This window comes from Eleutherodactylus coqui, chromosome 4 (assembly GCF_035609145.1).
Source record: "Eleutherodactylus coqui strain aEleCoq1 chromosome 4, aEleCoq1.hap1, whole genome shotgun sequence".
Taxonomy (NCBI): Eukaryota; Metazoa; Chordata; class Amphibia; order Anura; family Eleutherodactylidae; genus Eleutherodactylus; species Eleutherodactylus coqui.
In genome coordinates this window covers 219,259,043-219,331,131 of record NC_089840.1, presented here as the reverse complement: position 1 = coordinate 219,331,131, position 72,089 = coordinate 219,259,043, and the positions used below count along the sequence as shown (strand labels likewise).

The 72,089-nt window shown below is 44.1% G+C and overlaps 1 protein-coding gene across 2 annotated transcripts; it reads left to right on the top strand.

The window, feature by feature from the left end:
* The first annotated feature begins 34,140 nt into the window (after nucleotides 1-34,140).
* Nucleotides 34,141-70,527, top strand: A1CF (APOBEC1 complementation factor). 2 transcript variants are annotated; one of them, XM_066598803.1, is made up of 11 exons: nucleotides 34,141-34,239; nucleotides 40,093-40,227; nucleotides 43,608-43,738; nucleotides 44,138-44,376; nucleotides 45,594-45,758; nucleotides 48,638-48,735; nucleotides 49,425-49,701; nucleotides 55,716-55,909; nucleotides 63,746-63,882; nucleotides 69,157-69,281; nucleotides 70,376-70,527. In XM_066598803.1, exons 1-11 carry the CDS (start codon nucleotides 34,141-34,143, stop codon nucleotides 70,525-70,527), a joined length of 1,752 nt encoding a protein of 583 aa, XP_066454900.1. The 2 variants fall into 2 exon arrangements, with proteins under 2 accessions (XP_066454900.1, XP_066454899.1); XM_066598802.1 differs by having other exon boundaries at nucleotides 55,692-55,909.
* The last annotated feature ends 1,562 nt before the right edge of the window (nucleotides 70,528-72,089 follow it).

Genomic DNA, 72,089 nt, shown 5'->3' with positions numbered 1-72,089 from the left:
TTCCAGTTACCTGGACCCCAGCTCCCCGACACCACCCTGCTATCTCGCATGCAGAGTCACACTCTGCCTTCCCCACTCCTGTAATGGTGTATACCCCTTCGATCAGCTGTCACTCACCCCAGCGCACTCCGTTATGCCCTAGCGGACAGGTACATTTTAAAGTGAAATTTTGCCAATTTTTAAAAACCTTTTTTTTAAAGGTTTTGGATAGTAAAGGGAAGGGTTAACATCCATGTAGCGTTTATTTTGCTGTCTGGACTGGGGTGGATTTTCCTTCCTAGAGGTAGATTTCTTCTTGCTTCCCATTTTCTTTCCGAAAGGAAGTGAGATTAAATCTTTCTAATGAGGCAACAGACAGCAGTAAAAACATTACAATGGCTCTAACCCACACCATACCAACAACACCATGGGCCCTTTTATAAAGGCTGATAGGGTACTGTTGTATCTTGTCTCCACCGCAAGTAGGGGTGGAGACATACTGATGTAGAGTATCCATCTTGTTGAAATGTAGTCATTTACCGCTACACGTACACCTAACCCTAACCCTCCTGGTACGGCACAACTCATAGACTTAAAGCTAACTCCAACCCTGCACGGATTGCTAAACTCATTCCCCCCCCCCATCTCCTGTCAGCCTAAGGCTAACCCTAAGCCGCCAGCCAATCAGGATTTTATGGGCTTCAACAAGGCGGATACTCTACATCAGTATGTCTCCACCCCTACTTGTGGTGGAGACAAGATACAACAGTACCCTATCATGGGTATATTTAATGTATTGTAAAACGTTTATACATTTTTTTGGGAGGGTAGACCTTTGCCAGTGTTTGTTTGGTCTCCAGCTACACCTGTGTTTCTTGTGTCTGATTCCCTGCTGTGACTTGCTTGCTTCGGACACAACTTTGCCTTCGCCTGACCCTTTGTACCTCACCTTCTCCTTTTGCCGACCCAGATTGCCTGACCTGCCTTTGTGTTTGTTTGTCTCCTATATTTGTCTGTGAGTGTGATTCCTGCCCCGCATCCCTAGTAAGTCTAGGGACTGTCGCCCAGTTGTCGCCCTAGGTCTTAGCCTAGGGGGGCAAGTAGGTAGGGACAGGGGTTGCGGGTGGTTTCAGGGACTTCCAGTTACCCGGACTCCAGCTCCCCGACACCACCCTGCTATCTCGCATGCAGAGTCACACTCTGCCTTCTCCACTCCTGTAATGGTGTATACCCCTTCGACCAGCTGTCACTCACCCCAGCGCGCTCCGTTATGCCCTAGCGTCTCTGGCGGTGTCTCCGGCGTTGTTAGTGTGGGCAGCGCTGGGCTCTGTTCCTCCTGCGGCCGCTCTCAGCATCGCTGAATGCCTCCTGTCACTCACCACAGCAGTCTGTTGTGCACTAGTGGCTCGGCCGATGTCAGTGATGCTGGGGCTACGGCTGTGCCACTCCAGCACTCGGCCATGCCTTCACCAATAGGTGGCCAACATGTAGTCATTTACCGCTACACGTACACCTAACCCTAACCCTCCTGGTACGGCACAACTCATAGACTTAAAGCTAACTCCAACCCTCCACGGATTGCTAAACTCATTCCCCCCCCCCCCCCATCTCCTGTCAGCCTAAGACTAACTCTAAGCCGCCAGCCAATCAGGATTTTGAGGGCTTCAACAAGACGGATACTCTACATCAGTATGTCTCCACCCCTACTTGTGGTGGAGACAAGATACAACAGTACCCTATCAGCCTGTATAAAAGGGCCCATGGTATTGGTTGGTATGGTGTGGGGTTGGAGCCATTGTGATGTTTTTACTGCTGTCTGTTTCCTCATTAGAAAGATTTAATCTCACTTCCTTTCACTAAGAAAATGGGAAGCAAGAAGAAATCTACCTCTAGGAAGGAAAATCCACCCCAGTCCAGACAGCAAAATAAACGCTACATGGGTGTTAACCCTTCCCTATACTATCCAAAACCTTTAAAAAAAAGTTTTTAAAAATTGGCAAAATTTCACTTTAAAATGTACCTATCCCAACTTACATACAAATTCAATATAAGAACCAACCTACAGAACCTTTTTTGTTCATAACCCAAAGACTGCTTGTAGATTAATTCTTTAAAAAAATGTCTAACATAAAAACTTAATTTATACAATAGGTCATTTTCTGATGAGGTGTTCCCTTTAACATATGACATTGTACTAAACAGAAGGGGATTTGGCAGCAACACTTATTCGAGGGATTGGGTAGATTTCAATATCTAACCTTTCTGATTTTTAGTTTCTCCATGAAAAACAAAAATTGTAATGCCCCTAAAGCAGGGGTCCCCAACCACCGGGTCGCGGACCGGTGCCGGGCCGTTGGGTGTTTAGCGCCGCCGGGAACTTTTGCTCTAAACACAAGGCCCGCGGGCCGAATCCGGCCCGCTGCCTTGTGTTATGTGGCCCGCAGCGTGCCGACGCAGCTCACCACTGAACCGATTACCCGCTGGTAATCGCGCTGATCCCGGCGCACACTGAGGTTGTGCAGCCAGGATTCTCCTCCCCGAGTCCCCTGCTCATTAGTTCCGCAGGAGAGGACTCGGGGAGGAAGCGTTCTGGGCTGCACACTGACGTCAGGGCAAGCTGACAGAGAGCGACGCTGTAGTAAGTATATGGGTTGGGGGGCTGCTTACTACTGGGGGGGCTGCCTATTACGGGGGGAGGGGTGCTGCATATTATGGGGGGGGCTACTTATTACAGGGGAAGGGGCTGCCTATTACTGGGGGGGGCTACTTATTACAGGGGAAGGGGCTGCCTATTACTGGGGGGCGGTTATTACTGGGGGAGGGGCTACTTATTACAGGGGAAGGGGCTGCCTATTACTGGGGGGGCTGCCTATTACTGGGGGGGACCTGCTTATTACTGGGGGAGGGGGCTGCCTATTACTGGGGGGGGCTGGTTATTACTGGGGGGGTGTACTTATTACAGGGGAAGGGGCTGCCTATTACTGGGGGGGGGACCTGCTTATTACTGGGGGTGGGGACCTGCTTATTACTGGGGGGGGACCTGCTTATTACTGGGGGAGGGGGGCTGCCTTACTGGGGGAGGGGGGCTGCCTTACTGGGGGAGGGGGGCTGCCTATTACTGGGGGAGGGGGCTGCTTATTACTGGGGGGTGGGGGCTACTTATTACTGGGGAGGGGCTGCCTATTACTGGGGGGGCTGCTTATTACTGGGGGGTGGGGTGGGGGCTACTTATTACAGGGGAAGGGGCTGCCTATTATTGGGGGGCGCCTATTACTGGGTCGGTGCTGCCTATTACTGGGTGGGGCTCCCTATTACTGGGGGGGACCTGCTTATTACTGGGTGGGGCTGCCTATTACTGGGGGGGACCTGCTTATTACTGAGGGGGGGCTGCCTATTACTGGGGGGTGGGAGCTACTTATTAGAGGGGAAGGGGCTGCTTATTACTGGGGGGGCTGCTTATTACTGGGGGGATTGCTTACTGGGGGGGCTGCTTATTACTGGGGGAGGGGTGGGGGGTACTTATTACAGGGGAAGGGGCTGCCTATTACTGGGGGGGCTGCCTATTACTGGACGGGGGGGCTGCTTATTTCTGGGGGTGGGGGCTACTTATTACAGGGGGAGGGGCTGCTAATTACTCTGGGGTGGGGGCTGTCTATTACTGGGAAGGGGGAGATAAATTATATGCTGCCCTATGTGTGTACTGCCAGGACATTCTAAATGTCATAATTAAATAAGAATGCACTAAACTCCAACCCCCTTCATAACCCCGCCCCATATAACCAAAGCCCCGCCCATGTCCCGCCCAACCCTGCCGGGCCTTGTAAAGATGGTCTTGCTTGAAGCCGGTCCCTGGTGCCAAAAAGGTTGGGGACCACTGCCCTAAAGGACCGGACACTTTTTAAGGATTTTACATTTGTGGTGGTTTTACTGCCCTATTTTTTTCCCTCAGCTACCAAACAAATTTTTGATTACAGGGCGCATGTGGCAACGGTTTTGGTTGGATTCTGCGGTCGGTCATTTTCTTTTTTATGTATATGTTTTTGTTTTATTCTGTTAAATTTTTTATTTACTTTTGAAACATTTTTTTAACATCAGTCCCCCCATATTGTCATATAAGACCTCTGGGAGTCATTCCCATTGCCTCATTTTTTTATTGCACACTTTTCCACTGTAGCTGGGGCATCCATAGGAGCTCCAGTTACAGGAAAAAACAATCTCATGCAGTGACATAAGTCACCAACAGAGCTCTAACAGGGGGCATCCGACAGTCACATGCTTGCCGGGTCGCATAGTGGAAGTCATACTTTCACTTTTTAGTACATAGTGCTCGTTAAATGCTATATACCTGGAAAAGGAGAGACCAGATGCGGTTAAAAAACACTTCCTCCTTCTCCTCTGGGTTCTCACAGCTGAAGACCTGACCTATTCCTGCTTGATTGCAGGATCAGAGACTTTATTCCTGCGCTGTACATCTGCTATCGGCGGGTATTACAACCCAGGACCAAGCACTGTATGTTACCATGTTTGGTCCTTAAGGGGTTAAAGACAAATTTTTTTGGAGCCTCATGTGCTAAAAAGGCCAGACGTTTTTTTTCAGACAGTAGTATAATAATTAGTACAACATCTAATGTCAGCAGACTTGAAAGGATATAAAAAATGAACATTTCTGTTAGAAGGCAAAAATTACACAATGAATTATGTTTTCTGTCCTTTATTCAAATGTATAATGAATATGAATAAGCAGGAAATGAGATTTGTGCAGATAAAGAATTACAACTGTAAGCAATATCAAATATATTTTGAATGGATTCAAATCTCATTTTCTATTGTAAAAAAAACAATAGAGAAATGACTGAATACAGAACAAGCTAGACTATCCACAAATATAGGGAGAAAGTTATTGAAAGCAACGTCACTTTAAAGATAATGCATATATTAAAACCCATCAGTCGTTTCAGTAGTCCAAGCTAAATGTATTAAAAGAGAATGATAGAAAATAAGTTACTGTGGTAAAGCCTTAAAATCTGTACTTTTTAGTAGTATTCCTATTATGCCCATGAAATATGCAAAATCACCTCATCCGGATCGGACATAAAATAGTGTCCCAAAGTATCGATAAACACACGATATACTAACGTGGAGAGCACAAAATATTAATAGCAAAACAGAAATATAGGGAAAAGGGAAATCTGACCCAAACCTACTAATAGGGAGAGACTCTAAAAGCGGAGCACCCGTCCTGATGAGGGCAACCCCATGCCAGGAACCTGAGCAAGCCTGACTCTGTCTAGTTGAAAACAGGCAAAGGTTTGCAATGGAAGATAACAATACATGTGGCAAAGATGCTATATTGTATGCTAGAAACCAAAGTATACTAATACAAAAACAGCTATAAGTCAGGAGAAAAATGCTACATCACACTAAATGTCCATAATAACCTACAGACTGGTCTGACAATGGAACTGCCAACTAGACCAGGAACACCCTCAGAATAAATGAATAACCGACATCCTCCATGCAGAGAAGCCAGAATAAATGTGTATTAACACACGCCTCCTAGTCAACCAGTCTGTCCACACACCAGCAGAGAATGGTTAATGCCGGCGTCCAGTGTCGGAATGATAATGTGCTGATGTGTGGGCCAGGTGGGTCGTATTACGCTGTGACGTCACCATAGATCCCATCCAACATGGGATGGCAATTCCTTAAGGGTGCCTGCATTGGGGGATGGTCCTACCAAAATCCTTGTGTCCTGGCTTGCCATTGCCTAGGATCACTATTGTAAGTGATAAGGCATTGCAATACAGAAGTCCCGCAATGACTGTCATAAAAAAGTTCCCCGATCAGAGCAGCATTTCCTTTTTTCCAGGCTCTGTTGTCGACCCAGCACAGGCGATGCAGTGCAGTCAGGTTATTGCTCCACCTGTGCCGGGACAGGGACAGGACCTACAGGAAAGGAAATGCTGCACATTTCAGGGGACTAGGTTAGTATAATGTTTGCTTATTTTTTTAAGCACGGGTAGCTACGGTGCCTGTGGGGCAGGGAGTCCATGACACTGATACAATTGAGATCATTGCTTACCTGGTGGTTTGGGGCACTAAGTTAGAGGGGCATATGCATATGCTCAGGATCTCTAGTGCTCACGACACCACTGATTGAGTATGATAAAGCTGACAGTTTGGCAACCCTGAGCTAAGATGCACAATCGTGAGTCATTGGGTGCAACATCACAGAGGTACCATCCTTAATGTAAACCCAAATGTTTCTGTCATTTTATAAATGGAAAGAAAGAGCAATACCTCTACAGCGCCACCTATTGAAAGGCAGCATTCCTGCAAGTCAATGTCAGACTTTTTACAGCCTTGAAATATAAGTCAAAGTCAGAGTCTTCTCCAGAAGGAAAAGATAACCATTCACAGACAGACTGTTTCAGGGTTTTTTGCCCCTCATCAGTGTTTATAGGCTAAAGCCAGAGTATTCTCCATAAGACTCTGCATCACATACTTTTATGATAAAGTGCTTATTTAGTCCCTGCTTACAGTTTCTGTCTTTTCACTTGCGTTGCTAGAATCTTAAAATGAGCAGGAAATTACATGTGATTTGTACACTAATATAATAAAATCATTCCCACTTTGCATGATAACAGTAGCAATCAAGAATTAGACATCTTTGTAAAATAGCAGTTATTAAGTGTGGACAGACCAAACAGTACCCAAGGGCCATGGAACGCTCTGCCTAAGGACGTGGAGAGGGGCCTGGACGCCTTTCTGGAGTGTTACAATATTACATTATAGTCATTAATAGCTTCAGAAGGGTCGGTGATTCGAGGATTATTCTGATTGCCAGATTGGAGTCAGTAAGGAAGTTTATTCTCTTAAATGGGGAAATTGGCTTCTACCTCAATGGGGTTTTTTTTGCCTTCCCTGGATCAACATTGGGAAGTAATAGGCTGAACTGGCTGGACATATGTCATTCTGTCAGCATGTAAGGTGCAGGTGTAGTATTATAGTGGCATTGGAGTAGACAGATGTTTTTCTCTACATCCATATGAATATTCATAAAGCAGAACAAATGGTGGTCAAGGCCAGAAGATCAGTGCATCTGAAGAATAGTAACGACATAGGCGGAAGCAGAAAAGAGGGACAGAGACGGATCACATGATGCACCATGTGATCAACTGAATGGTCCGACATAGGTAGTCAAACATTTTTAATGTAAGGTTTATTGCTCAACCGTATGTTTAGAAGAAGAAAATCCATCAAGTTACAGAAGAGCCCTTTAAGGGCTTTTACCCACTACCGTTTTTTTTTTGGCTGCGATTTCGGGTAGGGGGAAGGGGTGTCAGACTTTACTGTTTATTTACTGAGGAAAAATTGCCTCTGAACTTGGTCACAATCACAGCTAGGAGAAATGTTCTAAAGGGTCAATGATACTGGGTCATATCCAGTCTTATCGCCCTTGTACACAAGCCAACAGTCTTTTAAACGACTGCATGGGCACTGACATCACCACTAAGGTCGTCAGCACTCATGCAGAGCATTTAGACCGAAAGTGTTACAGTATCCTACCCAATGATACGCCAGCCTGGGTTGCTCTGGAACTCACCCGCAACCCCTGTCCCTGCCTACTTGCTTCCACTCCTGGCTAACCCCAGGCGGGCAACTGGGCAGCGGTCCCTGCTCTCACTAGGGACCAAGAGGGGGGACTGGCATACCAAGATGGAACAGAGTAGAATACTGATAGGAAGGGCAGATGAAGAAAACCAACAGGAAATACACGCAGACCAAGGCAGATGGGATAACCTGGCAAATATAGCAAAAGCTGACAACAGGAGACTGACAAAGGCAGGATGCTAGCACACTGAACAGAAACCAATAACTGGCAGTGAATGGACCTCACTGCCAGCCTTATAAACAGAAGCCTCTGCCCAGGGGCGGAGAGAGGGAGGCAACTACCTCACAGCAGAATCCCATAACCAGGGGCTCGTGCATAGAGCTGCACTCACAGGCACGCACATCGCTGCCCGCACCCATGAGCGCGCGCACCCCGCCGACCAGCCACCCACGCCCACAGCAGCCGCCACATGGTAACATTAACCCCCCCTCTGACGGGGGAACTCTGGGACCCCGCCACCATATGCAGGCCTATTTGGAAACAGACGGTGGAAACGCCGCACCAAAACTGGAGCATGAACATCATGTGTGGCCACTCAGGAATGATCTTCCAGCCCAAAGCCCTTCCAGGCCACCAAATATTGTAAGGTTCCCCGACACAGGTGAGAATCCAGGTTCTCCTGGACTTCATATTCAACTTCATCCAGGACCAGGGTGGGTCGTGGGAGACCGGAGGTGAGCCTCACTGAAGGGACAAAAGGTTTCAATAAAGACTTATGGAAAACCCAGTGAACCCTCCATGCAGCTGGCAAACCCAGTTCATAGGCGAGAGGATTCACTACACGTGTGATAACAAAGGGCCCCACGTAACGCGGCACGAGCTTCAAGGACGGAACCTTAATTTGAGATTTTTAGAAGACAGGTATATCTTCTGTCCTACCCTGTGAGGTTCAGATACTGACAGACTCCTCCCATTACGCAACTGCCTACGAGCCCCCGTTGCTTCTAAGTTTTTCTGCACCTTTTTCCATACTCGCTGCAGCGTATCTGTGGCGACGTCAGCTGCAGGACAGACAGATAGAGTAGGGATCGCTGTAAGGAAGCGAAGATGCTGACCGTAAACACAAAAGAATGGAGATACCCCAGGGGAAGAACAAGTGCGGTTGTATAGCGCAAACTCTGCCAACGGCAGGAACTCTGCCCCCTGATGAGCCTTTTTGCTAGCAAACAACCGTAAATATTGCACTAAATCTTGTTTCCTCTGCTCAGTCTGACCATTGGTTTGCGTGTGGAATGCTGACGAGAAGGAAAGCAACGTTTTCAGGTTTCTGCAGAAGGCTCACCAAAACTGCGCCACAAACTCAACCCCCAATCAGATACAATATTTTGGGGATCCCCCTGTAGACGAATGATTTCTTTTACAAAAATCTTGTCAAATTTTATTGCCGAAGGTAGCTTCTTTAACGCCACAAAATGTGCCATCCTTGAGAACCGGTCGATAACCACTAGGATAGTGGTGAACTTCTGGGATTCCGGTAGATCGGTGATAAAATCTACCGATAACTGCGACCACGGACGAGAAGGTACCGTTAATGGTCTCAGAGGACCCTTCAGAGGACGCCGACAACTTTTTTTGCGTGCACAGACAGAGCATACCTTAACAAAGTCGCGGCTCTCCTGAGACATGCCTGGCCACCAGAAGTGTCTAGAACAAAGATCCAGGGTCCCCTGAAACCCCAGATGGTCTGCGAAAAACCGACGAATGAGATTCCTCAATGGCTCTGAGACGTAAGGTCTCTGGCACAAACCATCTGCCCTCCGGCACCCCCGAAGGAGCGTACTGCTGACAGTTCTGTAGTTGAAGGATGAAGTTAGATTCTACAGTTGCCACCACCACCCCAGGTGCGAAGATATTCTTGGGAGTCAGTCTCACTTTCCGGCGCCCTGAAACTCTGTGATAGGGCTTCCGCCTTCACGTTCTTCTCTCCTGGGATATATATCATGACGAAATTAAACCTGGCGAAAAACAACGCCGACCTTGTTGGCGAGCTGTGAGTCTTTTAGCATTGGCGATATATACCAAATTCTTGTGATCGGTATACACGGTAATGGGGTGTCTAGCACCCTCAAGATGGTGTCGCCACTCTTCTAAAGCCCATTTGATCACCAGTAACTCACGGTTACCCACGTCGCAGTTGCGTTCTGCTGATCTAAACTTCTGTGAAAAGAACGCACATGGACTATACCCGGATCTCCCACTGACTTCCTGAGACAATGCAGCTCCTGCCCCCAACTCAGAAGCATCTACCTCAATGAAAAAGGGTCGTCGCGCATCCGGCTGTACTAGCATCGGGGCAGTAGTAAACGCTCTTTTTAGACGACTAAAAGCCTCTAGGGCCACAGGTGACCATTTTACCAAGTTGGCCCCCTTCTTAGTCTGATCGGTCAAGGGTTGAGTGATAACCGAGTAATTCTTAATGAATTTCCGGTAAAAATTTGCGAAACCCCAAAACCTCTGGAGAGCCTTAAGGTTGTCTGGCCTGACCCATTGGGAGATTGCTGCTACTTTATCAGACTCCATTCGAATCTCCGTGGGTGAGACCACATAACCCAAGAAAGATACTTGTTTAGTACCAAATGTACATTTCTCCAACTTGACAAAAAGTTGATACTCGCGCAAACGGGTCAGAACCAACCTAAGGTGCCGCACATGTGAATCCCAGTCTAGAGAATACACCAGAATGTCATCAAGATATATAACCAGAAATACCCCCAGGAAGTCGTGGAAGACCGCGTTCATAAAACCCTGGAACACAGCGGGGGCGTTACAGAGTCCGAAGGGCAGGACCAGACATTCAAAATGTCCTAATGGGGTGTTGAACGCAGTCTTCCATTCTTCTCCCTCTCGAATGCGAATTAAATTGTAAGCCCTCCTTAAGTCCAGGTTGGAAAACCAGTGGCCCCCTACCACCTGATTCAACCAGCCCGGAATCAGGGGCAAGGAGCACTGGTTCTTCACTATGATTTTATTCAAAGCTCAATAATCCACACAAGGCCTCAATGTCCCATCCTTCTTCTCAACAAAGAAGAGACCTGCCCTGGTAGGGGACCTGGACAGCTGGATATGTAGCTTGGCCAGAGACTCTGAGATATATGACTTAAGGGCTTCATTCTCAAGCCCTGACAAATTGAAAATGGCTCCCTTAGGGATGGGACTGTCGGGAATCAGATCAATACCACAGTCCCACTCCCTATGGGGAGGCAAAGTCTCAGACAGTTTTTTGGAAAATACGTCCTCAAAATCCGACAAATACTCTGGGACCAGTACGGTATCTGCTGAGCACACGGCTATAGTAGTTAAGTGATTATGACAGTACTACCCCTTATGTGTCAATTCCCGGGTGGACCAATCAAATTGGGGGTTGTGCCGTGCCAACCAGGGCACACCAAGTACCACATCCACAGACATCTTTTCCATAATCAGGAAAGACAGATTCTCAGAATGGAGAGCACCCACAGTGAACTGTAGAATGGGAGTCCTCCATTGGACAACACCTGCGGGGAGAGAGGTCGAATCAGTACTGATGAAGCATATGGGGGGCTTCTGGATTTTGGCAGACCGAGGGTTTTCCGGGGTGCGGCGTATTTTTTCGCTAAAAACAACGCTCGCGGTCATGTGAATGGTTGAGAAACCGCTGGCTGTGACTGCGGAAAAATGCCCATTCAGGTGCTTATACGGAGCAGACGTGAAAACGTAAAAACATCGCCGCCTTATATCTGCTCGTGTTTCTCCACACCCCTGTTTGTGAGGAATGGATGAGAGGTAAGATTTTTGAGGCAGTGTGATTTTGCAATCTACATTCACATTGCATTTGCAGTGTCCGTCAGAGGTACACACTAAGAGTATTTCTCCAAATATACCTCTGATGGATACCTCCGACGGATGTTATTGTGTAGTAGGCGTACAGTGGCATCTGTCCCTCATAAGCTCCCATGATAAAAAATTAAGTAACCTATGCAGTATACTTTTTTTTGACTGGATGTCTCAGTATGGAATAGTGGAGCAGACTGCCCTACTCCTTATAGCATAAAAAAGAAATACTGACATACTATTGTGATGAAGGATAAAAAGACACTCTTTTGGACTTCATCAGTTGAATAGAGGCCTATTGATTAGAGATGAGCGAACGTACTCGTCCGAGCCTGATACTCGTTCGAGTATTAGCGTGTTCGAGATGCTCGTTACTCGAGACGAGTACCACGCGATGTTCGAGTTACTTTCACTTTCATCTCTGAGACGTTAGCGCGCTTTTCTGGCCAATAGAAAGACAGGGAAGGCATTACAACTTCCCCCTGCGACGTTCAAGCCCTATACCACCCCCCTGCAGTGAGTGGCTGGCGAGATCAGGTGTCACCCGAGTATATAAATCGGCCCCTCCCGCGGCTCGCCACGGATGCATTCTGACAGAGATCAGGGACAGTGCTGCTGGTGCCGGAGCTGCTATAGGGAGAGCGTTAGGAGTTATTTTAGGCTTCAAGAACCCCAACGGTCCTTCTTAGGGCCACATCTAACTGTGTGCAGTAGTGTGGAGGCTGCTTTTTGCAGTGTTGCACATTGTTTTTTTTTTTTTTGTATATCGGCCGTGCAGAGCATTGCGTCCTGCAGTAATTTTACATTGTCCAGGGCCAGTAGTGGTGAGGCAGGGACAGAAGACATATTTAGTGTATATAGGCAGTGGGCCTTTCCAAAAACATTTGGGAAAAAAAATCTATTTGGGCTGCCTGTGACCGTCCTCAGTGTACTGGGTCTCTGCTGGGGGTAGTTGTCCTAATTCATACGGAGCCAGCTAAGTGTTACAGCAGGCTTGCGCAAAATTCTTTCCTGCCTCTGTGTTGCCTCTTACATCACCGCTGTATTCCTGTCCACAAGTGTACTGGGTCTCTGCTGAGGGTAGTTGTCCTAATTCATACGCAGCCAGCTAAGTGTTACAGCAGGCTTGCGCAAAATTCTTTCCTGCCTCTGTGTTGCCTCTTACATCACCGCTGTATTCCTGTCCACAAGTGTACTGGGTCTCTGCTGGGGGTAGTTGTCCTAATTCATACGCAGCCAGCTAAGTGTTACAGCAGGCTTGCGCAAAATTCTTTCCTGCCTCTGTGTTGCCTCTTACATCACCGCTGTATTCCTGTCCACAAGTGTACTGGGTCTCTGCTGGGGGTAGTTGTCCTAATTCATACGCAGCCAGCTAAGTGTTACAGCAGGCTTGCGCAAAATTCTTTCCTGCCTCTGTGTTGCCTCTTACATCACCGCTGTATTCCTGTCCACAAGTGTACTGGGTCTCTGCTGGAGGTAGTTGTCCTAATTCATACGCAGCCAGCTAAGTGTTACAGCAGGCTTGCGCAAAATTCTTTCCTGCCTCTGTGTTGCCTCTTACATCACCGCTGTATTCCTGTCCACAAGTGTACTGGGTCTCTGCTGGGGGTAGTTGTCCTAATTCATACGCAGCCAGCTAAGTGTTACAGCAGGCTTGCGCAAAATTCTTTCCTGCCTCTGCTGTGCGTTCCGTAAGCGAAGTCAGCCTCCAACCACAGGCCAATAAGCGGCACATTTAATTACAGCATTCTGTTTCTGCACTACTGGTAATACAGCATGCTGAGGGGTAGGGGTAGGCCTAGAGGACGTGGACGCGGAGGCCCAAGTCAGGGTGTGGGCACAGGCCGAGCCAGTGCGGTGGCCAGGGGTAGAGGCAGGGCCAGACCGAATAATCCACCAACTGTTTCCCAAAGCGCCCCCTCGCGCCATGCCACCCTGCAGAGGCCAAGGTGCTCTAAGGTGTGGCAGTTTTCACAGAGACGCCTGACGACCGACGAACAGTGGTGTGCAACCTTTGTCGCGCCAAGATCAGCTGGGGAGCCACCACCACCAGCATGCGCAGGCATATGATGGCCAAGCACCCCACAAGGTGGGACGAAGGCCGTTCACCGCCTCCGGTTTGCACGACTGCCTCTCCCCCTGTGCCCCAACCTGCCACTGAGATCCAACCCCCCTCTGAGGACACAGGCACGAGTGCCTACTGGCCTGCACCCACACCCTCACCTCCGCTGTCCTCGGCCCCATCCACCAATGTCTCTCAGCGCAGCGTCCAGACGTCGCTAGCGCAACTGTTTGAGCGCAAGTACGCCGCCACGCACCCGCACACTCAAGCGTTAAACGTGCACATAGCCAAATTGATCAGCCTGGAGATGCTGCCATATAGGCTTGTGGAAACGGAGGCTTTCAAAAGCATGATGGCGGCGGCGGCCCCGCGCTACTCGGTTCCCAGTCGCCACTACTTTTCCCGATGTGCCGTCCCAGCCCTGCACGACCACGTCTCCCGCAACATTGTACGCGCCCTCACCAACGCGGTTACTGCCAAGGTCCACTTAGCAACGGACACGTGGACAAGCACAGGCGGGCAGGGCCACTATATCTCCCTGACGGCACATTGGGTGAATTTAGTGGAGGCTGGGACAGAGTCAGAGCCTGGGACCGCTCACGTCCTACCCACCCCCAGAATTGCGGGCCCCAGCTCGGTGCTGGTATCTGCGGCGGTGTATGCTTCCTCCACTCAACCACCCTCCTCCTCCTCCTCCAACGCAACCTCTCTCGCAATCAAGATGTGTCAGCAGCAGCACGTCGCCAGCAGTCGGTGTCGCGCGGCGTGGCAGCACAGCGGTGGGGAAGCGTCAGCAGGCCGTGCTGAAACTACTCAGCTTAGGAGAGAAGAGGCACACGGCCCACGAACTGCTGCAGGGTCTGACAGAGCAGACCGACCACTGGCTTGCGCCGCTGAGCCTCCAACCGGGCATGGTCGTGTGTGACAACGGCTGTAACCTGGTGGCGGCTCTGCAGCTCGGCAGCCTCATGCACGTGCCATGCCTGGCCCATGTCTTTAATTTGGTGGTTCAGCGCTTTCTGAAAAGCTACCCACACTTGTCATACCTGCTCGGAAAGGTGCGCCGGGTCAGCGCACATTTCCGCAAGTCCAAGACGGACGCTGCCACCCTGCGGACCCTGCAACATCGGTTTAATCTGCCAGTGCACCGACTGCTGTGCGACGTGCCCACACGGTGGAACTCTACGCTCCACATGTTGGCCAGACTCTATGAGCAGCGTAGAGCTATAGTGGAATACCAACTCCAACATGGGCGGCGTAGTGGGAGTCAGCCTCCTCAATTCTTTACAGAAGAGTGGGCCTGGTTGGCAGCCATCTGCCAGGTCCTTGGAAACTTTGAGGAGTCTACCCAGATGGTGAGCGGGGATGCTGCAATCATTAGCGTCACCATTCCTCTGCTATGCCTCTTGAGAAGTTCCCTGCAAAGCATAAAGGCAGATGCTTTGCGCTTGGAAACGGAGGCGGGGGAAGACAGTATGTCGCTGGATAGTCAGAGCACCCTCATGTCTATATCTCAGCGCGCTGAGTAGGAGGGGGAGGAGCATAAGGAGGAGGGGGAAGAGACAGCTTGGCCCACTGCTGAGGGTACCCATGCTGTTTGCCTGTCATCCTTTCAGCGTGTATCCTTTCAGCGTGTATGGCCGGAGGAGGAGGAGGATCCTGAAAGTGATCTTCCTAGTGAGGACAGCCATGTGTTGCGTACAGGTACCCTGGCACACATGGCTGACTTCATGTTAGGATGCCTTTCTCGAGACCCTCGCGTTACCAGCATTCTGGCCACTATGGATTACTGGGTGTACACACTGCTCGACCCACGGTATAAGGAGAACCTTTCCACTCTCATACCCGAAGAGGAAAGGGGTTCGAGAGTGATGCTATACCACAGGACCCTGGCGGACAAACTGATGGTAACATTCCCATCCGACAGCGCTAGTGGCAGAAGGTGCAGTTCCGAGGGCCAGGTAGCAGGGGAGGCGCAGAGATCAGGCAGCATGTACAGCGCAGGCAGGGGAACATTCTCCAAGGCCTTTGCCAGCTTTATGGCTCCCCAGCAAGACTGTGTCACCGCTCCCCAGTCAAGGCTGAGTTGGTGGGAGCACTGTAAAAGGATGGTGAGGGAGTATGTAGCCGATCGCATGACCGTCCTCGGTGACGCCTCTGCCCCCTACAACTACTCGGTGTCGAAGCTGGACACGTGGCCTGAACTCGCGCTGTATGCCCTGGAGGTGCTTGCTTGTCCTGCGGCTAGCGTCTTGTCAGAGAGGGTGTTTAGTGCGGCTGGGGGAATCATCACGGATAAGCATACCCGCCTGTCAACCGACAGTACCGACAGGCTTACACTCATCAAGATGAACAAAGCCTGGATTTCCCCAGACTTCTCTTCTCCACCAGCGGACAGCAGCGATACCTAAGCGATACGTAGGCTGCACCCGCGGATGGAAGCATCGTTCTCTATCACCATCAAAAACGGGGACCTTTTTGCTTCATCAATCTGTGTATTCTATTCATCCTCCTCTTCCTGAAACCTCACGTAGTCACGCCGAACGGGCAATTTTTCTTAGGCCCACAAGGCTCAGTCATATAATTTTTGTAAACAATTTTTATACGTTTCAATGCTCATTAAAGCGTTGAAACTTTCACCTGAGCCAATTTTTATTTTAACTGGGCTGCCTCCAGGCCTAGTTACCAATTAAGCCACATTAACCAAAGCGATTAATGGGTTTCACCTGCCCTCTTGGTTGGGCATGGGCAATTTTTCTGAGGTACATTAGTACTGTTGGTACACCAATTTTTGGGGGCCCTCGCCTACAGTGTAATCCAATTAATTTTTTGCCCACCTGCATTAAAGCTGACGTTACATCAGCTGTGATGGGCAATGCAATGGGATATATTTATGTACCGCCGGTGGCTTCCTGGCACCCACCCATGCTGTGGGTCCACAGGGCGTTGTAACTGCATGTGTCTACTTGTAAAGAACCCCAGTCTGACTGGGGCATGCAGTGTGGGCCGAAGCCCACCTGCATTTAATCGGACGTTACCTCAGCTGTGATGGGCACTGCAATGGGATACATTTATGTACAGCCGGTGGGTTCCAGGGAGCCACCCATGCTGTGGGTGCACACGGAATTCCCATTGCGGAGTTGTACCTGCCTGTGACTATTTATAAAAAACCGCGGTCTGACTGGGGCATGCAGACACCTTGACAGAATGAATAGTGTGTGGCACATAGGTTCCCCATTGCTATGCCCACGTGTGCGGCTCCTGATGGCGGTGGCACAGGATTATATTTCTCATTGCTTCTGTACAGCATTGTGGGCTATCGCCCCGCCCCTTTTAAAGAGGGTCGCTGCCTAGCCGTGCCAACCCTCTGCAGTGTGTGCCTGCAATTCCTCCTCATGGCAGATGCACTTATAAATAGACATGAGTGTGGTGTGGCATGAGTGCAGCTGAAGGCTGCGCAGGGACACTTTGGTGTGCGCTGTGGACACTGTGTCGTGCGGGGGGGGGCAGCATGTTACCCAGGAGAAGTGGCAGCGGAGTGTCATGCAGGCAGTGATTGTGCTTTGTTGGAGGTAGTGTGGTGCTTAGCTAAGGTATGCATTGCTAATGAGGGCTTTTCAGAAGTAAAAGTTGTTGGGAGGGGGGGGGGCGCCCACTCTTGCCGCTATTGTGGCTTAATAGTGGGACCTGGGAACTTGAGATGCAGCCCAACATGTAGCCCCTCGCCTGCCCTATCCGTTGCTGTGTCGTTCCCATCACTTTCTTGAATTGCCCCGATTTTCACAAATGGAAACCTTAGCGAGCATCGGTGATATACAAAAATGCTCGAGTCGCCCATTGACTTCAATGGGGTTCGTTACTCGAGCATCGCGAAAATTTCGTCCCGAGTAACGAGCACCCGAGCATTTTGGTGCTCGCTCATCTCTACTATTGATACCTTTGACAAATGTACTGGGAGCTATCTTAAATATCTTGTATTTATTAGTAATTTGGCCGAAGTAAGTAAGCTCATGAGTCCATGACAAAGGTTATCATTGTCTTGTGAGTCCCTACTCTAACAAGACAACTTAAATCCAGGAGTTCTACTTTAAATTGGGGCGATCGTCCCAATAGGGATGGCCCCACGCTGGAAGCTAAAGGTCTGGCTCACCCTTGATGGTACACAACATATACACTGAACAGAACACCATTCACACACACAAACAGACAAGGGAACTACAAGCTAAACAGGTAACTGTTCACACCAACAAACAGAGAATCCCACCCAGAAACTTATGCAAACGAGCAACCCCAGAGCAGAACATACATGACTCCAAACACCAGAGTTCAGAGAGGGAATGAGGTAAATCACAAAAGGAGTAAATGACCAGCAACCTCTAGCAAAAGGGGCTTGTATTTATATGCAGCGGACCGGTGGTGATTGGCTGGCTGGAGAACTCCACACCATCAGCCAGCCGAATCAAACCCACCTGCAGCAGTGTTATCCTGAGTACCCAACAGATCCCAAGAGATCATAGATCCCAAAACGTGACATAGCATTTTGTGAACATATGTTAAACTACACTGTTCCGCTTATCATAAGGCCTCATACCAAATTGTTATGAAACCTTTCAATTTCAGGTAAATCTGGAGTATATTTATAATATTTTTGTATTCTCCATATGCTACTGTCTTGTGTCAGGTTTAGTCTGAAGAACATTTGTATGATGATGCTCTCTGTGCTGCAACCTAATTATCTGGTCAAAGGGCTATACAAGCGGAGAGATAGAGCAAGTTAATGTTTAACCTGTAAGGATTGTAAACCAAACCTGGGGCCAATGAACCTTTGGAGTTTGATATGATTAAGGGATAACCAGAGGTACACGTCTCAAATTCACCATAATCAAGCAGACCCTGCTGTTGGTGATCTCTGAAATTGCTCAGGTAAGAGTGGTGGGATCTTCTCACCTATAGAAAAAAAAACAACTTTTGTGTATGTAACTATAAAGGTAGTTACAGGGAGTAAATGTAATAACCCATGAAATAACGTTCCTTGGAAAGGCATGCAACAATTAGTAACTTTATTAAATATTGCATATGATTTATAGCATCCTAACATTTTTCTAAATGAAAGTATAGCATTGAGGTAGATGGTAGATGTAGATGATACATTGTATTCTTTTATGTATGGAGAAATACATAGATGTCACATTGTATTCCTTTATGTATAGGGAAATACATCGTACAGTAAATGTATGTAACAATGGTGTCTATGGGAAATAATAGAACACAGCTTCATTAGTCAGAGCTCTATGGAAAATAGAAATTGTTAATCGCTCTATTGATATTATTATCATCATTGCTGTTATTATTTAATGCATATCGCTTAAGAATAAACTGTTCATGCTGGTAATTCCATGGTTATTACTATTGTTGTTGTAGCAGTCATAGCAGAACTCCTGCAGCTTCCTTATATACAAAGAATATATTAAGTAGTATAAAATAATAAAAGCAATAGTAATCATAATAATAATTATTATTTTATTCCCCTCACTTTGGAATGTGCTGTTAATACCACAACTGCTATTATTATTGGGCTGTCATAGTAGAAATCCTGTAGCTTCCTTCTACATAAATGTTATAGAAAATAGTATCCAAAGAAATTAGTTATTATTATTACAGTATTCTTCATTGATCAATTATATCTAATAATTAAAACTAACACTATTTTTGGACCGTTAAATGCTTTTCCTGCTCAGAAAACATATCATTTCTAGCAGGCATGGAATATGCCGGCCCGCCACTGCAGTGAAGAAGGGAGCGCGCCGGCCCGCCGGGACTAACAGCGGGGGACCAGTCGCAGCCGCGGAGCAGGCAGGGAAGATGCTGGGCTGCCACTCATATGAACGGGCGCATGAACGGAAGATGCAGCCATGACTTGGTCACTTCTGCCTCTTATTCATGCAATTTTTAGTTGCGCTGTGGCCGTGACACGCCCGGCCAAAAATCTCAGTGCGCATGTGAAAAAGCCCTAAGGCTGTACATACAAGAGATTTTTTTCCAGTCCTGAAAAATCTGTCCAATTTCTCTTGCAATTTTCATGTGTTCCCGCGATTTATTAACGCATTATTTGCATCCGGTTTTTATGGGCTCTGCGCATCCTGGTTCTCTTAATTTTTTATGGTCTCCTACGTTACATGCGTTTAAAACAAATGTCACTCATCATCATTACACATTCAATCCATCCTATTGACTTGAATGGGCAATTTTTGCACGAAAATTACACCAAAATAGGATATACTGCGTTTTTTTTTTACTAGGCCTGTTTGTCGGAGTAAAAAAATGCCCACGTGCATATTCATATTAAAATAAATGTTTTCTATTTTCGTCCGATTTCGAACTGATTTTTTAAGTTCGAAAACTGGATATAAAAATCGTTTGCGTGAATATACCCTAAATTTATGTTTTTGAGCCAAAACAGGAGTTCATCAAAGAAATGAGAAGTAATCATCCTTTCATTCTACATTTCGGTTCTACCTCTAGTTTTGGCTGTGTGAAATAGGCCTTATCATGCGCTCTATGAATACAGTCACCAGTTACAGAACAGTTATTACTTGGGACTGTATTTACAAATATGCTTGGACACTTCGGAATGGTTTATATGACTAATGTTTTCCTTCTTTTCCGTGCAGCTTTGTGATCTATAGCAGCTGCTTGTTTAAATAGTCTTATTTATGCTGATAGGCTTTTCATCATTCATAGTGTTTGCTGCATTTGATGTCACTTTGTCACAAGTAAAGTAGCCGACTGGTCAAATATTTAGCAAGCATTTAAAATTCAGTTTAGAAATGTAAAAACTTTACATCACAAGTTGCTTCTTAAAAAGAGGGAAACAAAACAGTATAACAATAGTCTGGAACTAATGACAGCCTATGGGAGACACATGCAACGTATCCATATTCCATTCTTTTCGGTATAAAAGACATTTTTTATCTGTTATATATACGGGTTGGAAGAGATGGCGCAGTTATACACCTAATGCAAATCTTAGACAAAGGATGTAGAAAAGTAGAAAATTAGTGCAAACTGATAGAAGATAGCAAATAGTACAAGTAACTAGTGTTTAATCTGAGCTGGACGCAAAACATCTTATTCAGATGAGACATCATTTAATGTCCAAAAAGAAAAAAAAAAACAAATATACACTCAATATATTAACACGGGGAACAAAAAATATTTATAATGACCTTAAGAAATAGGGGAATGTGAAATCTGACCTTGACCTACTAATGCAATGACACCCTACCTAAAAGCGGCAAACTCGCTCCAATGAGGGCGACCCCACATCAAGAACCTGGGGTGACCCTGACTCTCTTTAGTTAGATTACAGGGCTATTGTTTACAATAATATATCACAATATATACAGTAACCCTGTAAAACAAGCATGCAATGAACACAATGTGATACCAAAGCAGAAGCAATTAGGAGATATATGTAATAACACCCCAAATACTCTTAACACCAAACAGACTTATCTGACAGCATAGTAGGACAGGAGTTGTTGACTAGACCAGAAACCTTCAGACAAGAAGTGTAACCAGTGCCCTGAATGAGGAGGAGCCGGAATAAATGTGTACAGACGCTGATTGGTCAGCTGAGACACGCCCCTCAGCCGACCAATCCGTCCACACACCCATAGAGAAGTGCTCATGTCGACTCCCAATGCTGAAATGATGCTGAGCATGCGCCGGCATATGAATCACGTGAGCTGAGGCTGACGCTGTGATGTCACCCCGGACCTGATCTGACACTACCAGTGAGCCGTAACAGTTAGTTTCCTTTCTGTCTTGGTTTTAAGAACCATTCCAACTTATTTCTAAACTCATATGGGTAAATATACTCAGACTGGCATTTAACCTGCTGGCCTAGGTAAAGAGTACCCTGGAGTGAAATTTGTCAAATAATTAATTAAGAGGTGCATGACTCTTAATTAGAGATGAGCGAACGTGCTCGGCCACGCCCCTTTTTCGCCCGAATACCGCGAATTCCGAGTACTTCCGTACTCGGGCGAAAAAATTCGGGGGCCGCCGTGGCGGCACGGGGGGTAGCAGTGGGGAGTGGGGGGGAGAGGGAGAGAGAGAGGGCTCCCCCCTGTTCCCCGCTGCTACCCCCCGCACCGCCACGCCTCTCCCCGCCCCCCGGCGCCCCCCGAATATTTGCGCGCGAGTACTGAAGTACTCGAAAATGGCGGTACTCGGGTGCGTAAGTACTCGTAACGAGTACGTTCGCTCATCTCTACTCTTAATTCATTTGGCACATGTGTGGCCAGTCCCTGTGCCGGAATGTGCAATCTATGCCAGCTCATAAGTGACAAAGATTTCCACTCTAATTCATGCCAGCTTCTGGCATAAGTTATAGTACTGTAAATTTCTGAAGCCGCTGGAGGCCGGGTCAGTAGGCCCACGGTCAGAAAAGGACTTTCGTCCATAATATGGACACAAACATAACCCTTATAACACTCATGTGAAAGCGGCCTAAGGCTTCTTTCACATGACCATGTGAGTTTTTACACTAGGGCGATCTGCTGGTATTTAATGTTACCAATGGATTCAGCAGGCTTTAATTTTACAGAAACGTTTCAATTACTTTGTTATGAAAATGTTAAAAAAAAATGGTTGCACAGTGTAATTAATAATCTGGGTACAGAAGCTAAAATGACCATAAATACATAATTCACAAAAAAAGTTGGTAGGTTTTTGTAAATGTGGGTGGAGTTTTATTTGGGTTCCAATTTTGGAAATTTACCACTGGTAGTTTTTATATAAAATATAATACATTTTTTGACTTGTTTAAGGAGTTTGAATTGCGGGATCCTGGATATAGGAACTCTCACACAGGACAAAATTACACCGCAGGACGCAGCAAAATCCACAGTTGCAGAATTACATGCCAAAATCGGCAGCATGGTTGTTTGGCAAAATTATATTTTTGGGTTTTGCTAGATGTATTCCAATAATCGGCCGCTGACTTGGCAAATATACCAATAAAACCAGTGGTTTCTATAGCTCTCTTTAGTGATACATCACAAAAGAGACAATTCATGTAGGATCCTTGGAGCTTAGTGGGGCGGATTAAAATCTGCCAAAGACTGTTTTAGGGTCGGCTTCAGATAAGCGTATTCGCAGTGTAGCCACAGAGGATTTAACAGTTAATATAACTCCTCCCTCTGGTCCCTGGACACATTTAACTCCTAGGACGGGAGGGTCATTTTAATCGTCAATGGATATTAATTAAGCTGAAATTCTTTGACTCTATATTACTACACTTTGCTCAGCTTGGGCAAAAGAAGCATATCAAAGAAGCAGCCCATATGGTTGCTACAGAACACATTGGGGAGCCTAAACAAGCAATCCCTAAAGGGGACAGGCCAAAGTGTCTTCCTACCATTCCATCCTACAAAGACTCACCCATCATGCCCAGCTGCAATTACTGAAATTAATGGGGAAAAAAGCTGATTTATTTTTCAGTTTCTCTCCTTCAAAAACAGAGCAGAGAGACGGAAACCCTGAACTGACCCCAACGCAGGTGTGAGAGCCGCCTTAGCTAGAGACAACTAATATGAAGCACTGCCTGCTTCCGGGAAAACTGCTGCCTCGAAAATTACTTATAACATAAAAATCAATTTCCCGAGAATTGCTCCAGAAATAAAAGACAAATAACACAAAATGTTCACAAGAATGTTCCTGTCTGACCTGTTTTTAACTAATGATGTAACAGGAATTTGCATCCCGCTATTTCTACCTATGTCAGCAACACAGAAGCATGTTGTTTTTTTTAATGGAGGCAAAACATTGTAATGATGTCTCGGCACATGTTGTAATTTGGGTCAGAAGGAGTTCCAGGTGTTACATTTCTATACTGGTACATCAACATACAGAATTCACCAGTTATACATTACATATTAACAATCTGAAAATCTATGCCAAATTTTAATATGCAGAGTTCCATGTATCAAGGCATTTTGATGCAAATGAATAGTTGTATACTGTCTCCCTGAGAGTAAGGCCTCCTTGACACGAGCGTATGTGTTTTTGTGCTTGCCGCATTGCCGCCAAAAATCGCATGCAAAGAAAAAAGCTTCGACCAAGTGCCATTCTAAATAAGCATTTTGTCGTCCAACCAGGTGGCTTGAATGGACGAGAAAAATTATCGAAAATATACACTGCTGTACGGAAATCTGTAGGTCAGCAGAATTCCTCAGAATGAATTCTAATGGATTAATAGTGTCAGCTGTAATCTTTTCCCAGCGTTGGACGCTGCTAAATTCCCTCTCCCTACCTTTTATTTCAGCTCGAATATTGGGCTATGGGAGCCTCCAGTGTATCTCGGCAAAAGATAGGTTCAAGACCTATCTTTTCCGGCAGAGTGTAAAATCAGTCGCCGATGTCCTTTTTTTCCTGCCGCGATGTTTTTATGCTGCTCATCTGAATACAGTGGAATACAGTGCTTTAGATGCTCACCATTTTGTGACGCGGCTAAATTAGCCACGTATGTAAGCTCGTGTGAATAAGGCCTAAGGGTTTATTTACATGGTATGACCTGTCCTATCCAGATGCCAGACGGGTTATCCCAGCAATGATCGCTCCTGTGCTCTTACACGGGAGCGATCATCTCTAGTGATTGGAGGCCGAACGGGTCAGATGTCATTCCGGCCCGCCCGTCTCCATTCACAGTAAACAGGCATTCGTTCATAGATGAACAAGTGCCGATCCATCATTCAGTTTTTAGGCATGCAGAATCTGGACAAACAAATTTATTGTTTGTTGTTCAATCGTGCATGCATTTAGACTGAAAGATAATTGTTCAGATTCTCATTCTGATCGATTTCTTGGCCTGTGTAAAAGGACCCTTAAAAATTGCAGTTAGCACCAAATGTGCCAATTGGTAATTCAGGTTAGCCATGTAGGCACGATTATGAGCAGATATACATATAGCCATATTTATGAAATGCAACTTTTCAAAGGTCAACATGCTGACATGACGTGTGATCTACAAAACTAAGCCAAAAACACCACATAAAATAAATGTTTACATTAAAAAAATGAAACATCTGTAAGGGTAGGACTCCAAGACGACACACCGCCACTTATGAGTTAGCACAAAATTATAGAATGACCTCCACAACTAGTCGCAGTAATCACAAAATTGTATGATTCGTGGGCGACAATGTATCGCTTTGGTGCCATCCTGATGCAGTTGAGCAATTGTATTCAGTCTCTTCAAATCAAGAAAACCAATTTGAGCACCCAATTGCCAGCTGTATAGTAAATATGTCCAATCTTAGAAGGACATTAAATTAGTTAGGAGCAAAACAGCAAATAATTAGAGATGAGCGAGTATACTCGCTAAGGCACTACTCACTCGAGTAATGTGCCTTAGCCGAGTATCTCCCCGCTCGTCCTTAAAGATTTGGGGGCCGCCGCGGCTGACAGGTGAGTTGCGGAGGGGAGCAGGGGAGAGAGAGGGAGAGAGAGATCTCCCCTCCGTTCCTCCCCGCTCTCCCCCGCAGCTCCCCGCCCCCTGCCAGCCCCCGAATATTTAGGGACGAGCGGGGAGACACTCAGCTAAGGCACATTACTTGAGCAAGTAGTGCCTTAGCAAGTATACTCGCTCATCTCTACAAATAATACATCCATGCGATATCTTCAGACTTTGAGTAGAACCATATTCTACTGATCATTGCTCCAAGATACAATTTCGCTATTGACCTCTTGACACTTTGCTTATCTAAAGACTCATATATTGTTAGATGTATGAATATCAGCAGAGTAAATAGTGTGCAGAACTAGATGGTGTAGTAATCTGACTGGGACAGCTTGGAGACAGTGCCACATGGATTCCAGATTGTAATGGGACCTTAGCTTTCTGATGGCAGATAAGATAGAATGACACACTTCACTGATACGGTTGCATGCCTTGTGTTCTTTGAGAAAACAATAAATTCTAAGGTGGATCAAACCATTTTACTGGAGAAAGAGCAGCCGTTCATGTCCTCAAGCTGAAGAGTCATTGGGTAAAGCCTGGTTTAGACACAACGATTATCATTCAAAAGATGTCTTATGAGCAACTTTTGAGCGATAATCGTTGTGTGCCTTTACAGCGCATAGTAATCGCTTAAATGTTGAGGTATCACTTTGCGTTCCGAGCTGGGTGTACAGACGACAAGCGGGGTCGCTTGTCTTCTGCATCTGGCTCTTCTCTGCTTGGAGCGCCTGGCTGTTATACAGCTGAGCGCTCCGAGCAGGGATGCAGAACACAGCTGGACAGATGTGTTCTTCATACCCTGCCTGTGTTCAAGGAGCGGGATATAGCTGAAACAATAGTATCAGCTGTATCCCGCTGTGAATTCCTGATAAGGCTCATCGTTCTCTTTCATCATGCTGAAAGAGAACGATTAGCAATTCTTTAACACAATGTCAGTGCCTTTAGACACAACGATTATCGCTCATAAGACGGGTTTGAGCGATCTTTGAGCGAAAATCTTTGTGTCTAAATCAGCCTTAATGCAACAATGACCCAAAACACACAAGTAGATCAACTAAAGAATGAAGAAGATCTGTGTTTCGGAATAGCTAAGTCAAAGCACAGACCTAACCTTATTGGAATGCTGTGCATGCAGGGCATCCCAGAAATGTTGATGAACTGAAACACATTTGCAGAGAAGAATGTTTCAAAATTTCTTCTTAAAGTTGTGCATATCTTATTTACAGCTGCAGGAAACATTTGGTGGGGAGTGAATTCTGTTTAAAGGGGATAGATACACTGATTATTAATTTCAAGGTTTCATTTATTTTTCTCCCTGCACTGTGGATATTTATATGATGCGCTCACAATACATGAACTGTAGAATTGTTTGTGTATTATTAGCTTAGTTAGATAGTGTTGGTCTGTAATTGTAATTTAGATAACAATCAGGCAACATTGTGTTAGTAATCAATGCAGAAACTCACATCATTCCAGATGGTTCACTAATGTTTTCTTGCAATTGTAGAAATAAACATAGATTATGTTCCAATTTTTAGAACAGTCTCAGGTAAAAGCCATCAGAGCCAAGTGACAAGGCCTGAGACATTGAGAGGTTTAGCTCAAAAAGCCATCTCATTATAAAATTTTAGAAGGGTTCACTAATGAAGCCTCTGCCGCTCCCGAGAAAGTGAGTCCTGTGCCCCCCTCTGCCTGTTAAGTTAGGGTCACTTCCCTTCCCAAAGTGACATCAGAATGAATGAAGCGCTGGCCAAGCATGTGTGGTTGGCACTCCATTCATTTCAATGGAGCTGACAAAAATACTGGAACGCTTGCTGCTCGGCTATCTCCGTAGTCCCATTGAAAGTGAATGGAGCACTAGTGCACTTGTGTGTCCAGAGCTTCATTCAGCCTCCTCCCTACTGCTCGGGGATGTAGTAGGCCCACAGTGAGCAGGTCAAGGGATCTCAGGGGTGAGACCCTCACTGATCTGCAAGTTATCATCTATCCTGTGGATAAGGCATAACTTATAACTCTACTGAATCTTTAAGACAGTTATGTACAGCCATTGACTTTCAACCAGCAGTTGTCAGAGTATGCGGTGAGTTGTAGGTTCACAACAAGTGAAGAGCTAAAGGGTGGAAATTAAGATTCTATAGTTTGGAAGTTCTTCTTTTTGGCACAGATAGTAGTTATATCTCAAATAGAATAACAGATAACAGACAGTAAACAACAGAAAATAGAAATGGATAAGAAGCAGTAAACACATGGTTAATGTTTAATGTTAAATAAGCGAACATGTTCAAGTATTGAACACTGATATGTTTAGTCTGCATAAAAATAGTCCAGTTAAAGGGGTTGTCTCACGCCGAAACTGGTTTTTTTTTAATTCAATAGGCCCCCCGTTCGGCGTGAGACAAACCCAAGGGATGGGTTAAAAAAAAAAGTTCATTACTTACCCGAATCCCCGCGCTGCGGCGACTTCTTTCTTCCTTTACCAAGATGGCCGCCGGGATCTTCACCCACGATGCACCGCGGGTCTTCTCCCATGGTGCACCGTGGGCTCTGTGCGGTCCATTGCCGATTCCAGCCTCCTGATTGGCTGGAATCGGCACACGTGACGGGGCGGAGCTACGAGGACCAGCTCTCCGGCACGAGCGGCCCCATTCACCAGGGAGAAGACCGGACTGCGCAAGCGCATCTAAAAACGCCAGAAGACAGCGAATTTAGACGGATCCATGGCGATGGGGACGCTAGCAATGGAGCAAGTAAGTGAATAACTTCTGTATGGCTCATAATTAATGCACGATGTATATTACAAATGATTTAAAATGGCCATACAGAAGTGCTGAACCCCACTTGATTTCACGAGACAACCCCTTTAACTATATTTAGTTGTACATATTCTTCACAAAACTTGACAGACTACTGATCTATCTAATATCCATCCATCTATCTATCTATCTACTATCCATCCACCTATCTATCTATCCTGTGTATATATATATTCAAGTAAAGGTAATGATCTCACCTATGTAGCAGGTTATGTCAGCTCCCGTCTTATATTTCTTGTGGTGTCCTCTTTTCAGCATGAAGAAAGCAGTCTCTCATCCATACCGCTCGATCCTGGGCGGTTTCTTAACACATGTGCATTTAAATGATAGGACTTTATGACGGTTGTATTTTTCTTGTTATTATGGGCACATACTGAATAAATAGAAGAAAGCTTTTATCTCTATGCATCCAAGTTCCTATCATTTAAATGCACATATCCTGTATATACACTTATCAAGGCTTCTTTTCAAAGGGTGCAAAAGGAAACTTTAACTAGTGTGGCTCATGTTGATTGTCAGGGCAGTAAAATTGCCATAATTTTTGCCAAATCGAATCGGGTAAAGCCAACTCGATTTTTAGCAGAAATCATGGAAAAATTTAATTTACCAAAATGCCTCCTACTGAGATCAGAGTGCAGCCAGAGCACTTTAAGGATATCACCAAATGTGTCCTCCATTTTGCATATGGGCAGCAGTTTCATTGGCCACCTGCATCACATGACCTAGCCATATATAACATAGGCACGGTGTAACCAGCGGTCATTTTACAGTTGAGCACAGGACAGAGAAGCTGCATCCCATTTATATCCCTATATAAAACATGGTCTGTTCTTAGGAACAGATATTCTACAGAGGATACATTGCTGCTGGTGTGAAAGCTTGAATCCCAGGATTATATTGGAGGGACCAGAGAAAGATGTTGCATCATGTGTATATGCCTATATAATCATGGTCTGTATGTTGGGAGAGAGCATATTTTTGCTGCTGTCAAAGCAGCAAAGCAAACAGACAAACTAATGCCTCAGATATTGTTCAAAGTTGCAAGTCCAGCAACTACATGCTCTGTAGTAGTCGAGGCAAGTCTGCTGCCATTCTTTAGAAGTGGTTCTGGCCGTCCGTTACATCTGCAGCACGCAGAATAGGTCGTAGAGTGAATGAGACAGCATGCCTCAAGTACCACCACCTCCTCTTCCTCCCAGTCACAGTAGTCAGTCTGCACCAGTCTACCCCTTTTACTTCACCCCATCCAAATCCCTGCACCCTCCAAAGCAGTCCACATGGATCAGTATGAGGAGCTATTTGATCATTCAATGTCATGGACATCAGAGGGCAGTCCAAACAACCAGAGGGAGAAGACCAAGACTTTGAATGCACTGATGCCCAACCATTTTTTCCTCCAAAGAGGAAGATGATGGTGGGTCAAAGCACTCAGTCAGCCCTCCACAGGCAATGTGTACATAGGGGGATGCGGAAACAGAGGTGCCAACTCCCAGTGCTCACTGTGACATAGAGTCCACTCAGGAAGAGAAGGACACCAAAGAGGAAGTGGATGTGGAAGATGATGAGGTACTTGACTCAACATGGACAGGCAGGGAGAATCATCATAGCAGCTGACAGGGGAAGGAGGAAAAGGCAAATGTTACGGGGCAGCATCCTGCTACGATAGGGAGTAGGGTGTTACAGACAAACCTAAGGGCCGTACCATCACCATCAGCTTCTGCTAGTCACAGCAACATCAAGCCCACAGCTAGATCTGCTCACAGGATTTGTGTAGCCTGGGCATTCTTTGAAACTGCATGTGATGAAAGAAGAGTGGTCATCTGAAGGTCTGTTTGAATGTCTACAAGAATGTTAACAACCTCAACACAATGTGTACAGTCACATGAACTCCACCACCCTCTGCCTTGGGCTAGAAGGCAAAGAGTCAGCCTTATCCTGCTCCCTCTGAGTACCCTCTGAGCACTGAGGTAGTTTTGTTGAGGGGTAGTAGCATGCCTACTTCAGGCCTCTCCTCCATAATTGACGACTGGTCTGCAGGCTTCAGAGCCAGGAGTAGGAAACAGAAAGCAAAAGTTGAGTCACTGCCATCACCACTACCTTCACTCACATTGATATTTACCCCATGTTCCAGCATGTCCCATGTCAGCAGCCTGGCCTCCATCCCCAAGCTAAAAAAAAAATACCACCTGAACCATCCACAAGGACAGAGCCTGAATGCAAGCATTGCACAGCTGCTTGCATTGGAAATGTTGCCCTTCAAGCAAGTGGAAACAGACGCCTTCTGCAGCATGCTTTGTGCTAACCCACAGTACCAAATGCCCAGCCGTCAATCTTTTTCCCCAAAAAGTCATCCCTGCCCTGTACTGCCTTGTGAGTAAATGAAAATTGATGACATCCCTTGTTAACCAAGCTGTTCCTTGGAGGAGGTCTGTGCTTGGCTCTTCTGTTCAACTGGCAGAATTTGTCTTTTTGGAAAATTTATGACATTGCTTTTAAAGCAAACGCCACATCTGCTGTCTTCCTTGGTCTAATTTTTGGTAGCTGTTCCTTGGAGCTCGTCCCTGCTTGAGTGTTCTGTTCACCCGGTAGTGTCTGACATTGCTTTTAAACAAGCATCACACCTGTTGTATTACTTAGCACAATTTTTGATTTAGGGGACCCTATGTGGATCTTTGTTTTTCAGTAACCCCCCACATATCTATACACTGTTTTCACCAATTTTAAGGAGGAGCACTGTGCAGTGTCCCAGACACAAGGCACATGTTGAGGAGCTGGGAGGGCAGAGTGGTCACTTGTCATGGTGGCACTTACCAGGCTCCCTCCCAGAGGGTCACACATAGCCTCGGCCAGAGCAGCGCTGGGCCTCTTCCGGCACCCCTAGGATAGGGATGCCCAATAAACTGGAGAACAGGGATAGCAGATGTCACGGGTGACGCCATTATTCCGTTATACACCGGAATCACCCTTGGCGGTAAATAATGGAGCTGCAGACAAAAGTAACATACCTCAGGTCCCTGGGCATGGTCAGGGCCTGGCAAAACTTTACTAAACATAAGTTCCAGCTGATGGTACAGTTTACACAGAATTGGCAGTGCAGGTAAAGAAGTAGACTTAAGAGTACCTCCACCCGGTGATTCCAGACTTTCAGGACGGCCGGATGGGAAAAGCAAATAGGTGTACCTCCACCCAGTAATCACAGATATTAGGATGGCCGGATGTGAAAAACAAATGGGTGTACCTCTACGCGGTGATCCCAGACTTCAGGACGGCTGTGTAGGAAAAATAATCACGTAGTACCTCTGCACTAGGCCTGGCTGTATGCACCTCTTCTTGCTCATGCTCTCTCTCTCTGAAGGGACTCACTCTGACACAGTTGCTGTCACACAAGTAAACGAGAACTGTTCTTCCTCCTCCATTCTTCACCACATGGGTGTTAAAGGTACCCCCATGTGGCTGGCACTCTCTCTCAGGAACCCAGAAGAAATGGAGACTCTCCTTCCTGCTCTCACACACTCTTATTTATATTCTCACACATACCACGTGACAAAACAAACTGATACATTGCAAGCATCTCCCAGGCTCATCCAAACACTTAACTCCTCACTTGCTGCGGCTGTGCAATACACATAACAGAATGATAAGACACTTTTGCACAGAGCACCAACACAAGACATTACATGTATGACATTTATGGAGGAGGGCAGGAATAGGTGTACTGGGCCACTACACACAGTGTTCCCCAGATATGTGGCTTTATTGCCATATAATTTGAGGGCTTTGTCTGCATTAGGGAATTACTGGAGTTGAAGACTTTAATGTGAGTCAACATCGCTGTCCCAATTCATGATGATTTTGGTGAAATCGGCCCAATTATGACACTAACTAATTATTCCTCTAATCACTTATCACTAACTTTAACCTTTTTCAGTGTCTTCAGATAGTTTTACAAATAATTGTTTGCTAAATATATTGTCTAAAAATGTAATTGTGCTGGTGAATTTCAGCAAATCTGAATCTCCGCTCTTCTTCATTTTGATGTTAGTCAATGCAATTGCAAGTTATCTGCTAAGATTCTTTCGCAGTTGGTGGAGTCTGGACATACAAAACTCAGTGGTTTCCATTACATTTGTACTGACCTATTTGCATTACTGAATCCAACAAAGGCAGAACATTGTATAGTAGTGCCATACTGACCAATATTGACTGTTCCCTGTTATCTCTTATGTCCTAAGAGAAAGGTTTTGCAAAAACCGATGTAACATCTTTAGTGGATTATAAATAAATAAGGATATTTTAATGTCAAGCACTGGATTTCATGTTATACTTTCCATTGTGCTAAGCAGTCAGCATTCCGACAATGTTGCATGCTGGTACACAGCTAAACTGGACAGAAAGGGTAGAGAATGACTTTATCATTCTATGTATTTGCCCATTTTTAGCAGCACTATTTTGTAGCACTTTTTTATATTTTTTCATTTTGCTTTGTGTACTGTAGAAAGAAATCTGCTATTGAAGAACCCTTCAAGAAGCTGCTATTGACACTTTTATCTTATTACATGTCTATTCTTATGGTCCTTTAACAGAATTCTTGGCCTGATGTTACAAGTGCAGATCAATCGGCACTTGTTTAATTTTCTTTTAGGCCTCATGTCCATGAATGGATCAGATTCTGCATGTGGGAGCCTGTAGCAGAATCTGACCCTGCACATGTGCAGTAGAGTTCTTTTTTTTTAAACTGCTGCTTTCTGCGGAATCCACAGCAATTGAATTGCAGACAGGCCGCAGATCGGATGGCTTCCACACACTGGAAGCCATCCGTGTGGTGACCGCACTGAAATGGAGCATGCTGCGATTTGTTTTCCGGTCCGCAAAACAAATCTGCATGGTTTAAGTCATGTGTGGACGCCCATGCTTCCCTATGGGCGGCTTGATTTGCGGATTCACCCATGTGGATTCTGCAAATCAGATCTGCCTGTGGACATTGGGCCTTACACAGGTTGAGAATTAACTTGTGGGAAGAATGTTCGTTAATATGTTTGTTAATCCTCATAGGCCACCTGCACATCTTCCGGTTCACACGAGGAGGTGTACCGCCGATCGGCGAGCATTTTTATGTTTGTTGGTCCCTTTACACAGCCTGATTGTCGGGCGAACAAGTGTTGACAGGATTTCTCGGGCCTCATAATCGGCCCATGTAAAAGGATCATTAGTGAGCCTAATTGCATCAAGATGTTATCCTTGATTACTTCACTTCATTTGAGTTGTGTTCCAATAGTAATTTAAAATCTTTTTGTACTTAGTCCATTTTGGTCCCATACAGTTGTATATGTTATGTTGCCTGATCCAAAGGGATGGGGCACGATGAAACATGTGGTTGTCCACAGTTGTCGGCAAATAGTATGTAATCTATGATAATGTGTTGCACAATGTATAATGTATGCTGTAAGATACTAGTGCAATAAAGTCAGATCAATGAGACCAAATAATTCATTTCTAGACTTAGTGTGACAAATACCGTATATACCGGCGTATAAGACGACTTTTGAACCCCGAAAAATCTGCTCTGCAGTCGGGGGTCGTCTTATGCGCCGGTAATACAAAAAAAAAAAAGTGTAAAAAAAAAAAATTTATTACTCACCTCCCCCGGCGTTCTGTCGCGCTCCGGCAGGATGTCGCTCGCTCCTCGTCCCCGGCGCAGCATAGCTTTCTGAATGCGGGGCTTGAGATCCCCGCTTCCAGAAAGCTAATACACACGCCGGTAGCCATGACAGCATTGAATGGCTGTGATTGGCTGAAGGCGCACGTGTTAGCAATCACACCCATTCAATGATGTCATTGAATAGTGTGATTGGCTGAAGCCACGTGCGCCTTAGCCAATCACAGCCATTCAATGATGTCATGGCTGCCGGCGTGTGTATTAGCTTTCTGGAAGCGGGGATCTCAAGCCCCGCATTCAGAAAGCTATGCTGCGCCGGGGACGAGGAGCGAGCGACAGCCTGCCGGAGCGAGCGACATCCTGCCGGAGCGCGACAGAACGCCGGGGGAGGTGAGTAATGAAATTATTTTTTTTTCTCCACTGAATACCGGCGTATAAGGTGACAGTTGGGGGGTCGTCTTATACGCCCCGTCGCCTTATACGCCGGTATATACGGTAATAATTTTCAAATTATTTTCAACCTTTTTTATTTTAAGCAATATTAATTCATTTAATTTATCTTAAATTTGATTGCAGTGAGCACACCTAATTAACCTGATTTTTTGCTGATAATCATTCACAATGGAATCAAATCAAAAATCCGGGGATGGAATGGCCGCCACCCAGAAGGAAGCCTCACTGCGCGCTCTGATTCAGCGTACAGGATATAGTTTGACTCAGGTAGGAGCTTTAGCTGCCAAAGAATTCACATAAAATCATCTTTTGAGTTAATTGCGGTATATCATATAAAATAACATTACTGGTGTATGTTACTGATAAGAATTTTTTCACATTGAGATCTACACTAAAAGTATAGACAATAGTAAAAACAGAGATTTCATTAAGTGGAGTAGATCAATACTAGGCCTCTTTCACATGGGCACTGCCATTTTTGGACGCCCACATCGCATCCAAAAATCGCATGAACGACAGAAAGCCATAACCAAGTCACAGCTAAATCTTGTAATTTCTCGTCCATTCACATGGCTGGGTGCATTCTATATGCGCTACAGTCCGGAATTCCATCGGACGGAGGGAAAGAGTTTAGCGATGCTAAACTCTCTCCCACTCACTCCTCCTCCCTTTGCATGCTGATTGGGGCAATAGCAGCTCCCATAGAAGCCTAGGGAAGCTGCAAGCAAAGGGAGGGGGTGAGAGGTGGGAGGGAGTTTAGGCTTCTATGGGAGCTGCCAAAAGATAGGGCAAGACCTATCTTTTCTCACTATGCATAAAAGCAGCCAGCCGGAATCCGCAGTGTATCTTTTCCAGCCGGACGATTTTACACGCCAGAAAATTGCCCATCTGAGCGAATGCATTAAAATCCAATGCTTCAGATGGTTGCGATTTTCGACTAATAAAACGTACGTGTGAATAAGGCCTTATGGTCTTTTTTATACAGGCCAATTTGGCCTGAACGTTGTTCTGATTTGCCTGACAATCAGGCTGTGTAGAACGACCAAAAATTAGCTAAGGAATGAACAAAAGGCCCATTTACAAGCCAAATTTATCTTTCAAAGCACTGAAAGATTTTGCAATCTATTTGCATAAAGTGTTAATGGCCATTAATACTTAAGCATCTTCATTTGCATGTAAAAGGGCATCCCTGAGCTGTTTGCCAAGCCCAGTGTGTGATTAATCATGCATTGTTCTCCTTCAGGCTGACAGCAGATTACAATGTTATCTGCCAACTCCCATGGAGATAACAGCCTTAAAATCATACTTCAAGCAAAAACTGCATGATGCCTGCATTACATGTAATGATTATCGCTCATTTTCGGTCATTTGAACGAATTTTGAGCGATAATCGTTACGTGTAAATGGGCCTAAATGCTCATTTGTCAGCTCATCGGCTTATTTGTGAACATAATAATGTTTACACAAAGAGACATGCGGCCGATCAGTGACAACTGTTTGGGGACAAACGATCGCCCCCATAGAACAGATAATCTGCCCATATGCATGGAGGCAATGAGTGCTCACTGACACACTTAAAGTCAGTCAATGGTCATTAGCACGGGTAGATTATCTGCGTGTGTAAAAAGACTTTTAGACTAGAATTTGCTTTTCTTGAGAACACCTGGGAACACCTCTCACCCACCCTTATCTGTGGGCTGTTTCTCGCATTCTAGTTCAACCCCAGGATTGAGCTGAAGAATCGGTTAAGAGTGGCACTGTTTCTGAAAATAAAAATAGGAACATTTTCCTAATTCAGACAACCCCTTTATTGAGCGATGCAATTACCAAATGACAAGTAATATCACCAGGACACACACACTTTGCTTTTGAACTATGTTGACGTATAGACAAGTAAAGTTCACTAAATGCTTTCTTAAGGCCACATTGACCCAGCATACTTTTTCATATATCTATGCACAATCCACAGGTTTTGGGAGAAGAATTATTAGGTACAGCAAGACCACACACCCACTTTTATTAGGCTTCCAGCCCTTTGAACCCCTTACATTGCAGTGATAAACTCATTTCATTTATCCAAGTCACAAAACGATTGTAAAAGCTCTTCATGAGAAGTCTATTGTACATGGCCCAATTCTGCTTTTTTGCCAGAGCAAAAACAGGAGTTTGTATGTCCACTTGTAGCCAATATTCCCCTGATCTACTGTTCTGCGTAGTACGTTTTGTGCCTGTGTCCTTCCCCTTCTTTTCATGCTTGTGTTGGTTATCTCTTTTCTGTTATCACCTGGGTCTCCTTTATTATCTCTCAGTCAACTCCTCCATATCAATCTAGGTCTGCAGCCTGTTTATTTGTTCCTTCCTTATTTTTCTATCTTCTTCAGTCTGAAGCCTTCTATAGAAAATTTTTATACTTGATCTGGTGACTATTTTTTTTATTAGCATCAGTGGTTACAGCAGTAGTAATAGGGATTGCAGAGATACAGTACAATCAGATCTAAAGGCATCCATACACAGTACATAGAAGTAGGTTGATGGGGTACTGGTGCATCTTGTATGCACCAAAAAAATGGGTGGAGACCTGAGATTGTCCTGGGGGAGGTATAGGGTACGCCCACAGCTGCTGATTGGCTTGCCTCCTGTCTCGGCTGGATGCTTTCTCTACTGATGTCCACTGGCGTGTACAGCTGTCAGCCTGGACCTTCCCTACTACTGTACCCGGCTAACCCATGTCTCCACCACTAGTTCTGGGGGAGACGAGATGCACCAGTACCGGTTGATGGTTGAAGAACCATTGAATGAACACCAATCAAGGAATGGGCACCAATTCTGGGAGTTTTCTTTCAAAGAAAAATTGTTTCTGGACAAAGAAAATTTTATAAGAAGAAAAGATCTTTTGCTGGATTTCCAGACTAAAATTTAAAACATAGCCAATGTCTTTCTAGAAACTTGCGTAGAAAATAAATGTCACATTGTATAGCTGCCAAATATGTGGCAGAAAACTACAGCTCAGCCTCATATTTCAGCTCTGGATTTCACTGCAAATACTTTGTGCACTTGCAGTAAAATCCACAGCTGAACACACTGGATTCCAAACATCTTAAAGACCTAACCACAGATCTTCTGTGGATGTAGACTTGCTAAAATACTTCCATTTCTTCTTGTAATACCAGACAGACTCGATGTTAAAATCTGTGTGTTTGTGGCCATATAATAAATTCCAGGACTCCTTGTTTTTCTTTATGCTGAAGATAGTTCTTAATGACATTGGGTTTATGTTTGGGGTTGTTCTGTTGCAGAATAAATTTGGAGCCTTCCTAATGGTATTGCCTGATGGATAAGTATCTGCCTGCATTTCTCAGCATTGAGGACACCATTAATCCTGACCAAATCCCTAACTCAATTTGCTAAAATTGAGCCCCAAATCTTCAAGGAATCTCCATCACACTTCACTGTTACCTGCACATACTCTTTATTGTATCATTCTCCACCATCCTTCATTGTTGCCTGCAGACACTCATTATTGTACTGCTCTCCACCATGCTTCACTGCTGCCTGCAGACATTTATTATTATACGACTTTCCAGACCATCAGAGAACAAACTGTCTTCTGTAACAGTCAGATGTTTCAAACTTTGACCCCTCAGTCCAGAACACCTGCTGCCATTTTTCTGTATCCCAGTTCTCATGTTGTTGTGCATAGTTGAGTTACTTGATCTTGTTTCTATGTCAAAGGTATGGCCTTTTGTCTGCAATTCTTCCATGAAGACCACTTCTAGCCAGACTTCTCTGAATAGTAGATGGGTGTACCTCGGTCTAACTGGTTTCGGCCAGTTCTGTACTCATAGCACTGCTGAACATCTTTCGATTTTTAATGGAAGTATGCATGATGTGTCTTTCATCTGCTGTAGTAAGTTTCCTTCGCTGAACACTGTGGCTACAGTCTGCAATGTTGCCTGTTTCTTTGCGCTTCTTCAAAGGAGCTTGAACAGCACATCTTAAAACCCCATTCTGCTTTGGAATCTTTGCCTGGGAGAGACATTGATGATGCCGTATAACTACCCTGTGTCAGTCTTGCCATGGTGCATGGCCTGTGCATGAAACTGTCTTCCATAAACTCAAGTTTGTAGCAAAGTTTGGCTGTTCCATCCCCAGTGTTAAACGTTCTACACAGCTGTTTGTGTTTTAGTTAATGACCATATTTCAACCTTCATATTTCCTGACTTTTTGCAAGTGCACCTAGAAGAACTAATGCTGTTTTGAAGGCAAAGGGCGCTCACACCAAATATTGATTTAATTTAGATTTATTTTTTGTTCATTCACTTTGCATTTTGTTATTTGACAAAAATAAACTATTAACACTCCTATTTTTGAAAGAATGTTTACTTTGCAGCATTTTTTCCACATCTTGTTTGTTATGTACTGTGTATATAACTTTGTCATGTAGTAGTGTGTATAGACACTTCGGCAAACTGATGTGTTTAGTCCTGGCCACTTGTCTCAAGGTTAGCAGCATCTAGTATATAGAAAACCATAATGTTATCAGTTTAGACGGAAGATAGTCAAATGTTTTGGCCTAATCCTGTTTTTGTGATTGAATCAGATTGTATAGGGGAATGGAAAGATTGCATTCCAACTATTAGAACTGCTTGATGTCAGATATTACATGAGAAAAAGAGGAAGTTTGGCAGCACGGGGCTAAGGTTTTTCTTTTATTGAAGAATAAAGGATAAAATCAGTTTAACACATAGGAGAGATTTATCATGGGTTTTTGGCATACAAAAGTAGCAAAATTTGGCATAAGCCTCATTTGCGCACAACTTTTGTGACTTTTTAATAGGTACATTACCCTTTACCACTTTCCCAAAAAGGGCATGTGGCTTGCTTGCACCAAGACACTTATGTATAATTTACACTAGACAGTCAAGTAAATTATACTAGAAATAGACGCCAGTTACTAGCTGATGAAGATTTCTGTGTGGGTACACTGAGAAGCTGAGATGCGCCTTATATATGAAGACGTGGATGCCTTTTCATATGTTAGGTACATTGTGCACTGATGAGTATAACATTAAGACTGCTGTATGAAACACTGGCCTTAATAAAACTCCCCCATAGTCCATAAAAATGGTGGATGTATATGTTTTTTTGAAACACCATGGTTCTTGATCACAGTCAGACTTGATCTTGTCCTAATGTTCTGATTTTGGCTGGTGACTAGTAGCCACCCTGTGCACTTGGAAGATGTAGCCGGATTAAGAAGGCACATAAATTTGACACTAAAGTAAGTACATCCAATAACTTTCCTTGATGTCAGACATGACTGATGATGTCAAGTTTGTGCCACCCTATAACAATTGTAAAGGCCCATTTACACGCAATGACTATCGCTCAAAATGCGTTCAAACGACAGCAAATAAGCGATAATCGTTACGTGTAAATGTGGCCATTGTGCACTTTTCGGCTGAATACTGATTTTAAGGTGAGCTTAAAATCCATCGTTTAGCTGGAGAGAGATAACAGGGACTGCAGGCTGTGTTCTCGGGAGAGTACACTGTATTCTGCCGACAGCCGTGCGAGAACAATACAGCTGTGTGCAGAACCCAGCCCAGATGCTGCACTCTGCTAATAACTCCCGGTGGCCATGCAAATGAAGATGATAAAGTGTTAATGGACATTAGTGTCCATTAACACTTTATGCAAAATGATCTCTAAAACCTTCAAACTTTCAATCGTTTGAAAGATTGTCTTTGTGTTTTTTGTACAGGTGCCATAGACAACTATATATCATAAGGCCCATTTACATGCAAAGTTACTTAGCTCATCACAACCACGGGCAAAAAAATAGTTACTGATAGAAGCTTAGACCTCACGATATCAATAACGCTATGGAGAAAACACTGATAATAACTTATAACACCGTTAAGGGCAGGTTAACGCACTGTAGATAAGTTTTATGCAGACAGTTCTTTTTTTTTCTTTTGCTTGATTAGGACAAAACTAATGGAAAATTTACAAGTCATACAAAACGAAAACCGAAAATCATCAAAATAATACTACTTGCGGTGATTAACATATTTAATTATGTATTATTGGTAATTCATTACTGATTTCATTTAAAAGGAAAATGGCCAAAGAAGATATGGAGGACCTCCTCCTGGGTGGGATGGCCCACCTCCTGAGCGAGGATGTGAGATCTTTATTGGCAAACTTCCGCGTGATCTTTTTGAGGATGAACTTATACCATTATGTGAAAAGGTAAAATAATAATCAATCAACTACTTTCAGCTATGCAATCAGATTTTAGCATTCATTTGGTGCATAGAGAAAAGACCAACTAATGTTCTCTTCTTTGTGTTTTAATGTGTATCTGATATGACTAAAATTATGTAATTGTGAAATTAGATAAATGAATGTGTCTGTAGGGCTGGGTTCACACAGGGCGTATTCCCGTCGGAAATCTCGCAGTTTGGCCGCAGCAAAAAGTGCGAGATTTCCGCCGGGAGGCTTTGAAGCGGCCCGGCCGCTCGCTTTCCGTTGCGGCCGGCGCTCCATAGAGGAGAGCGCGGCCGCGACGAAAATAAACAAAAAAGAAAAGTAAATAGACATGCTGCATCTTTTGAAACCGCGGCTGCGGCGGCCGCAGCCGCGGTTTCAGCCGGACTTACCGCAGCGGACTGGCTGTCCCATGTGGACGAGATTTCTGAGAAATCTCGTCCACATGGCTGGCTAATCCCAAGATTAGCGGCCGTGGGCGGATTTGCCGCGGCGAAATTCCGCGCGGCAAATCCGCCCTGTGTGAACCCAGCCTAGAAGTTTCACAAGATGCAAACACATATGAGGCCTTAGTTGTATGAATTCATTAGTCTACCTGCTGTTTAAGGAAACTGCAGCATCATAGACAATGTGGATGTATAATGACATATACTGCCAGTAAAAAGTATGTTGACACCATGAATACTTGTGGTTTCAGGGCAAAAACATTCAAGAAGGACAAAGATATTCAATCCAAATAAAAGAAAACATTATATCACATATGACTGCAACTCAAAAACAGTTAAGACTGTTGGTCTACCTAAACTTTTGTATATGTGGGCATAGAGGCTTCAAGTTATTAGCATGGATTTCATTCTGCGCGGTAGCCTCAAAATTGGCTTGAGATGCCTCAAATGGTTCATGGGTTCAAATCCCCTAATATGTGTAGATGATGGGTGGGGTCCGCCACTCGGGACCCCCACAGATCTGCTGATCCCTGGCACTGATGTCAGTACAGATAACGCAAGAAGCAGATTGCACTTTTTGTATTGCAGTGTCCCCCTTTGGTAGAGCAGACACAGCTCCTATTGAAGAAAGTCTGGCACATCCCAAATCCCATAAAAACGTCCATATAATATAATGTTACAATCAGTACAAGAGTGGTACCATGGTACATTGATAAGATCTTACGTATTTCAGACTAAGAGGGTCCTTGCTGAACTTTGGATGTGCCAGACTTTTTTCATCTGCTTGCGTTTGTCATTCTGATTACCCACAGCTGTTTTGTGCACTACACCTATACTTGGCTGAAGGACTATTGTGAATCCCATTGAATCGAACCTGGATCGGCTAGGGTTTTGTTAAACGTGCTGTTTGATTGAATGTTATAAACATGACTAAGTCAAGCAAGTGGACAAAAAGGTATGAGAACAGATCACTGCCTAACACAAACAAGGAAAGGTATACAAAAAGATAGCAAAAGCACTCAATGTTCCTAGAGATAAAGTTGGAAGCATAATTCGCAAGTTCAAAGCTAATGAAACTAAGTTTTCTGTTTGCATAGTAAGGTGCATACAAAACACTGAAGGTCTTCATGCTCAAACTCCAAGATGTACACCTCTACTGACCCAAAAGCACAAGAAAAGTCAGTTTCAATATGCTAAAAGCCATATAAATAAGCTGCAGAAGTTTTGGGATTCTGTTCTGTGGAGCGATGAAAGAAAACTGAAACTTTTCAGGGCTATTAATCAGCTGTATGTCTGGAAGACGAAGAATGAAGCATACACTGAAAAGAACACCCTTTGTACAGTAAAGCATGGCGGTGGCTCGGTGGTGCTCTGGGGCTGCTTCGCTTCCTCTGGCACTGGAAATCTGTAGTGTGTGGAGCTAACCATTGATTCAATGAAGTATTAGCAAATCTTAAAAAAAAAAATGTCAAGCCTTCTATAACAAGAGCATATATTATATACTTCTTTATTCCTCCATTCCTACAACATTTCGACCCTGCTCGGGGTTATTGTCAAGCTTGACAAAGACCCCGAGCAGGGTCGAAACGTCGCAGGAATAGAGGAATAAAGAAGTATTTAATATATGCACCTGCTATGCTGTCACTCTTTCCAGATACAGATCTTTGCACATGAGTCTTGGGCTCAGACTCCTCAATAAAGGACATTCAGGATCTAAATGATCCAGCTATTTAAATACAAGCCAAGGAAGTGCTGCAGGCTAACTGTGTTTGGATAAGCCTTCTATAACAAAGCTGAAGCTTGGGTATCACTGGATCTTCCAACAGGACAATCATCCCAAACATACCTCAAAGTCCACCAAGACGTGGTTCCAGAAGTCCTGGAAAATTCTGGAGTGGCCATCACAGGAAAATCTTTAGTGGGATTTGAAGAAGATAGTTGCAGCAAGCAAATACAAGAATACGGAGGCGTAATTAAGAGCTCTTGGGTCCCGATGCACAATCTGTAACAGGGCCCCTACCTACCAGGTGCTATTTATAATACTAGTGTCTTCTTATGTGATAGAGAGGCCTGGTACTGTTGTATTATGTCGCCACCGGAAGTTAGGGGTGGGGACATAATACAGCAGTGTTGACATTTGCTGATGCCCCCAGCTTCTGATTGGCTGTGGGTGCTCTCTGTTAACTGTGTTCTGGCCCCCTGCTCCCCTTTCTCCTGAATTTCCCGTGCCGTCAGTAAGTCAGGCCCGGCCCTCTTGCTGGTCCCCTAGGCGCTCCTGCCATCACTGATTCCCGGCTGGCCACTGCAGACCCCCGGCGCTCCTGCCATCCCTCACCCCCGGCCATTCCTATTGGCGCTCCTGACATCACTGACCCCCGGCCCTCTGCCTTCTCCACTCGGTGCTGCGTAAGCCTAACACTGAAACTACCCCTAACCCTCCAGCTCAGCACAAACTTCTTCCGTGCTACTTTCTCAGCTGCACTGGTTTGCCAGCCAATCGGGAGATAGGGGCATGACAGAGGCATTTCTACATGCAAGCCCTATCAAACTCCTAGCTTCTGGTAGCGTCAAGGTACAACAGTACCGAGGGGCCTTTGGGCCCTCTAAGGTTCCAGGGCCTGGGAGCGACTGCTACTCCTGCATCCCCTATAGCTACGCTTCTGCGAGAATACTAGTGAACTAAAGGCCATTGCCCATGAAGAATGGGCTAAGGTTCCACAGAATCGCTGTCAGAAACTGGCATCTAGCTATGCATCACATTTGCAGCAGGTCATAACAGCAAAAGAAGCTCTATAAGTACTAAAAATGCTAGTCATGAAGTTGTTGAATAATTCTGAGACTGCAGTAGTAGTAGTAGTAATCATTTTGATTGCAGCTGTTGTACAGTGTTGGTATTACAGAATTGTATCTTTGCAGATAGGAAGAATCTATGAAATGAGAATGATGATGGACTTCAATGGAAATAATAGGGGATATGCATTTGTAACGTTCACTAACAGACAGGATGCCAGAAATGCAATCAAGCAGCTCAATAATTATGAAATTCGGTAAGTGATTTTAGAATAACTTTGAAAAATAGGATTTTGTAAAATTTGGATTTTTGTCGTGGCTGATGGATGCTTGTTGATGGGACTATGTGTGTTTACATATATCTTGCTGCTATGATGTCCCATGATCATCTTGAGTTGATCTGAAATCCAAGAATTTTACATATACCCATTAAAGCATGACTTTGCTCCGATACCCATGGTCACCAAGATAATCTGAGAACCAATTTTCATGGACTATATATGGTAGCACATCTGGGTCTCCAGATTATGTCCTAGCATTGATTGCTGTGTAGCACCGTGACTGTGCACTGCTATTGAACTCAATACTATTGAACTCGCATTTTATATAAAACAGTCAAATTACTGAAATTCTTACAAATCTCATTTTTTTTGCAGAAACGGGAGATTGCTGGGGGTCTGTGCCAGTGTGGACAACTGCAGATTATTTGTTGGTGGAATTCCAAAGACCAAAAAGAGGGAAGAAATCTTAGTTGAGATGAAGAAAGTCACAGATGGAGTCATCGATGTAATTGTATATCCCAGTGCTGCAGATAAAACTAAAAACCGTGGATTTGCCTTTGTAGAATATGAAAGTCACCGGGCAGCAGCTATGGCAAGACGGAAGTTATTACCAGGTGAGCTACAGGACAATGGTATTTACAGCAAATGGAAAGGTTGTATGAACATGTACAAGTAAGAGAAATGTAAAACTGGCCATAGAGGTTTGTATTAGATTTTACTTACTGAAACCCATTGAAGAAGAGCAGAACTGCTGAATATCTAATGTATATGTGAAGAGAGGTAGGAGAATGGGCCAGCAGTGATGGTGTGATATCAAGGACAGGCACCAGGATATATTACTAATTAAAGCTTTGAGTTTGATTGGTCTGTTCTGTCTTTTTAACAATGCCCTGACTGAGGGCTCTTTCACACTGGTGTCAGCGTTTTTACATTCGCCTGCCGGCAACGTAGAAACACCCGGATGGGCGCATAAATCTAAAGTTTGTGCGCCTATTTAGATGGCCTGAGCCCCGCACATACACGCTGAGCCCTCAATGCCATTGGGTTGGGGGAAGACAGTTTAGCTCTGCTAAACTGTCTCCCCCTTCCCTCCCCCTTGCCGACTCTCTGCAAGGGGAGGAGGCGGGGTGGGGACTAGTGTGCTAAGCCCCCTCTCCGTCCCTTGTCAGCAGCCAGCAATGGGAGGGGGTGGGATGGGAGCTTAGCAACTAGCTCCACCCCCATCCTGCCCCATCCCATTGCAAACAGCCGGCAAGGGGCAGAGAGAAGAAGAGAAGGGGGAGGAAGTTTAGCAGTCACGCTGCCAAACTCCCTCCCATTTCCCTTCTCCGGCAGCTGTCTTTGGCTCCCATAGGAGTCTATGCAGCTGCCAACGTATTCCAACCAGAAAAATAGTTCCAGGACTATTTTTCCTGCCTGGCGTAAAAGTGCCTAGTGCTATATTGGCCGTCCGGGCGCTTTTACGCCGCGGGGATATGCCCATCTGAACTGTTGCATTGGAGTCCAATACATCAGATGGTAGCGTATATCGGACAGCCGTGAAAACATGTTAAATGTACAGTGTCGTGGGTCGTCCAGGGTAAGCAATACTCTCTCTAGGCAATATTTGGTGTACCTAGGAGATGAGGGGCCTACTGTAAATAGGGATCATCTATATTACTTCAGAAATTCTTGATAGGGTATTTAAAAAATAGTTGGTCTAAAACCAGAAAACTCTTTATGGACTATTTTTGGATCAGGCTACAAACACCATGATTACAAAAATTGAAGTCTTTTTAAGTCCATTTATTTTACTACTGTATAACATATGTTAACATTTTTCACTTTGCAGGACGTATTCAGTTATGGGGTCATCCGATTGCAGTGGACTGGGCAGAGCCAGAAGTTGAAGTTGATGAAGACACAATGTCATCAGTTAAGATTTTATATGTCCGGAATCTTATGCTCACGACAACAGAAGAGGCAATAGAGAAGGAATTTAATAACATCAAACCAGGTAATATACTTTCCTGTAGAAATACTTAGAATTAGCAATAAATTATTATTATTTTATTAACTATTCCAAACGACACTTGAATATCTTAAATCTTTCAAAACTCTGAGAAGGGAAATATTCTGGAGCACAACCAGTCATAGACAACAAGAACTTCGTGGAGCTTACAGGATTTCTGTCTGGGATACTTATTTTTTGCGGTACATATGTTGTAAGTGCAAAAGTTAATTTCAGTGTTCTCAGCTGAAATCCATGTTTGATTTGGTTACAATATTGCTGAAAACCTATCATGGAAGAGAGGAACACTTTTATAGAAGTTTGTTGCATTGCAGGATCCCTTCATTACTAACAAGTAATTTTGCATGACTGCAACCAAATCCAGTTTCACATGGGGATATTTACCACGAGTTAAAAATGTAGAAACTTTGAACTATGAACCCAACTCTGGGACTTGATAAATCTCTAGGTAATAAAATGGTTATTTACATGCTTCTCGAATGGTCTAGGGAGATAGCAGTCAAGTAAAGACTTTAGTAATTCCATTCTGACTTCAAATGCCTGATCTTTCCATCGGTCAAGGAGTTATTTTTACAGCTCCCGAAAGATAAATTCATTAATAAATTATAACTGTTTGGACCCTGAATACCAACAAATTCAACATGTTATAGTGCAAAAATGCATTGAAATAACCTGATTTACTATCAACGTCTGAGATATGCTTTGAAATTATACAACATGACTTATATCCTATTGTCCGAAAGACCCAGAGGCAGGAAGAGGAGCGTGCTGATTTGCAAGAGGCAAAAAGTGACTTGTTAATTTGATTATGATGTGAGGTTACAGGTGTAGGTGACAGGGGAAGTGTCATGACATATGGGCAAGAGTGAAGCTCAATCTGAAGCAACAACAACAGAATGAACAGGATCTCCTTGCAGAATTAACCCTTTCCAATCCAATTTGTATCCCGGTTTTCCTAGGGGGTTTACTCTTTTTCTGCCGTTATACAACGGCTCTATATGCTGGCTAAAGTCAGTACTACATGAAGTGACACGTTGAATAGGCTCCGACAGCAGAGAGGCTGGCAATATACAGCAAGAGAACCCCGACAGACGTCTTCCAACATCAGAGCTGTACAGCCTTAAATCATAATGTCTTCAGACGTCAGACAGTGAATTGGAAAGGGTTAACTGAAGATCCTACCACACACAGAACTACTGAAAAACTGTACTGTAATGACATATACAGTTTAGTTACTTCTCAACATTAATATAAAGCCAATATAGTCTGGTAATGTCCCTAGTTACTAATCACATACTAAGACCACTTTCAAAGAGCCATAATGGAAGTGTATTTTAGCACCTGTATTATGGCACAACACACGGACCTACAGCGGTTCCACTGAGCTGAACTAACATTAGTGTAGAGTCTTGTGTGATTGTTCCTAGCAAGAGAAACCTAGTGATCTTGTAGATTTGATACCTTTTAATGGCTAACAAAAATACATGATGTTCTAGCGAGCTTTCGAACCTCTCAGGGTCCTTCCTCAGGCATAATTAAATAGATTTGAAGAGTCATGCATATGTATGCACACAGTCTTAAGAAGATCTAAGTTTGGTTTAACTCAACTGCAGGAGGTACAGATGTTGCAGTCATAATATATATGCAAAATGCACTGCTAAGCAAGTTTCACATGACCACGTTTTAGTATCTACATTTTGACTGCAGGACCCAAATCCCCTGCAGTTGTTTTGAACCTAAACTTGAAGCAGTAGAACCTCGGGATCCGAGGTATTGCACCTGTAATACAGATCATAAAATGCCAATCAGTATGTTTTGGAATATGGTAGAATGTCATAGTAACCGAAGCATACCCACACAAGCAAGGGAATAATATGAAGAGATGGCTGGATTTGACTCTAAGACCACAGTGCTACAATGCAACTGTGTTAGCTACTAAGCCATCATGTTGCACTGTTATTGAAGGACTCCAGTGTTATATTTTCTAATCATAACCTCCACTTAATATCATGCATTAGTAACTTGCAATGCTGCAAGAAAGCTAGTTAATTGAAGTGGTGGCTCCGAATAGACATTGAAGGCATATCTGACTGCTTAGAGCCTCTAAAGCCAAGTGGCACTGACACTAGGAAACAATGTGCTAGCTTGTCTCCTATTGACTCCACTCTACTTTCTCAAGGTAGTCACGTGATTGTCCATGTAGTGCTGGAAGAAAGGCACATTTGTTCAGACAATCAGTGAAGATACAGGTCCTACGTGACATGTTGCCGCAGTCTACCCTTAGACAAACTCTTTAAAGGGGTTGTCTAGTTACTGGACAACATTTCTGCAATAGCTCCAACTGCCTTAAAATAAAATACAAAGCAGTACTTAGCCATCCATACAGCGATGTTGCCCCACCATCCTAATGGTGATTGTTATGGAAGAAGACATTGGCGGAAGTCACCTGACTGCTGCAGCCAATCAGATATGTGGGGTTCTAAAATGCTGCAATGCTTCAGAATAAACACACTTTTAAGTTTGGCTCTTAATGGAGCTCTGAGTCAAAGAGGTGGGCCATGCCAGCCTCTCTCTGTCCAGATCATGTTGACTAACAGCTCTCCCCCTATACACAAGCCAGGAGAGAGCAGTTGGCCTACATGCTGTGGGTGAGGAGAAGCCGATGCAGTTCCTTTCCGAGTCAAACTTAAAAGAGGGTTTATTCTGAAATGCTGCAGCAGTTCAGACTAACACATACACTGGGGGCAGTGTGCATACCTGTCCCGGGTACATGCTGGTTCGGGCAGCATGAACTGGGTGACAGGTTCCCTTTAAGTTTTTGTTTCTAATGCTGTCTTCATTGCTATACTTTCTATCCTTTGTAGGGGCAGTTGAACGTGTAAAGAAAATTAGAGATTATGCCTTTGTACATTTTAACAATCGTAGTGATGCAGTGGAAGCAATGAATGCACTAAATGGCAAGGTAGGATATAGAACACTGCATTGCAATACATGCCTTTATGTACTTTTAAATAAATAGCGATGACATCCATCCATGAGAGCAATGTTTAGGGTACGTGTAAAATAAGTTTACCTTAACTTTTTTAGTAGATATGTAGCTTGGTACTAAGAGTGCACTTTATTGTCCATTGAAACATGTTCTTGTGTAAATGGCACTTTGTAGTTTAGTCTTTAAACAATGTTAAGCACTATCAGTATATACAGTACGGCAGTTGAGTCCCCATCGTACCACCATACAGTCTCCACCCTAAATTGATTTTCTCATTCAGAGATATATCTGCACATTAAAAAGCTAATAGTAGTGCGGATTATAATTGAGGAAATTGGGATGGCCGTGGGCCCCCATTGAGCTTCGGGCCTGGAGCATTCACCCCTATTATAATCCATCATTGGTCACAAGTACTAGTGATTAGTGATATATGCCACAAAAAAAACTGTGATGTTAGTTGACCTTTATATATAACAAAAAAGTTATTACTTAAGTGAGTGCCAATTTTGCATCCAGATTGATTGGCACTGCATGACCCTACATATGAAAATATAGCTCCAGCTACATGCAGTTTTCATTCAGTTTGTCTACATCCCTATATCAATCTGTTTTACCTAAAAAAATTATATATATACAGATATCTTAGAAGTTCTTGTTTCTAGATTATAGATGGCTCTCCCATAGAAGTTACCTTGGCTAAACCAGTTGACAAGGACAGTTATGTAAGACATACAAGAGGAACAGGAGGAAGAGGTGGTGCCGTTCAAGGAGAATATGCCTACACAATAGGCCACATCTACGACCCTACTACAGCCTACATCGGAGCACCTGTGTTCTACGCACCACCCACCTACACTGCGGCCATTCCCAGCTTTCACTTGCCTCCTGCCAAAGGTTATGTCAGCAATCGTGGCCTCATCCGACCTCCATCTGTTAGAGGTAACAGCGCAGTAACTGAATTCAATGAATCTGTATTACGTGTAATAAATGTTGGCACTTGTTATTAATTGAGAAGGCAGACCGTGACATGACAATTTAGAAATTTAATTAGCAGTTTAGAATCCCACTGCAGGTTAGTTCTATGTAATTTATTTAATTAGAATCCTAATCAGTCACCCTTGTACTATACAGGGAGCAGTTACTAACCTGGAGTTCTGCATAATGCGTGTCCGATAATACTTACTTTGTAAATAGATTAGAGAGAGTATGAAAAATGGCTGCAAATTAATCATCACTTCTAAAACAGAACAGAATAAATTGTAACGCAGTGTGCCGCTGTTTAATATTCTTAATGGAAATGTGATAATATAGGGTGTAATTGGGTTAATTCAAACCAACTTCTGTAGACACCTACTGCTCCAATGGAGTCAAACTGCAAAATGATTCAATTTTGCTTGTAAAACAGAGTTAAAAAACAATAAGACACAAGATACTTATGATGAATGTACTCCATAGTGTACTAATTGACAAGCTAATTAATCATGAGCTCTCGCCCTTGCATCCCATCCAATTCATCTAGGGGAAAAATGAAGCCCATGTTATACTTGCACATCTATATACAGGGGGTGAACAAAAATATGGAAACACCATACGAAATGCATGCCTTAAATTACATGGGATTATAAATCATATACCAGGAAGACATGTAGAGACTGATTTTAAGTGGAGGTAATATGACACAGATGATGCTGGGCAGAAGTGAACATCTACCCGAGCAACAGGGTTCCATTGGTTAGGGGTTTGAGCCACTCAGCTGCTGTTACCAGCTGGCTCCCAAAAGCACCTAGAGCAGGGCAAGAGGTGAAGTAAACACAAATTTGTCAGGAAAGCTCTCAGCCAAGCAGAGGTCAAAAGGGCAGTTCAGTGCTAATGATTAAAATCCCATGCATTTCGTACGGTGTTTCCATATTTTTGTAGACTTCTTGTATTTCCGCAGTCCTTGGGCGCTACCCAAATGAATGGATGTCCATGCAATACATAGTCTGGCTGTTCCACGAGCATCTCATAATTAGCAGCTCCTCACTCTGTCAAATAGAGGGATATCCCAACTGCCTTCTTCGTCATCTAAATGCCCTAACAGAACTTGTCTTGAAGTGACCCCTTTAAACCTCTTACTGATTATCCTGAGCTGCGCTACAGCAAAAGGAAATGGATAATACTGTTGGAACAGCAGTGTGAGTGCAGGCAGAGCTAGGTCCCACCTTCACCTTAGTACTCATGTCCACATCATCTTGCTACCTTTTGTATCTCAATTCAATCCCCCTGTTAATTTACTTCAAGAAAATGTATAAAATAAAAAGATTTTTCACTTGGTGATATACCTAATACAATTCCATGTATGGAATGATATGGGGAGCTCTTACAACATACACATCTAAAGGTTTGCAGAATTAGGAGGTGATTATTGTGATAAATATTTAACCCTTTCCAATCCACTGTCTGACGTCTTAAGACATTATGATTTAAAGGGGTTGTCCCGCGATAGCATGTGGGGTTCAGCACTTCTGTATGGCCATATTAATGCACTTTGTAATATACATCGTGCATTAAATGTTGGCCATACAGAAGTTATACACTTACCCCCTCCGGTGCTGGCCTCCCCGTCTCCATGGTGCCGACCAAAGCCGCCTTCTCCCTGGATTAGATGCGCTTGCGCTGAAGGGGCAGCTCTGGCGTGCTCGTGCCGCACAGGTCTTCTGCGCACCTCTACGGCGCGAGCATGCCGGAGCCGAACAGAAGAGGGCAGACTGCGCAAGCGCGTCTAATCCAGGGAGAAGGCGGCTTTGGTCGGCGCCATGGAGACGGGGACGCCAGCACCGGAGGGGGTAAGTATATAACTTCTGTATGGCCAATATTTAATGCACGATGTATATTACAAAGTGCATTAATATGGCCATACAGAAGTGCATAACCCCACTTGCTATCGCGGGACAACCCCTTTAAGGCTGTACAGCTCTGATGTTGGAGGACACCTGTGGGGGTTCTCTTACTGCATATTGCCAGCCTCTCTGCTGTCGGGGCCTATACAACGTGTCACCTCATGCAGTACTGGCTTTAGCCAGCATATAACGCCGTTGTATAATGGCAGAAAAAGAGTAAGCTCACTAGGAAAACCAGGATACAAATTGGATTGGAAAGAGTTAATATATTTTATTTAGACGATTAATTTTTATGCCGGACAGTTTAATACAAAAAATTAGTTTGTACATAAGAATTTAGAGCCCTTTTCTATAGTTTCTATAATGTGCATTGGAATACTGCAGTCAAGAATTTTACAGCTTTGGGATAATGTTCAGTTTGGCCGGTTCACCAAATTTCTAAAAAAAAAGTTTGGTTCAGTACGAAAATAGCAATTACGGCATTACTTTTTAAATTTCTTTTAATAGTGCTCACCATGCATGATAAATAACAAAATATATTCACTTTCTGGGTCTAATAGGCTGAGTTACATGGCAGACAAGGAGGCGTTTTTCAGACTTCCGGTTGCCATGGGAACCCATTGGTATCTTGCAATCATATTGCGGAGTGCCGATGGGTGATAAAAAGTGCCTTCTCCCCCTGTCATCCTGTTGCATGCTGCAATTGCTGTGGATTGTGGCATGTAAGGGGTTAAACCGCCAACATCTGAGGTTTCTCCTCTCCTGGCGGTTAGAGCAGGAGCCTGGCTGTCAGTAGTCAGCTAAGCCCCCATCTTAAAAAGATGTATGTGCAGGTTTAAAGCCCATTAGTGAGTTCAGTCAGAAGGCATAGTGGTCGTCGCTAAGGGGTTAAACATCAACTTCTAAAACTGACAGAGGAAGATGATGGCTCAGTGGTTGCTCAACACTAGATAATATGCTGCATCAAATTTCGGATTAAACGTTTACTGAAATGTATGACATTACTGTCCTGTATTCATGCTATGTCATGATAATTATTTTGGTACTTTTGAAGTTTTACCTAACTATTTAAAGAAAACATAAAAGGCTGGCTGTCCACGGGCGATAGTCATAGCATGATCTGCGGCGATAAATCGTCCGCGGATCACGCTATTAAAAGCTTTCCATAGGCTAACTATGGAAAGCGCAGCCCGATGTCCACCAGCAGAGAATCATAGCGATTCTCCGCTCACGGGATTAAAATCGCGGCATGCTGTGATTTGCCGTGATTCTCCGCAGTGGCCCTATCTATTAAATAGGCTCATCATGGAGACCTGTCAGTACTCCTGCCTCCTACCCCGCGGCCGAATATCGTTAGCGATATTCCATCCCGGCCGTGGACAGGCAGCCTTAGTTCTCCAGACATGTTTGTTTCAGTAAATATTTGTATTTCCAATGTAATGCTATTCTGGAGCATATTGTTCCTTTCAACTATGCATTGTGCTGTTCCTCTGTTATACCTCCTGAAATTCTAGGGGGTTACCATGCCTCTTGTTAATATGGTGGTTCTCTACGGTGTATGACATGGTCAGCATAAATTGGTCAGAATGTATATAGGCATGTCCCTTTTTCTAGGGGAATGGTAGTATACAGTTGTCAATTTATTTGTACATTTCCAGAAGGAATGATGGAGGAATGACACAATGCGGAGTTCTAAAAAAAAGTGCTCCAAAATTCTTATTTTATGGGAAAAGTATTTAGTAAAACAGAGCTGTCAGGGTAGCTAACAGATTACTTATGCTTCTTAGTTAACTCTTTAATCTGTTTGACAGTAACAAGAGTAACAAGTCATTTTTGGCAAAGTTGTGCAAAAGTAAAGGTTCCAATTAGAGATGAGCGAACGTACTCGTTACGAGTACTTACGCACCCGAGTACCGCCATTTTCGAGTACATCAGTACTCGCGCGCAAAGATTCGGGGGGCGCCGTGGCGGCACGGGGGTTGCAGCGGGGAGTGGGGGGGAGAGGGAGAGAGAGGGCTCCCCCCTGTTCCCCGCTGCTACCCCCCGCACCGCCACGCCTCTCCCCGCCCCCCGGCGCCACCCGAATCTTTGCGCGCGAGTACTGAAGTACTCGAAAATGGCGGTACTCGGGTGCGTAAGTACTCATAACGAGTACGTTCGCTCATCTCTAGTTCCAATACATCTTAAAGGGGTTATCCAGGCAGCAGCTGCCAAGATACACCAGAGGTCAGAGCGGAAGCGCTGCTCCAACCCCTGTCTAGCAGCCAGTATTCGTAATTGCAAGCACAGTTCTCATTGAAATCAATGGAAGCTGCGCTTGTAATTGCAGGCTGGGGTCTCATTGATTTCAATGACAGTTGCACTTGCAATTACGAGCACCAACCACTACACGGGTCGGAGTAGTGTTTCCGCTCTGAACCCGGTGTATCCTGGTGACCGCAGCCTTGATAACCCTTTTAACTAGCTATTGGCCAAATGCTTATTCAGGTGACACCTGTTTCTTCCAACTTCCCCATACGCATGAACACGCGGTTCAGCCAATAGTTCATGTGTTTTCAGTGGGTACAGTGGAAAGTTGGTGGCAGACATTTAACGTCGGGGAACAGATAACTTCCACCGACATTATCTGCAAGTCAGGAGACCCCACAAACATGTGACAGTCGCTCAGCCCCACCAAATTTAGTATTTTCATGCTACTTTTGTCTAATGTGTTTGGGGGCTTTAACGTAACACATTAGAATAAAAGTTTTATCAAAGGAGTAAAATGTAATTCTGCATTCAGTCAGCGACTCTCGTGACCGCTGCCCCAACTTAGCCTCATGTGATCACATGTAAATGTAACAGTTTATCAAAATGAGGAATAATATTTGTAATCTGAAGCTATCACAAACTAATGGTGCGTTCTTCTACATAATCAGGATGGAACTGTAGCTTATAAACTGTAATTTGTGCATTAATTTGATAGAAGTTGGAACCAGTGTACATTGAACAACTATTAAACAATGGTGGAGCATTGTCAAAATATGACCATAATACGTCTATCATATAAAAGGTTTTTTTTTCTAATTTCCCCCTATTTTTCTACATAACAGCCTGATACCTCAGTAGCATCATCTCTTAACTTACTGACACCTAGTTTGCTCAAGAGGGGGGTATCAATTCCATATTGGATGTGTTGAAAATATGATGGCAATCTGGCAACAGGAAGCACTCTTTTTATTGTCACTATGTAGCATTTTACTGTGTGTTGGAATGGTAAGGGTGGTTTCATATCTACGTGGGGAGTTCCTGTTTCCTGTTCCGTTCGGAACCAAACTTCATCGAATAGATCCTATTGACTGTAATGGGGTCTATTCACTTTCTGCCCAGTTGCCCCGCTTTAGCCGCAAGAAAAAGTGCTGCAAGGAACCCCCTTTTCTTCTAGTATTATCTGTGATGGAAACTCTGACCAGAGGTTTTAACGCAGATGTGAAACCAGGCTAATTCCTATGACCGATACTACTCATCCTCTTCAGTAAACTGTTGTGTTTTTAATATATATCAAGCATTAAATACACACTGTACAAAATTAGTTTTTTAGTATAAAGCCACTAAATGGGACTCTATTGTTTAGTATAAAAACACTAAATGTGACTCCCATTGTTTAGTATAAGGCCACTAAATGTGACTCCGATTGTTTAGTATAAGGCCACTAAATGTGACTCCGATTGTTTAGTATAAGGCCACTAAATGTGACTCCGATTGTTTAGTATAAGGCCACTAAATGTGACTCCGATTGTTTAGTATAAGGCCACTAAATGTGACTCCGATTGTTTAGTATAAGACCACTAAATGTGACTCTCATTGTTTAGTATAAGGCCACTAAATGTGAATCCATTTTTTAGTATAAGGCCACTAAATGTGAATCCATTGTTTATTATAAGACCACTAGATGTGATTCCATTGTTTCAAGCATGTTCAATGCACATGGCACTAGCTTCTTCATTATATCATGGATCTGGGTGATTTTCTGCTGATTTGATTCAGTTTAATGCCTTCTTACATTCCTAGAAATTTACATGAGTGTACCTGTAGGGGCTGCAGGCGTTAGAGGCCTGGGAGGACGGGGATACCTGGCATATACTGGTCTGGGCCGTGGATGTGTGGGATACCAGATGAAAGGAGACAAGAGAGGAGAAGAAAAACTCTATGATATTTTACCAGGAATGGAGCTCACACCTATGAGTGCTGTTGCTTTAAAACCACAAGGTATCAAAATGGCACCACAGGTAAGATATTCTAATTCTTTATACAGTGTGGACAAACATGTATCTACCTAATGTCTAGTTATTAACAGAATTACTGGAATAGATTTAAAGGCTATGTACACCTTAGCACTCCTTTTTTTTCTTTCATTAATTGGATGTGTTTTTGGAAATTAAGACTTTTAGTAATTGTTTTTTACTAAAATTTCTGATTGTTTGATTTCTATGCTTGTATTGCTTTCCAAGGCAGTACAGACTGGAGGACTGAAATCTTAACACAACTGCTCAGTGAGTAAAGTGACTGGCTGTTTCTCAGCCCCTCTCCTAGTCTATTCCCATGCCCTGAAGGGACATGCTGTGAGGGGGGAACATTACACACTGAGGAATTTCTGAGACACGACCACTCAGTCGGGTTTCTGCAGTGACAGGAAAAAGGCAGCACATTTTCTTTCATTTGCAAGTTCATGTGAGTCTTCCACACAGGAAAGTGCAGTCTATGGAGAGCAGCATGTCATGGTTTATTACATTTACTCCAAGTCATAAGTAGTAAAAGAGGATTTTAAAAAATTGTGATATGTCTGGAGCGAGAAAACTAGTATTGCAGAGGGCTTTTAGACAGTGACAGGGGATGTGGGGAGATGCTGATTATTTTACCAGACATCTTCATTCTGTGACTTGTAGTACTACTGTTTTATTATGTTCTGCTCTCTATAAAGAGCATCTACATCCCACCCACCTGCCCATAGTAAATTTGGGTCTGTTTTTAGTGGAGCTCCGCTCCCACCACCTTGTCATTTGATGCAGAGATAGAACTGTGTTGTAATCAACTAAACTGTACTTATCTGTTCCACCACCACCAATCTATCCCCCACTAGTAAATTAGATAAATGGAGAGATACTGTGCAGTGGGCGTGGTTATGCTACAAAGTCTCTGAAAGAGGAGAGGGGTAGCTGAGCTTGTGCACCTTCATGAGAGGGACCAGCTGATCAATGCTGGGAACTCCCCAAAGGCAGAAACTTGAATGTAGGACATAATTCAATCCATGTATGAGGCTCTCTAAGTGCATGAGAAGTAAAACTCAATGCAAAAAACAAATAAGTGCATAATTTTTTTTTCTGCAAAGACTTAGTAAGCTATGTATTGATTTTTCATGCACAAAGATTTCCATAGCCTTTAAGTAATGGATTACATGTAATTCTCATTGCTAGAGACTTTCATTTTAGCTCTTTTAGATAGGCTGATGCAACATCATATGCAATTTGCTATTCAACTTTATGATGCTAAAATTGTGTAGAAAACCTGAACAACTGAAGAAGTATAATTTTTTTTTCAGTTCTACATTGTATAAATCTGCAGAAATCATAACATTCCTTAAACACCAAGTTTGTGTAGATTACAATTAAATGTTTCGTATTTTCAGTTTTTTATAAAATGTTACTAAGTACTATACAATGGAAAGTGTTTGACTTTCCTCACATGACTTTAAAAAATTCCATATTGTTTCAGTCATAAATCAATACTATTAGCCTAGGAAAAAAATGTTGTAATTGCCTATTGCATAAAATGGGGCTTTCTCGTTAGCCCAGTTTTACATGTGCGTCGGAACCTCCAGCTGGAGGTTCCGTCACAGATCCGGCTCAAAATACATTGCATGCAGCACTTTTTCTTCCATCCAAAAGTCAGGCAGCTGGGTGGAAAGTGGACAGACTCCATTATAGTCAATGGGTTCTATCCAGAGATGGCCACGGGAATTCCCCTTTCCTGCTCCCCGAACAGAGAAGGAAAGTGGATTGCCCAATGCAGGTGTGAATACACTCTGAATCGCATCTTCCCCCTGTCTTATGCATTCAGTGGTAAAATCCATCTTCCAGCCCATAGATGTCTATCGAGAGGGGAGGAGGAGATAGAGCTACGGTTGCAGAAGGAGACACAGACACACAAACATTTTAGCAGTAGTACATTTACTACTATCTCACTCCAGAGCTGGATCCATAGCAGCACTGCTAATTACTTCTACATAATGTCTTCATGAAGCTGTTACTTCTCTGCATATGAGTAATAGTGATAGAAAACAGAGGAAATCCTGCTCCCTATGTACTGTGTATGGGAGACATCAGCAGCAAGTCTCCAGCCCTTCTGAAGTTGAACTCAGGAAAAAAAATAACAAAGGTGAACAGAGGGATACAAGAGAACAGCTGGTGGCTCGGCACAACGCTCCAGGAGCAATCAAATACTTGGAATGATTATGATCAAACTTATCTTTTATTTGGTAATATAAACAAGCAGCATTTGAAAACGTGTTTCAGGGCAAACCCCCTTCATCAGATGGATTATATAGATAGTATTTCATTATACCGCTTTCTGACAGGCCCCAGGCCCTACCTTTGCAATCTCATCAAGGTTCGATATTTGGAACCCCTAAATACCAATCAGGACATTTAAATTCCTCTGTCATAGTAGACAGCAACACTTAAAGGGTTAACAGCTACGATCAGTGCTCACGCTATTGCAGGCGGGTGTCAGCTGTCAAAAGCAGCCGTCACTTGCTGTGTATGACGAGGAATCGGCCTGCAATCCCACTCTACTCAAACAGCGCACCACTATGACATAAATATATGTCTGCTAGGATTAACTGATTATAATCTACCTATTTTATTGATAGGAAAATACAATGTTGCGGTTTTAACAACTATCAGAATGTGTCTGCAACACCTCCACATTGAGTTCTATTTAAAGAGGATCTGTCATGTCCTCAGGTCAGCGGGCGGGATGCATACAGTAGTAGCAAATATATGTGCAGCTTTGCAGCTGTGTCTCTGCTGACTCTTGAGCAGTTTATCTTTTGTGTCCATGCCTCCTACTTCTCTAGCACCAAGCTCCATTAATTTAAGCTTATGGTGTGGTGAATCTGTTATTTCTATGCCCCCTACTTCTCTTGCACTGAGCTCCATTAGTTTTGGCTTATGGCATGATGAATCTGCAAGTGTAATTATCAATTGGTGAGGTCAGATTTCCTCTGTCCATGGACAGTAAGCAGAGGAGAAAGCCCACTTAACAGATTACAGCGTCTGGAGCTAAAACGCATAGAGGTTGGTGTGGGAGAACGGAGAGAAGTAGACACAGAAGACAAACTCCATGTTAGGTCCAGCAGACCAAGGCATCGTCCTGTCTCCGAGTCTGCTTCTATTTCTTTCAGCATTCACAGGGTTACTGTGTCTAGCTCCTCTGCACAGCCTGTGGGGATTTGTAATCAGCTTCCTATTTAAATCCTCCAGACCTTACCCACAATTCTTGGTGTTGTTGTTCATTCCTTGGATGACAGTGTATCTTTCTATTCCCTGTATCTGTGATCTCTGCACAAGACTAGCTCCAGTTTCCATCTTATATCCACTCCGGCATATTTGCGTGGCTCGGCACATCTGTCTCTGGATTCCGATCATCGCCAGGCAGGTAGGGAGGTCTAGAAGCCAGGGTCAGGAGAGGCGACCTGGATCTGTCCACCACAAGAAGTATGTCCAGGACAGGGATATCTAGACCATCTGAGTTAAGGGAAAGGTCTATTCGCATTCTGTGTACCAAGTACCCGCATTTGCTCAGTCTGCACCTTGATGTCAGCTGTCTATCCTGCCAGGCAGTTCCACATGCCAGGACGACACAGTGGATCTACAAACACTACATAACACTCCACTGAAGTCAGCAGGGATGTGGTTACAAAGTCATGCATCCAGTCCCGCTGACCCGAGGACATGAGACGCCCTATTTAAACTGATATATGTCCTTCTTTAAATTGTCTTTTTCCTTCTCATCTTACTTTACTGGAAGGAAACATTTTTTGGCCCATCAATTACATAGATTCCCCACCAGTGACAAACCAAATGTGTCCTTGCTTACCTTTCCTCTTGGTTCGAGATATTTCGAGAGAGGTGGCAAGAGATGACTAGCTTTGCAAATGAAAAGGAAACTTCTACGTTGCTTTGTCAGGTGTTGTAAGCAACGCAAAAGGTTTTTTTTCCCAAGGCAGACATCTTGCACTACTCATCTGGAGCCAACAGGAAAGATAAGGAAGGACACGTATCTCTCACATATGTAGGTCACACAAATCAACACTTTAACCAAACTTCCTCCAAGCAGAGATTTCAGATTCCAAACTAATTGTTTTGGTGATGAATGTTTCAGCATTGAACAGCCCCCTACAGATTCCTATAACTTAATCTGAAGCTCTTTACTAGGACTATATAGGGAAACTATATGTTGTAATAATAGATATGTTATAGGTTTGTGCCCTGTTATATTTGCGAGCAGATTTCAGCTAATCATTGGGTTTTTAAGTGATTCTGTTTTTGGCTTTATAGGACACAAAACCCCCTTTCCTCTTTCATCTTCTCAAAAGATGAATCCCACTTAACTGAGCGTATACAAAGAGAACTGCTATTCCCGATGGTCTAATAATATTCTACGTGATTTGAATAATAAAATAAGACTTTTAATGGACCAATAAAACATTTTGATTCCTGAAATACATTTGGAGGACATAGTCTAAATGACTTTTATCAAATACAACATTTCCATTATGTAATTTACCCAACCACATCTACATCTGCTGAGAAGCTTTATACCTTAATTTGTAGATTAGGGAATGCACCATTAGATAAAGAAGAGAACCTTGTGTTCTGTCTCCTGGAATAAAGCTGTAAATTACAGAAAACATATCAGTTCTGTAGTCTAAATGACAGAGAACTAATGTAGATTGAAATCTTCAATGTAACCTGGTATTTTCCTAAATACACTTTAGGCTAAATATCAATATTAAATACAGTAATGAAAGTTTCATTCTGTAGAGTGGCTATTAATCAGGGAGAACTGTGTCAAATTATGAATACATTCCCAACTGGGCATGATCATTCTTCTCATCAGTACGACATGTCCTTACATAGTATGATTGATATTTTATGGGGAATACAGGTATTTGCAGAACCATTCATGTCAAGAGAGTCTTATTGCTGAGAAACAACTTTCTCACAGTTTAAAGAAGTTATCTGGTTTGGACAATTTCTTAAGACTAAAGATATAAGATGTTCCCACGATCAAGAAGGCATACGAGGAGTGGCAAGGCACATATGGTGTTAATGTGTAAAAGGTGTCTTATGCAACTGTTTTTATAACACACCATTAACTGCCCCGAGGAAGGCTTTCCCAGGAACACAAGAGCGAGATTCCTGATTTTCCCTGCAGAACCACTGCAGGTAAAATGAATCATTACATTATACTCATTGAAGTCAATGAATCATCTGTGGAGATCGGTCCTCCAGAGATAGTTATAATGTTTGTTTTAATAAGACAAGCCCTTTAAAAACTGTATCAGAGGGGAGAAAACAACAGTACTAATATCCAATTGTCATGTTCTATGTATAGTACTGCTTCCTCTTATGTGACAATCAATGTAGACTAGACCATCCATTGGGGCTTTAGCCAATGCCCGAGGATCTAGAGTTAACAGTGTCCTGTAGTCCTCAGGTCAGATGCAGCACTTATTTTGGTTTCTATTTGGGGAGAATATATGTGATCATATTTAAGTTCTAATACATCCATTACTTTTAGTTCCCTTTGTGGACCCACACAGTAATAGTGCCTTCACCTGCCATAACAAGCAAAGTACCAGAACCAAGCTCATAACATAAATACAGTACTAGAACCTATGGAACCCACATGCCCATGTGCATAACCTTACATTCATCAGTGTTAAACCTCATTTACCACTTTTCCGTACAAGTCTCCAGCTTATCAAGATCCATTTGTAACCGTAAACTGTCTTCTCCTGTGTTAATTTCTTTGCATAGTTCAGTACCATCTGTAAATATTGATAATTTACTACTGATAAATATATTAAGGCTGGGTTCACATGAGGCAGAATTGCCTCAGAATTTCCGTGCGGAGAGTCCGCATGCATTCTTAAGCCCGAGACTAAGCAGCAAAGTGGACAAGAGTTGCAAAAATTGCGTCCACACACTGAATCATTGGATCTCAAATGTCATGATGAGGACATGCAGCGCGGAATTCAAATCCGCAATATGTCTATTGTATTGCCGCTTCCGCTGCAGACTCTCTTCTCTCTATGGGGAGAGATTTCCGCAGCGGAATACAGGCAGACAAGCTGCTTCAAACCCGCGCCATTTGAAGCAGCCTTTCCACTGAGGAAATCTCACAGAATTTCCATGCAGTCCCACTATGGAAATTCCGTGGGATTTCCATCCCATGGGAACCCAGCCTTAGAAGAACGGGACCTTGGTACTTCCTCCTGGGTTAGACTGGTAACATTTAATGGAGAGTTTACTTTATCACTCTGCATTTTATTTTCCTCAGTGAATACAGTGTAGAAATAAACTATTTAATACATTTTCTTACTCTCCATCACTCTCTACAATTTTCCCACTACTACATTTTAAAGGGCCAACACAACAGTTTTAATCTTTTTACTGTTTTAACAGTTTAGGGTTTAGTTTTACTCACGTTGGCAATGAGTCTCTCTGTCTCCAACTTTGCTGCTTTTATTTGCTTTTAACATAATTTATTTTTTTCTTCATAGCGTTTTAGAGCATCTTTTCTGTCTTCTTCTTCTTGCTTTAGTAGTTTAAATGCTTGCTTTGTGAGTTTATTGCCCCCTTGACATATTTATTTAGCCACATTGATTTTTCCCTATTCCTAAGGCCGGCTGCACACGGCCGTGACGGGCTCCGCCGCGAAATTCCGCGGCCGAGCCCGTCACGGCGTCCCCCAGGAGACCCCATACTTACGTGCGGATCCGGCGTCCTTGCTCCCGCATGACGCTTCCACGCCCCCGCCTACACCGCGTCATGTGACACGCCCACCGCGTCACATGACGCGGCCGGCCGTGTCATATGACGCGGCGGCGGGTGGGGAAGCGTTTTCACGCTATCTTCCGCTGTGCTACAGTGGAAGATAGCGTGAACGGACGGCTTCCATTGATTGCAATGGAAGCCGTCTGCGTACACCCGCGGCAAATAGAGCATGCCGCGGGTGAGGACGGGTGAATTCACAGTGCGGAATTCCGCACCGTGAGCACTGAGCTATTAGGTTCAATAGAACCTAATAGCTGCAGGCAACGCAACGGTTTTCTGACGCAAATTACGCGGCGGAAATCTGTTCGTGGGAAGAAGGCCTAACCCTTTTATTCCTGTAGAGTATGTACCACTGACTGTTAGTACTTTGGATGCTTTTAAAAGTATCCATTTATTGTTTGAACTTTTATTTTTGAGGCCATTGTCCCATTTAGTAAGGTTAAGGGCATCTCTAAGTTGATTGGACTTTGCCTTCCTGATGTTTAGTATATTCTGCTACTGCTCTTGCTGCCATACATGATGCAGTGCAAATATCTACTTTGAAGTCAAGCTTGCTGCTGAATCACCTACACTCCACTGAGTTAAGGCTAAGCCCTAAATGTTTCCAAGATGCTATAGGGCAGCATGCAGCATCCCTAGTTGAAAGTATGTTTGCCCTCTATGGTAGTTTTGTAGAAAGAGTAACATGTTTTGCTAATGCTACTTGTCTTTCTGCAGGAAGTGGGTTTTCAGGTTGCCCAAACAACATGGGACTTCCTGTCTTGGTGACTACCATATAGCTCATATGTTCAGAAGTGGTGAAGGATGTTCTTCCTGGTTTAACAAAGTATTCCATTTCTACATTACAGATGCTTGTTTTAGGCTCCTTTCACTCATTCAACAGGCTAAAAGTCGATTAAACAAAAAAAAATCATCCAGGATAGGAAAACAAAGTTAGATTTGCTTTAAATTACACTGGTATAAATACCAATAGGCTTTACATGCAGTTTTCAAATTTTTTAGGTTTTGGAAGAAATTTGCCAAAAAAACAATTGGGGGCAACCAGTTTATCAGCTACATTCTGCAATTGGTCAAGACCAAAGACAACTGTTTCTGTATAAGATTACAATTCCTGTCCTGGCTAGCCAAAACCCTACAATGTGAGTAGCTATATTATATTGTGTATTACTTGATGTTTAAGCCTTGTTGTTCCCATGGGGCCCATAATTGGGGTTGGCAGGTATCAAACTACCCTTTTTGAAGTGCTAATTTTCACAGGAGTACTGGTAATGGGATAGGCCTGGCTCAGGAGGTATCAGGTAAGAGATGTCATCCACCCATTGGCTTATCATTGATATGTAGATATTCACGACATTCCATTGATAAAAGTCCCAGGAGCATGGTGCTGATCCATCAATTTCAAGTACACTAATCACCCGATGATCTTGTGGTCTGATACGGGGCTTCTCTACTTGAAAGACAGGTTCTCAAACTGGCTTTTCTAAACCAAACTTGGTCCTTTCGGTGACAACAGGCTTTACCCAGAATCTCTAAGTGCTTGCTTGTATGAGGGGGTACTGATAAGTCTTTGGCTTTATCCAGAAAGAAATGAGATAGGAAAATGAAAGTTTACATTTATTCCACATCCTCTCCACTGATGACAACACACTTCTTACATCAGTATTCCAAGTTCTGTAAGCCGTGCAAAAAGAAGGATTTCGGTTGTGCCTCAAACCAGTCATCCGTAGCAGTCATGGCATCAGAAATGGTGTGAAATTTGGTACCCTTGAGGTGTTTCTTCAGGTTTGGAAACAGGTGATAGTTGGAGGGAGCTAGATCTGGTGAATAAGATCGGTGGCCAACCAGCTGGAAGCCTAGCTCCACCAGCTTTGCCATAGTCGCTTGTGCAGTGTCAGCGGAGGCGTTGTCTTGCAGGAACAAGATTCCTTTGGACAGCTTGCTGCGCCTTTTTCGCCTTCAGAGCTGCCTTCAATTGGTTCAAAAGTTCAATGTACTAACTTGCATTGATGGTGGAACCATTTTGAAGGTAGTCCACTAGCAGCACGCCCTCCTTAGCCCAGAACACCGACGCCATCACCTTAGTGGCTGATTTTTGCACCCTGAACTTCTTTGGGCCAGGAGAACCACTGTGCCTCCACTCTTGACTGCTCCTTGGTTTCAGGGTCATACAAATAAATCCAGGTCTCATCCATAGTGACCAGTCGATCCAGGAAGTTCTTATCAGTCCGGAAATGCTGACAAATGGACCAGGAAGTTTTCACTCGCATGCTTTTCTGATCTGTTGTCAAACATTTGGGGACCCACTTTGCAGATGTTCAAATGTTCATGGATAATGAGTAATGACACAAACACGTTCACGAGAAATCCCCATGATGTCTGCTATTCCTGTGCACAGCATCGACGATCTCCGAAACAACAACCTCTCTGTCGTCCAGGACGTTCCTCATCATTGGTGCTGAAGTGGCCCGTTTTAACCCCTTAATGACGCGGGCATTTTTCTTTTTCAATTTTCGTTTTTTCCTCCCCCCTTTAAAAAAATCATAACTCCTTTATTTATCCATCCACGTCGCTGTATGAGGGCTTGTTTTTTGTGGGACGAGTTGTATTTTTCAATGGTGCTATTTAAAGTACCATATAATGTACTGAAAAACTTTTAAAAAATTCTAAGTGGAGTAAAATGAAAAAAAAACGACATTTTGCCATCTTTTAGTGCGTCTTGCTTCTACGGCGCACAAATGGCAACAAAAACGACATGATAACTTTATTCTATGGGTCGGTCCGATTACTACGATGCCAAACTTGTATAGGTTTTTTTTTACTATACTCCTCTTTTTTTTTTTTAAAGACATAAAATGTTTTTCAATTATTTTCTGCGGTCATTTTGTGCGCGCAATAACTTTTTTATTTTTCCGTCGACGTAGTTGAGCAAGGTTTCATTTTTTGCGGGATGTCCTGTAGTTTCTGATAGTACCATTTTGGAATACATACGACTTTTTGATCGCTTTTTATTGCGTTTTTTCTGGGAGACAGGGTAACTAAAAAAATGCATTTCTGGCGTTCTTCATTTCTTTTTTCGAACGACGTTCACCGTGCGGGAAAAATTATGTGGTACTTTGATAGTTCGGACTTTTACGGACGCGGTGATACCAAATACATATTTTTAATTTATTATTTAGATTTTTTAATAATAGATATGGCAAAAGGGGGGTGATTTAAACTTTTACAACTTTTTTTTTTTTCAATTAAAAAAAAACTTTATTGATTTTTTTTTTTACTTTACTTTGAAGTCCCCCTGGGGGACTTTAAGATGCGATGCTTTGATCGCTCCTGCAGTATGACGTAATGCTATACCATTACGTCATATTGCTTTTTGACAGGCAGCCTATGAAGCCAGCCCACGGGGACGGCTTGATAGGCAGTCTGCTAAGGCAGCCCTGGGGCCTTTCATTAGGCCCCCGGCTGCCATGACACATGCACGGCTCTCCCGATCTCACCGCGGGGGGGCCGTGCGGGACCCCCGAACATCGTTTGGGGGATTTAAATGCCGCTGTCAGAATTGACAGCGGCATTTAAATGGTTAATAGCCGCGATCGGCCGCGCGGCCGCTCGCGGCTATTGCCCGCGGATGTCAGCTGTTATAAACAGCTGATGCCCGCACTGTATGAAGAGAGGTTGCATCGCAACCTCTCTTCATACATACCCCGACGCTCCATGACGTACCAGGTACGTCATTGGTCGTTAAGGGGTTAAATTTGTCAACCCAGTTCTTAACTGTAGAACATGAAGGGCATTGACCTCCCAATGTCTGCGACATATCACCATGAATATCCTTCGCGGACTTTCCTTGCAGAAACAAGAATTTTATCACTCCTTTGCTCTCATTTACTGTGAATATCGCCTTAGACTCCGCCATTTTGTTTTCCCGCGTGCCTAGATCACTGTTGCCATAAGCTACAAACACAAAATTTTGAAAACATATATTAGACACATAAGGCTTTCATGTGATGTAACATTCGTTACCATAGAAACAAAAAAAGAACACAAAGCCAAAGACTTATCAGCAGCGCCTCGTAGCAGCTCTATACAGCATGACTTACTTGCTGGTCTACTTTTGCTTTGTCCTCATGCTTCTGTCAGCCCTCAAAAAATTGTGCTAGGTCACACAATGGCGCAAACTGCACATGGACTTTCTGCCCTTGTTCGCATGAGAGCCAGCACTCCTTTCCATCCACCACATAGCCAGGAGCCTTAAAGTAAAATTCCCACAATAAAACAAGACTAAACTGGTTTTCCAGTGAAATACTATTGATGACCTATCATCAGGAAAGGTCATAAATAGTTGATCAGCTGGGATCCTTCGCTTGGGACCCCGACTGATCAGCTGAGTGGGCGCATGCTGTCAGCGCTGCAACAACACAGAGGTTGGAGCGGAAGACTCCATGTAGTGGTCGGCGATTCTAACTGCAGGCACAGCTCACATTGAAATCAATGGGAGCCGTGCCTGCAGTTACAAGCGCTGGCCACTATATGGAGTTTGACGCAGAGGCTTCCATTCCAACCTCTGTGTATTTGGATTGGAAGCCTCTGTGCTGACCTGCCATGTAGTGGCCGGCGCTTGTAACTGCAGGCACTTCTCTAATTGAAATCAATGCAAGCTGTGCCTGAAGTTACAAGTGCCGGTCACTACACAGAGGTCTGACCTCTGTTATTGTGGCATTAATAGCATGCGCCCGCTCAGCTGATCGGTCGGGGTCCTGAACGACGGACCCCAGCCGATTAACTGTTGATGACCTATCCTGAGGATTCATCATCAATAGTATTTCATTGGAAAACCACTTTAAGACCTTAATCAAAAATAATAACAGAAATTATATAAGTTTCAGTGTCAGTGCCAGGGCTATCAGAACCCTGTTATACAGGTGGGAATCAAGATGGCATGAGAATTAAGCATCACCTTGGTTTTACCCTTATTCCATGATTGTGTGATGTTATATAAAGATGTAAACTAGAACCAGGAGGGATATAACCACAATGGATTTAACTATGCATCCCAATTCTGTGCATACGCCTCTGTAGGACACTTAGCAAGCAGAGCAAATGATACCCAGTATAAATGCTTTGATGTGGATATGTACAAACATCTAATGTGGCTCTAAGTATTAGGCCTCCTTCCCACGAACGGATTTCCGCCGCGTAATTCGCGGCGAAAATCCGCTGCGTTGCCCGCAGCTATTAGGTTCTATTGAACCTAATAGCACAATGCTCACGATGCGTAATTCCACCGCGGAATTACGCACCGCGATTTCTCCCGTCCTCACCCGCAGCATGCTCTATTTTCTGCGGGTGAGGACGGGCTGTACGCACTGACGGCTTCCATTGCAGTCAATGGAAGCCGTCCGTTCACGCTATCTCCCGCTGTCACCAGCGGGAGATAGCGTGAAAAAACGCTTTCCCGCCCACCGCCGCGCGTCATATGACGCCATATGACGCGCACGGCCGCGTCACGTGACACGGCCGGCCGCGTCACGTGACACGGCCGGTGACGCGCGGCGGTGGGCGGTGACGGGCGGTGACGCGGCGGCGGTGGGCGGGGAAGCGATTTCACGCTATCTCCCGCAGGTAAGTATAGGGGCTCTGGGGGGCGCCGTGACGGGCTTCGCAGCGGAATATTACGCTGCGGAGCCCGTCACGCTCGTGGGAAGGAGGCCTTAAACTTACTGTTTCATTGATTCTGCTTCCTAAGGATGCTTTTACACAGGCTATATTCTCAGCCTAATGTAAGAAGTGTCAGTTAATAAGCGTGTCAATCAGCACTGTATGAAAGGGCCTTAACTGTAGGCCATGTTCTGGGAGTCTTTTCCAAGAACAAAGGGCTTCATTAGTTATATATGGTTACTGTGATTTTCTTAAAATCCAAAAGGCAAGATGGCAGACACTTATTGAATTTGCAAAAGTTCGTGAATGCTTTTATTACAGATGTTCACAATATATCCAAGCAGCATTTAGCCCTTTATAAAGCAAAGACCAATACTGGTGGGCTGTGAAAGGGGACTCAAGTTGAGACCTTAGTTCCCCTTTCACACCCCACCAGTATCATCTGGTGGACTTCACCACCAGTCCCTCTGGAATTGTACTTCTTTTACTCTAAGCTGGACTCCGATGTTTTCACTTTTTGCTTGAAAGAGGGGCTATGCTTCCCAAAATATTGTTTGACTACACTATGAACATCTGATACCTCTGTATTAAAAGCATTCATGAACTTATGCAAATTCAAAAGGTGTGCACAATCCTGTTTTTTGAATTCTGGTTACTTCTGGAGGTCGTGATGGTGTGATCTTAGGACTCTGCAGCACGCTAGTACCAAATGAGATAGTGCTAACGATCTGTGTTTTAAGTTACTGTTCTTTTTGTAGACACCCATTTACACCTCCAAAGCTCTGTATATCGGTGGATGAAGCAAAAAACTATGCAGCAGAGTATACACTTCAGACCTTGGGGATTCCAACTGAAACAGCAGAGCCACCAACAGCCTTTGCAGGTAACATTCGCATACAAGTTTAAAAAAGGGTATAAAGTGCTTTGTTTTTAGGCAAATATACACAGCATCCTTTAGATAAATAAAATAAATAAATCTTGTTACTTGTATAGCTCCAATTTATTCTGCAGCACTTTCAAGTCATTTATTTATTACCCCCCCCCCCCCCCCAAGCAAGCTGGGTACTCATTTTACCGACCTCGAGAAGGATGGAAGGCTAAGTAAACCTTGAGCCGTTACCTGAACCAAGCAGGGATTGAACTCGCAACCTGCAGGTTGTGAGCGAGAGCTTAGGACTGCATTCTGCTGCCATGGCACTCTGCACCACACAAGGCTCATTTGTACTTAGAAAAGCTCCTTACATTACAGTAGTTTGTCTGATGGAGCATGCCAATATTTTTCTTCTATCTGTACATAATGGGACAGAAACACTTTTGAATGCTTCCTTGCATGTAATCATCTATAGGCATTATCAAAATTCAACCATATTTTATAGCATTTTGATGAATGACTTTTATGACATGTCACGAGGGAGAAACAATGGGTGTCTAGTAGCTACCAAGAATTAACCATTACTTGTCATGAAGAAAGAATCATGCCAAATCTAGGTAACTGTGTCCTTTACTTCCGCTGATTTCAGCGAGTTTGCTCCTCATGTATGGTTCATCCATCCATGAAAAGTCTAATTAAAACTAGAGATGAGCGAGCATACTCGCTAAGGGCAATTGCTCGAGTGAGCATTGCCCTTATCGAGTACCTGCCCGCCCGCTCGAGAGACAAGGTTCGGGTCCAGGCGCGGGGGAACGGTGAGTTGCGGCAGTCAGCAGGGGGGAGCGGGGGGGAGAGAGGGAGAGAGAGATCTCCCCTCAATTCCTCTCCGCTCTCCCCTGCAGCTCCCTGCCCGCCGCCGGCACCCGAACCTTTTCTCTCGAGCGAGCAGGTACTCGCTCGATCGAGCAATTGCCCTTAGCGAGTATGCTCGCTCATCACTAATTAAAACCCCTTTAATTTAAAAAAAAATAAAAAAAGATCAATGTATTAGTCTAAACACCATGTCACCTATTGATTACTACATTGTCTGTAATTTACAACTTTAGGATATGCCATAGCCAGCTCCCCGGCAGCAGTCGCCGCCGCACAACTGAAACAGGCTGTAGCCATGGGACAAGACCTTACAGCCTATGCGGCTTACGAAGCCTATCCTGCTTTTGCTGTGGCAGCCCGAGGAGATGCATATGGAGCATTCTAAGAATTCACTTTACTCCAAGTAGAAAACCATTCAGTGCACGGTGAAAGTAAATGAGAGATAGTTTTTATTGTTATTTTATTGTATTTTATTCTGTTTATTCTAATATGTCTTTTGTCAATTAGTTTTATGTCAAGAAAGAGTTAATGAGTTATTTAGTCTGTAGTTTCTTGTAGCAACTTTATACTTCCTGTTTGACTGTCCTTTTTATCAGTGTTGATTTTGTAGATGCTTTTTGAACGTTATTCTGCAGGCGACGCCTTAAAGACTTTGGAGGACTTTAAGCATTCATAAATGTTTTATGATTATTAGGTTATTCACCTTATATAGTTACCGAACTTTGTCCAGTGTATCTGTGCTCTATCACTACATTTCACTACCTGGGAACATCGCAGAGAGTAAGGTTCAATAGGTTAGTGAGATTAAGGCCTCCTTCCCACGAGCGTGACGGGCTCCGCAGCGTAATATTCCGCTGCGAAGCCCGTCACGGCGCCCCCCAGAGCCCCTATACTTACCTGCGGGAGATAGCGTGAAATCGCTTCCCCGCCCACCGCCGCCGCGTCACCGCCCGTCACCGCCCACCGCCGCGCGTCACCGGCCGTGTCACGTGACGCGGCCGGCCGTGTCACGTGACGCGGCCGTGCGCGTCATATGGCGTCATATGACGCGCGGCGGTGGGCGGGAAAGCGTTTTTTCACGCTATCTCCCGCTGGTGACAGCGGGAGATAGCGTGAACGGACGGCTTCCATTGACTGCAATGGAAGCCGTCAGTGCGTACAGCCCGTCCTCACCCGCAGAAAATAGAGCATGCTGCGGGTGAGGACGGGAGAAATCGCGGTGCGTAATTCCGCGGTGGAATTACGCATCGTGAGCATTGTGCTATTAGGTTCAATAGAACCTAATAGCTGCGGGCAACGCAGCGGATTTTCGCCGCGAATTACGCGGCGGAAATCCGTTCGTGGGAAGGAGGCCTAAGAAAGTCAGTGGGCCTCGTTTATATGAAATTTGGACTAATGATCTATTTTGGAGTATATTCCCACTTTAGAGAAATATGATTATTATTTTTCATGTTTACATGAATCAGACGGGCAAACCACTTCATGGCCCTTAAAAAGGCTATACTTAGAGACAGTAAAGATATAAATATAAAGTGAACCACTAAGGGCTTCATATAGGCAATTTAGGGTTCCATTATCCTGCTTCGTAATGGCAAAAGGAAAACATCATCCACTGGCCATATGACTGAACCCAACGGGACCAAATTGACTATAATGAGAATTATTTGGCTTCAGGCCAGCCATCCAGCATTTTACAGAATGAGATAGTTTGCGGCGTGCACAGCTGTTTCATCTTGTTTTTTGCTGAATTTAGCAAACAAGGTTCCGAACAGAAACTCCAGTTGCTGATGTGAACAGACCCTAATATATATCTATCTCTGCTCTTCATTGGAAAAACTTCCAACTTTCCATAAAAATTACACTTTTTACCTTTTTTATCCGTCAGTGAAGAATAGATTCAATAACTGATACAAAAAAAAATCCATGTTGCTCTTAAAAAACATATAT

Coding starts and splice junctions, on each gene's coding strand:
- A1CF (XM_066598802.1), top strand. CDS start 34,141: ATGGAATCAAATCAAAAATCCGGGGATGGAATGGCCGCCACCCAGAAG. Junction 45,759..48,637: donor ATTTAATAACATCAAACCAG/GTAATATACTTT, acceptor TATCCTTTGTAG/GGGCAGTTGAACGTGTAAAG. Junction 55,910..63,745: donor GTATCAAAATGGCACCACAG/GTAAGATATTCT, acceptor CAAATTTTTTAG/GTTTTGGAAGAAATTTGCCA.